This window comes from Megalobrama amblycephala, linkage group LG14 (genome assembly GCF_018812025.1).
Source record: "Megalobrama amblycephala isolate DHTTF-2021 linkage group LG14, ASM1881202v1, whole genome shotgun sequence".
Classification (NCBI taxonomy): domain Eukaryota; kingdom Metazoa; phylum Chordata; class Actinopteri; order Cypriniformes; family Xenocyprididae; genus Megalobrama; species Megalobrama amblycephala.
The window spans coordinates 39,089,699-39,161,787 of NC_063057.1; the positions used below are offsets into that span (position 1 = coordinate 39,089,699).

Below are 72,089 nucleotides of genomic sequence, written 5' to 3' on the forward strand. Positions count from 1 at the left end.
GAACAGCCTATTCGTTCAGAAATTTCTTTCTGTGTCTTACCCTCTCGCTTGAGGGTGTCAATGATGGCCTTCTGGTCGGCAGTCTTACCCATGATTGCGGTTTGAGTAATGAACCAGGCTGGGAGTTTTTAAAAGCCTCAGGAATCTTTTGCAGGTGTTTAGAGTTAATTAGTTGATTCAGATGATTAGGTTAATAGCTCGTTTAGAGAACCTTTTCATGATATGCTAATTTTTTGAGATAGGAATTTTGGGTTTTCATGAGCTGTATGCCAAAATCATCAGTATTAAAACAATAAAAGACCTGAAATATTTCAGTTGGTGTGCAATGAATCTAAAATATATGAAAGTTTAATTTTTATCATTACATTATGGAAAATAATGAACTTTTATCACAATATGCTAATTTTTTGAGAAGGACCTGTATATATATATATATATATATATATATATATATATATATATATATATATATATATAAAAATACACTCATATTAAACAGTATGTATTTTTATATATAGGCTATATATAATAACTTCACACATCAATAGCCTCTTCAATATCACCTCTTTTAACAAATTCCAAAAATATCTCCCAAATATCATAAAATTCAGAAGACTTCCCCTTTATTACATATGTAAGCTTTTCAAGGGCCAAACTAGATATCAAGTTTTTCAGCCAAAGCCCAAGGGAAGGACAGCCGACATTCTTCCAGCAAAGAGCAATTGAACGTCTTGCCTGTAGTAAGCACAAGTCTACCAGTTTTTTTTCTTTGGTGGGCAGAGAGCAATTATCCACATACACACCCAACACACATATTATAGGGCTTAAAGGAATAGGAGAGGAAGTAAATTGAGATACATACTGAGTCACCTTACTCCAAAACATTTGCATCTCCTCACATTCCCACACACAATGAAAGAATGTACCCTGGGACTTATTACACTTAAAACACAAATCCGGAATACTAGGGTTAAATTTATTTAGTCGCACGGGCGTGATAAATGATCTCATTATCCAGTTATCTTGTAAGAGTCTCAAACGAGTGTTTATAGTTTGGGTTTGTGCTTTCAAACATATTGTGCTCCATTCATCCAATGAAATGTCTTTATTTAAATCTTGCATCCATGCTTGTCTTTTATTTTCAGAACTTTCTTTATGATTCTGTACCAGTATATTGTATAACTGGGTAATTCGCCCTTTACTGAAACAGTCATGCATGGAAAAGGTTTCCAAAGTGGATAATGAAGGAAGTTGTACAGAATTTTTTAATTTCGAAAAAATAAAACTTCTGAGCTGCAAATATTTAAAAAAATGTTTCCGGGGTATATGAAACTTAGATACCAAATTGTGAAATGACATTAAAATATTGTCTTCATATAAATCCATCAATCTAACAATACCCTTATTTAACCATAATTTAAAACCCATATCATTTTTAGCTGGGCTGAAATATTCATTACCCCAAATCGGAGAAAATCAAGACAACAATGGGGCCTCTCCAAGAAATTTATGAACTTCGTACCATATCACAAGGGTATTTTTCACAAATGGATTGTCTGTTTTCTTTCTTAGTTCCTTAAGGGGTGCTGAATACAAAAAGCTGTCAAGTGTCAAGCCTTTTGCGGCCAACTTTTCAACCTGTACCCAAGGTATATTCGTATCTTTTGCGAACCAGAACATTGCAGCCCTCATTTGAGCAGCCCAATAATACCATAATAAGTTTGGTAATTGTAACCCTCCCCTGTCATAAGGAAGGTACAGAAGAGAAAGTCGAAGTCTAGGCTTCCTATTACTCCAAATAAAATTAGAAAGCAGCTTACTCACTTTTTGGAAAAAAGCGGAGCAAGGAGCAAGTGGTAACAACTGAAAGATATATAAAAATCTCGGTAATATGTTCATCTTAATCACATTTATTCTTCCCATTAAAGACAGGGGCAGTATCATCCATCTAGTCGTCTCCTCAGACACCTTCAATAATAAAGGTTCAAAGTTAGCTGAACTGAGGGAACTTATTTTGGGTGTTATTTTAATTCCTAAATAATCAAAGCCATTAACAGCATTAACAAATGGGTGAACTACTCTTGGGTTTATTCTCTCCTGCTCATTTAGAAACATAATTGATGACTTATCCTTATTTACCTTAAAACCAGAAAAATCACCAAACAGACCAATAAGCTTTAGAAGGGAAGGTATAGATTTTTCAAGCTCTGATAAAAATACAATGGTATCATCAGCATATAAAGCAATGCGATGTTCTAAATCTTCTGAATGAATACCACGAATTATAGGGTGTGACCTAATTGCTATTGCTAGCGGTTCCATAGATAAAACAAAGAGTAGAGGCGAAAGTGGTGAGCCTTGTCGGGATCCGCGACTTAATTTAAATGGTTGCGAGACATGGTTGTTAGTGAGTACCTCTGCAGTAGAATCAACTAAAAGAATTTTCATCCATCTACGGAAATTGTCACCCAAACCAAACCGCGCAAGCACCTCCATCAAATACGGCCATTCAAGTCTGTCGAATGCCTTTTCGGCATCGAGCAACAAGATGGCCGTATCAGGGGTGTCATCCCCAGCATGTACAAGATTGAGCACCCTCCGAACATTGTGGAACCATTGACGGTTCTTAACAAAACCATTCTGATCTGAATGTACCAATAAAGGCAAGACCTTCTCAAGTCTTGTTCCCAAAGCTTTAGCAATAATTTTTGCATCTGTATTTAAAAGTGATATTGGCCTATATGAGCCAGATTCTACTGGTGACTTTCCTGGTTTCAAAATAAGAGTGATCAGAGCATTTTTCAGCAACAGAGGGAGACATCCTCGCTGAAAAGCTTCTACATACATATCTAGTAAGGGACCTATTAATTTATCCTTAAATTCTTTATAAATATCAATTGGGAGCCCATCTGGACCTGCCGCTTTACCGCCCCTCATTTTAAGAATAGCATTAGAAACCTCTTCTAACTCCAACATCCGATTTAGCTCAAGTCTGTCCTCTACGGAAATAGAAGGAACATCCAATCCATCCAAAAATTCATTTTGAATGGAGGTGCTCGTCGGAAATTCAGTTTGATAAAGAGATTTATAAAATGATACAAATGTAGCATTAATCTCAGCCGGATCCGTTGTGATTTCTCCCCTTCCATTCCTAATTTCATTAATAGCCCTTTCTGAAGTTAATTTCTTAAGTTGCCAGGCCAGTAATTTACTGGGTTTCTCCCCCTGATCATAAAATCTTTGTTTCAATCTTAATATACTACTTTCAGCTTTTAGTGTGGAAAGTTCCTTGTATTCTACTTTTAAGGCTAATAATTTTTGCTTATTTTGTACGGATTTGTCTATGTCTATTATTTTCTCTAAATCTCTAATTTCAGCGTCTAATTCAAGCAACCTTTGTTTATCTTTATTGAATTTGGAACTAGTATAGCTAATCATTTGGCCTCTAATAAATGCCTTAAAGGCTTCCCATCTAATGGCTGCCGAAGTTTGATCTGTGTTTAATGTAAAATACTGGTCTATCTGCTCGCCAACAAATTTGATAAATTCAGAGTTTTGCAGCCATCTAGGCGTAAGTGCCACTAGGGGACTTTATTTGTTTGAGATTCTATATAAAGTAATGAGATGGGAGAATGATCAGACAGAACCGCACTATCATATATACAACTTTCAATATTAGATAATAAAGAAACCGAAATTAAGAAATAATCTATACGAGAGGAGGTTTTAGATAATGAAGAGAAACATGAGTATTCCCTTTTTAAAGGATTCATTTTTCTCCAAGGGTCACATAGATTCAAATCTTTCATAGCTTGTCGGATTTTTTTCCTACCTTGGGAGTGAGAGCTATCTAGTCCTGAAGAGCGGTCAAGCTCAGGGTCAAGTGTGCAATTAAAATCACCTGCTATTATAACTGTACCAGGTAGTGAGGCAATCAATAAAAAAAGATCTTCAAAAAATGCAGGATTATCCTCATTTGGGGCATAAATATTAACCAAATGTATAATTTTACTCATATAAGTTCCTTGTATTATCAGATATCTACCAGCCCTGTCCGCAATTTTCTTATTTACTTGGAAGGGTACGGACTTATGGGGTGCTTCTCATCTTATTTGTGCACCTCGTTTCCTTTCCTTGCTTCCTTTCCTCGCGTCTTACTCCACCCCTCCAGGATGCGAGGGAAGGACGCAAGGAAAAGACGAGAGGACGGAGGAATTGAATCAAGTGAAATGATAAATCCTCGCTCCCTTTAGCGTCACTTCAAAGCGTCATCAGCTGCGCTCGAGGGATCTACCCACATGTTGTTAAAGTTTGGTTATTTACAAGATGCCTAGTTGAAATATATGAGATATAAAGTTTATTTAATCTGTAAAAGTAAAGCATACATTTAAATTATTGTGACAGATAAGAAGGGGGAGGAGAATTATGCTGGCCGTTTCTCAATGAGAAAGACTTCCGCAAAGGATGCACCTGTGTATCTCGCTTAACTCCTCAGGAAGCCTCCTCATCTTTTGCCTCCTCGCGGTGCAATTAGAGAATTGAGATGTCTCAAGATGGCTGAGCTCGATTGTTTTCCGGGTCAAGGATGGAGGACAAAGGAGACGAGGAGGGATATTGAGAAGCACCCATGGATCAACACCATCCTGAAGGAATGGCCTGGCCACTATCTTTTGGAGTCCTCTTTAAGCAAATGATTCAAGCTGTTTAATGTTTAATCCTTGTCATCACTTGCTTCAGCTTAACTGTATTAATCATACCCCTTACATTCCAAGAGGTAAATTTAAGCTTCTTTATCTTGGACATTTTTATTTCAAATTAAGGCTATATTATTTCATATAGCAATAGTCTGTGAAGGTAATAGTCATTCGATGTGGAAGTTGACAAAAAGATCAGCCATAATAAGGAGGTAGTGTACAAAATATTAAAACCAATTAACAACTCAACAACCTGCCATGAACACCCATCCTTAGCTGTTATCCCGAACTGAACAGCCTGACAGCCCCCCCTCCCTCTTTTATCACCTTGGGATAAAGTTATGTCCCCACGCCGTTCCAATGTAAACAAGGGAACGATTAAACTAAACCAAGTGCTAATATGGATAATAATAACAATAAAAGAAGCCATAAAACAAACAGAAAATATGCGAGTCACCTGGCTTTTCATGCGTCTTATACTCAAAAATATAAATAATAAATTACTTAATAGGTTAGCGAGCTCTTCAAAAAATAAAAAAAATAAGCCTCCCCATAATATGGTGCCGTTAGGAAAACACCAAAACAATTAAATTGGAAATAAAATAAAAAATAAAATCAAACCATCAGTGACGCATCAACCAAATACTAGAAATACACTAGTAATAGAACATAATAATAAGAGTGAGAATAGACTACTCTGCCGAGGAAAGAAAAAAAGAAAAAAAAAAAATATTTATATTAAAATATATAAATCCAAGTCGCTTCTTGCTAAGACTCAAAGTCTGAAAAGCGACACTTTAGGTTCCACCCGCTTCACCTGCACGTTGTATTCCTTGTATAAACTTTTCCGCATCAACTGGGTCCTCAAACTCACGGGTCTGTCCATCAACAGTCAGGCGTAGCTTGGCTGGGTAGACTATTCCATAATTGACGTTCAGGGATCTCAGCCGTTGTTTAACCCCGTCAAAACGGCATCTCTAACGGTGAAGCTCCACGGACAAATCAGGGAAAAACCTGATCTATATCTCCATACATGATCTTGCCTTTGATCCTGACGGCTCGCATCACTCTAACTTTATCCTGAAAGTTCAGAAACTTCACGATCAGCACTCTTGGAAGAGATGATCGACCGGATTGTGAACGACCAGGTAATCTGTGTGCTCTTTCGATGACGGGCGGAGTGGAGAAGGTTGTCGGGCCCAACACTTCAGGTAACCATTTTTCCAAGAAGGCGACCGCATCAGGATTTTCCACCTTTTCAGGAAGATTAACCAGTCTCAGGTTCGATCTCCTAGAACGGTTTTCAAGGTCATCCAGCTTCTGTGAAAGAAAGGTTAGGCGCTTAGCTACGTCCTCCATCTTGCCTCTCTCCATATTAACCGTATCTTCCACGTTGCTAATACGTTCTTCGGCCATATCCATGCGTCCTGCGAAGTCCTTTACATCTTTTTTAATATCCCGAATCGCGTTAAGAACGCCGTCAATTTTTGTAGCAAAATCACTTCTCATCAAGTCCAACTTTTGAATCACATCTAGATTCTGGCCGGTGTTGGTACAGATTTCTTCGGTTAGAGGAGCGCTACATGCGTTACCTGTTGAGTTAGCCACACTGCTAGCATCCCACTCGTCGTCCTGTTCCCTGAGTGGCGAAGAGTCCGATTTGTGCTTTGTTTTCGATTTTTTCGACGGCATTCCGATCCCTAGTTCACCTCAGGATGTTAGTGAAACAAATTAAACTTGAATAGAAAAAAAGATGGATAATATACAGGATTTTAAGAAAATAACGCCAGGAGCTCACAAAAAGACGTGCACTCAGCTCGAACTCATAACCACGCCCCCACTAAAACAATATTTACTATATTATTCAAATATGTTTTTTTTTTTAACTTTACCTTTCCTTCAGTTTTGGTATACCTGTGTGTTTTTGTGTTACAAAAGCCTGATAACATTACTGAACTGATAGGCTAGTCCTAATTTTAATGATTAATGGCTAGTCATTATTATCACATAATTTGACCCCCCAAAAAGCATTGCAAGAGAAAACAACCGTTATAATACAGATGAAGTGTAACATTTATGATGAAGTATGAGGGATGTGTATAAAAATGTTTTTCAGTTGAGTCTAGAGGAACATTCAAAGCTTGCCCTTAGTACTTGGTCACTATTCCCACGATATGGGTCTCATGAATATTCATGTAAACGCCACCCATTTGAATAAAATATTTCAGAAACCGAATATATTGTAACACCAGTATTTTTATATTGCAGTACAGTACAGTTTTTATGGTTTCATTTTTAAGTGCTTCATGTTTTTGTAAAATATTTAAAACTTTAAATTATCAGTCCTGTTAAATGTTGCAGTCTTGCATTTATTGAAAATTTTAAGTTTTGTTGATGTCTTGCTGTGTTTGTGGCTTTGTTGACAGCTGCTTTTGATAAGCTAATATTAAGTGTACAGTAACTTATAGAGGTTTATTTAGACATGAGTGGCCATTAACAGATATTTAACTGCATTTACTGTGGAATTTGTGGAGATTTTACATCTTGTGCGCAAGAAAATATGGGAATCTGCACCCTGGTGAGTTTTGAAGTGTAAAATTTCCGCCTGTGTCTCTGTTTTATCACATCAGTGAACGGATAACTGAGAAACGGGCAAAGAGGCGGGGAAGTGGTTTGAGCTGATTTCTGGCCGTGTCAAGAAACCACGCCCGCCTAGCTGGACGTGACCATGTTAGCAAGCATATACGGAGCTAACTATCTAGAGACTATCGTGCCGTATTAATGAAGATAAGTTTGTGATCATCAGGCCCAGCTAACACACGACGTAACAGTTACGTAATGTATTCGTACATTGCCTAATTTCATGACTTACTAACTGACAACGTAACTACGACGTCGCATGCCAGTAATTTAGATTAAGCCTCCAGATTACCATCTCACAACGTCGTCAGTAGCCATCTCCTAGACGTTAGTAAGATTGAAGGACGTTCCAGATACGTACTCTATTCGTAATATGAATTGGTCATTCCATGACTTACCAGTAACGTAACTACCGTTGTATAATAATGTTATTACCATCAAATTACCATATCACAACGTCGTCAGTTATCTCCTAACGTTATAAGAAAACCAAGGACTATTTCCAGATAGGTGAGATGGCTTATTCGTATGTAATGGTCAGTGCCATGACTTAAGTGGCAACGTAAAAGCAACGTGCCGGTACTCGTAATTTCATTAGCCTATCATTTACACGTTTTTTTTATGTTACTCCCCTCATCCCCAGAGGAAACAACAAGTATATTGAAGGGGTTTTATATACAGCAGTCAACAGACGACCTTGTAAAAAATAATAAATCCTTTTATTAGTTTGTGGATTTGCTTGAGCTAGAAAGAGTGCTACTGAACATAAATTGAAAATGGAGAGCATAAGTTAAGTGTTGTTCTGACTGTATTTGTATTTTTACCGAGGTGACAACGAATAAATGCGCGTTTCACACACCCTCTCCGGCCACGTTGAACTTGTTGGACACTGACAGCGGCAAAAGCGACGCATGCACTTTTCACTTGTAAAACTCCGGTTTTACGTTAGTGCTGGTGGCGTTAGATGTAGTCTCATGGCAACTCGGTGGGAAACGAATTAGGAAGCGTGCATTGTGAGAGGACAGCGTCTGAAAAGTTTCTCCGTGTTTCAGCGTCAGTTTTATAGCAATAAAGATTCAACAACCGTCAGATTGGTATGTTATATTTCATGTTTGCGGTTAATGTGACAGTAATTTCTATTTTTAATGCAACGTTTTATATTATACTAGTGACACGGGGACCAGGACGGAGCAGGCTTTGTGGGCGCCGTTACGCGTCGTGATCCTTCTTATTGAGCAACGCGATTTATATCATCTCTTTGCTGCAAATGAATGGCCTGGCAACTGGAACGTTTCCGGAGCGTGGACTGGTTTCTTTCTCTCTTAAAGCACTGTTGATATTCTTCGACCAATTCTAACTGCTGTATACTAGAACTTATGCCAAAAATGCAGGCTTTGCAGGTAACACTAATTCACGTGTGGTCACCTTGACGATCCGGACCAATAGTGCATTTGTTAATCGGTGACGCATCCAGATTCGAAAGACTTGACATTCAGTGACCTGTGGATTTAAAAGGAGGGTAATCTGACGGGCCTAAACGCTTCGTCATTTGGGGTCACTACATTGTGTCTTTTTGTATATGCTGTTATTTTGCTTTGTTTGTTTTTATTTTGTTTGGAAACAAGTGTTTCGTTGCTTTTCCCTTTTTTTTGTATTTGATGCATATTTAACTTTATGGGATGATTTCATGCTCCTAACGACCAATGAACCTTAGCTAGGACGATCACGATATTGATTTGTGACATTTATCCCTCTGAAAGCATGTGATAAAGTGCTTGTGGCCAAATCATAATGTGAAAAGTGTTTATGGATGTGTGTGCGTGCTTGTGTCTCATCCTGTTTTCTTTTTCTCCTTCAGAATTGGGGTACCAGTATTAGCCGGTGCCCTTTGTGTGTGGTGGTGGTTCGGCTGTTGGCCTGCAGTGTTCACAACGGGTGTTGTTGGTGCTGTGTTGTGAGAGCACGAGTGGTTGCTGTGTTTATCCGATAGGCGAGACGAATTCCCCAGTTCTGAAGTGGTAAACTCATGTTTGTATGGATGTGCAAGAAGTTTTATGAGTGATTGTGCTCCCTTTTTAAACTTTTATACATTAAAGAGACTGGTCTTGTATTTTCTTGATGTTTATTAAATAAAATTGTGTGAAATGTACATTGTTGTCTGATATCTGTCCAGCCACTGTTTATCTGTGTGTGGTACTTTGTGTACCTGTGGGTCCCCGGCCCATTTCCGGGGTGGCGTAGTCGAGCTATTGCCATATTTGGCTTAATTGTGTAAAGCCTTTAATAGCAGAATGCCACACATGCCACAGAATCTTTCACATCCAGATTCCTGCAGGAGATCCTCACACCCGAAGTCGATCAGATTGACCTCAAGTGTTTCTGTGTTGATCAGCAGGTTCTCCAGCTTTATATCTCTGTGGAAAACACCTTGGCTGTGAGCAGCCATTGTTGCCTGCGTCATGATAAACTGTCGTGTCCTCATTGAGGATAGCTTCGGTACTCCAAAAAATCCCACAGATCTTGGCAGGGTGAGGGACGCTCCAAGACCATGATGATATATTGGTCAGGTTGGTCCTGCCAGTCCAGCAGCTTAACCCTCTGGAGTCTGAGGCTGATTTGGGGCTTGGAGAAGTTTTGACATGCCCTGACATTTGTGCTTTTTTCAGGTGTTCATAAACATATAAATGACAAAAGTGTCATTACACTGTATTCAGCACAAACTTGGCTACAATAATATGTGAGGAACATGTATGTACATGTTTGTATTTTTGAAGGAATAATGTTCATGTGTGGTTATTGAAAAAACAAAAAACTTAAGTCACTGAAATAAGGCCAAAAAAAGTATATTAAATCTGTGTTCATAAGACTTCTGGGTATTGGAGGTTGTAGACAAGAGTTTTTGCTTCAGAATTATGTAAAAATTATCCTTCCTACTCCTTCATATAAAACAATAGAGAGATTTAAATTTTCTAAGACACTTTTGGTCAAGAAACACAGTATGCATGGAGGTGTGAATCCTCATGTATAATGGGTGATTCTCACCTGTGAAGACAAAAGAATTGAATAATAATGACCTGAAATCACTTGCATATTAATGAGGCCTTTCAGTCAGGTAGGCTGTGAAAAAACCCTCTGTGATCATGCTGATAACAGGATTAAAGTCCACTCAGGACAAAAAAAAAAAAAAACATGATTTTTGTGATCTCATGCATGCACGTATTATTGCACATGATATGAAGAAAATGTTGTATAGGCCTATGTTAAATTACACTACCAGTCAAAAGATTGAACACATTGCCATTATAATGTTTTTAAAAGAAGTCTCAAGTCTCTAACCAAATAATGGTTTTCTATTTTAATATACTTTAAAATATAATGTATTTCTGTGATGCAAAGCGTCTGAACATTCCTACCTCTAGGGCATTTCATATAGGCTACTATATTTGTTATATTATAGAGCCTAAATGTTGATGTGCAGTTGACAAACTATACATCATTAAAAAGATCTAAGACTCAAGCTTCACATTTTGACTCTTAAAATCTTATATTGACCATAATTTCTTAATATGCTTAAAAGCATACACATTTGGAGAAATATTGATGGATTCTCATATGTTTATATCAATTTTCTATACAGAGAAGTAATATTTATTATTCTATATTTATTGTCATCATTATGAGTGCTGGATACTGTGTTTTTAATTCATTTGCAGCCGGAGGGCGCTCTGCCCCTTTTGTCCACAAATGCCTCAGTAAAAGAAGAGGCATATCATGTGACAATCAAGGAACTAACAGAGGCAAGAGATCGCTAAATATGGCTATTCAAAACACTTTTGAAGACAATAAATACACGATTGAGATGACGAATGCATGTATTGACTGAATTTGCGTCTGAATAGCGCTGGCTCCGTGGGTGTGGCCGCATTAGCGGATAATGAGCTGAATCATGGACTTCTGACATGGCTCTCTTTTCATACAGATTACATAAACACAGAAGGTTTGTTTTCGATTTGACTTGTTTTAAAACCTGACATCTTAACGTTTTTTTAGACATAAGTGTAATTTTTTTGTCATTAGTATTCACTAAGTTACAGTTCATTTTCTAAGAACTATCAGATTGGACTTCGTTCAGAGGGAGACGAGAGATCACGCATCATGTTAGTTTTCTTTATTTTACAAAAAGCACAACATTTTGTTTTTACTCTGAGTGTACACAAATGAAAGAAGATATTCCACAGATTAAAATGGTGTATAACTCTTAATTGTATGTGCAACATTGACGGAGTATTTGAGTCTCTTTCACACTGATAAGAAAAAAACCACGGTGGTATCGCCGGCGATACCTTCAGACCTCAGAGTTAATGATCTTTGGAACTATAAACCCCTTTAACAGAAGGGGTGTGGGATCACCAGGCTAGAAGAAAGACTGAAGAAAGAACGTACTGTTAGTGTGTTTTAGGGGTTGCACGACTACTGATTTCTGCTAGTCGATCTCTTATCAAAACAATACTTGAGTTAATCGACTACTCGTGGTTCATAATACTGCAAATGAAAAGACACGAAATAGTTCTTAATGTTTATTAATTCATAACAGAATTCAACAATTACATAAGTAAACTCTCAAAACATTATAATTATGACATTACATATTTTAATTTTCATGTAACAGAGTAAAGCCAAATAAACAGCAGCACGCAACATGTTAATCCTAACATTCACGTTGTATATGCAAACTTTAAGTGCATGGCTGCATGCATACAGTCATTTAATAATATTTACCAAGTTTTCAACAGTAATAACAAGAGCGAATAGAATCTTACTTTAACCGGCCTGAAAGTTTATAGACTAACACAAGTCATCGCCGCTATCGTCCTCTCCCCACACCAGTCTTTGGTCGAGCTCATGGATCACCGGTTTGCATTTAGAAATACAAGTGCACCGAGCAATCAGTAATGAGGGAGACCTTTTTGCCTTTCATTTCAGACGCAGTGTCCGCTTTTAGAGAGTTGTAGAGAATTCACCAATGCTTGTTTGCTTCATGATGTGTATCTCACTAACATTTGCTTTTGTTGTTGGATGTTTCAATCGTAGGTAGTTGTGCATAGCTGTTGTACTGCTGTTGTTTTTTAAAGAACCAGTCTAGTGACAATGCGTACCCAAGACTACCAAGCGTATACACGCCATAAAGTGCGTATCATATGCACATGAAAGATGCATACAGTAATTTAATAATATTTACCAAGTTTTCAACAGTAATAACAAGAACGAATAGAATCTTACTTTAACCGGCCTGAAAGTTTATAGACTAACACAAGTCATCGCCGCTATCGTCCTCTCGCCACACGCAGTCTTTGGTCAAGCTCATGGATCGCTGGTTTGCATTTAGAAATACAAGTGCACTGAGCGATCAGTAATGAGGGAGACCTTCTTGCCTTTCATTTCAGACGCAATGTCCGCTTTCATAGAGTCGTAGAGAATTCACCAATGTCTCGTTTGCTTCATGATGTGCATCTCACTAACATTTGCTTTTGTTGTTGGATGTTTCAATCGTAGATAGTTGTGCATAGCTGTTGTACTGCTGTTGTTTTTTAAAGAACAGTCTAGTGACAATGCGTACCCAAGACTACCAAGCATATTACATACATGCCATAAACTGCATATCCTATGCACATGAAAAACTGCTTTTTGGCGTATATATTCTACGAGATTACTTGTGTACTATTGATATGCATTCACATGTGATCGGGTTTTGGGTTTCTCCATTTCGGAGTCGCATCTTCCCTCTCCAAGCATTCTGCCGATTTCTTACCAGCTCAGGATGTTGTCTATTAAAAGATGAATAATTTTAGTTACCATGAAATGTCAAGCATGGACAGCAGTGTGTGTAATGTTTAAGGTTATGGCTGTAAACTCACCCTCAGCGACACGTCGACTCTGTGGTTGTGATCTGGTACTAGAATGACTGGACTGAGGTGGACTGGAGCTGGAGGGGTTTGAACCTGATGATCTGCAGGAGGAAGGACTTCAAGACCACTGGAAAGAGGTTCCTGAAGACCATGATCCTCTAGAGCACGGGCACTGTACTGTAGAGAATTTATGATCTAAACCAGGGAATTTTGAACAAAAGCATAGTTCAGTTGCATAATAATAATTAAACATTGCATACTCATATTACGATAATTATTCAATTCTTTTTTTACTTTTTTATTATATATATATAATATATAGAAAATCTGTTCATTACTTTGATCAAACTTTCAGTCATGATATAATATGTGATGGTGTGGATTTGTAACATATGGTCTCTTGGTCTGAGCTGCCACTCCAGTCACAGAAATGAAGAGAGAGCAGCTTCTCATAACTATCCATCCTCTTCCTCTTTCTAATTGGAGTCTAATTTTGCTCAACAACACTAACGTGTTGATGGTTTTTAGCCGCATCAGTGCTGGATGTTGAGGACGTGCTCCGATAAGAGTCGTGCAGCTGAGCGCTAGAACTATGTTTTCTCTTCAGCACCATGATAACAGAGCAGCAGACTGGGAAAACTGAGGATATGGTTCTCTTTCATCATCTCATATTCGAGATCAATCTATGGGAAGGATATCTATACCTAACCTCTGCAGAAGCATATAATTTTGGACCAAGACTGGCTTGGCTTACAGGAAACCTAGTGTAGAGGAGATGCTGTCCCTCAGGATAAAAAAGAGATAATATTATCATCGGTCACACAGGATGATAATCTGGATTAAGTCTGGACTGTGCATAGAATTAGTCAAAAGAGAAGTATTAGCACCTGTGGCTGAACATTCAAAATGCAATCATATCACCATCTCATGTTTTCCTTTGTGCCATATATATACCCTCTCTTTAGTCTCCGTATGTCCAAAAGGGAACTTTTCAAAACATAGAATGAGAAATCAGCATTTCCAGGCCCAGGGAAATGTGTACACAGTACAATGTGTTCCCTTCTTACCCTGCCAGACAAAACTCTGATCAAACTGTGAATGCACACCGAAGGCAGCTTTTAAAATTGTAATTCGAAGAACTGAATTTCCCCCCCAGGGGCGTGGAGTAAGACAGGGCTGCAGTTTAAGCCCCGCCCTCTTCAACATTTACATCAACCAATTGACTCTTCGCAAAGACCTTTCCCCTTAGTTACTGTTGCTTTGTCCGACAAGCCATGGCTCTGTCACGCCACAGAGAGTGAAAAATACATTGACGAGCAAAGAGGACACTGACAACACGTCGACAGACAAGACATCTTTTAAATTGGTTTTTTTTTTTTTTTCAGAAATTCGAACAATAAAAATGGTTTTGTGGCTCTTTAATGTGTCATAGATTGCTGTAGTGCCTCAGCTCAAACGGCTCGTAAACCGATCATCTCTTCCTACTAGTTCATTTATAACATCAAATAAACATGAATGAACATCAGAAGGAATGTTGTTTCAAACGCGGAAAGACGTAAATACACTCCAATTTTCAAGGTTAATCTTCTAACTCATGACTGCTTTGTTGGACAAAATGGTGGATCCGGCGTTATGATTGGTTAGATCACTTGTCAATCAAACTCCCGGTGAAGGGTCATTTGGTCAATATATTAGAACATGTTCCTATTCAAAGTCTCACTTTACATAACACAGTAATAAAGTGTCTTCTCTACGCAGATGACATGATTCTCCTGTTACCCACTAAAGAGGGGCTTCAGGACAGCCTGAATATGCTGGAGAATTACTGCCAGTCCTGGGTCCTTAGAGTCAACCCCAAAAAACTATTTTACTTACTTGCTTTATAGGGACCATGTACAATTTTTAACATAAATGTTTCCATTCCAAACAATGATTTAGCTAAAAGCTAATTTTCACCCACAACTAGAGTAATGATGTTCCAGAAATGCTTCAGGGGCCCATTTCAGAAAGGAGGTTCAACCAACTCTGAGTTAAAACTTGAACTCTGAGTTGACTTACTCTGAGATGGGAAACTCTGAGTTTTTGGTTACAGAACAGCTGAAATGAGTTAGTTCAATCGACTCTAAGTAGGTTGACTCTGAGTTAAGCGCGTGCACCATGACTATAAAAAGCCATTATCAACGGAGCGCAGATATTATGATTCACCATGGCAACAGCACCCGAAAAAAAACGCTCTGCATATTTTTCACCGGCTGAACTTGATGTGCTCATGCAAGCTTACAGTGAGCATGAGCACATTTTCCGAAAAAAAAGCAACACGACTGCAGCCGCAAAAGAGAGAGAGTTGGCGTGAGAAAAAATAGCTGCTCGAGTCAATGCATGTTTAAATTTTAATTACTGTTATACAGTGATGGGTTTAATTAATTACTAAGTACTAATTTACTTTTTTACTTGAACAAATAAGGGATTAGCTACTCTTAATTTTTCTGTAATTTAATTAAAGTTACTTCTGATGCAATTGCATTAAATACTGATTTTTTTTTTTAAGAATTAAAAGTGCGGTTTACTGTATATCCTTGTGTTGTGGTTGAGGTTGATATATATTTCTTATTATAAAGAAATTAGTAATAAATAATTAAATACTTTGTAGGCAGAGTAATTATTATATTAATCTAATAACTTTTTTAGATTAACTTACCCAACACTGCTGTTATAATATCAGAAGTGAAAGTGGAAGAACAGTACAATATTGAACCTAATTTTCATTTTCATGTAGGTGCAATCCTGCAGGCATAAAAAGGACCTGGCAGCAGCTAAAAATTAAATATAAAAACATATCTCAATCGGGTAAGACTTGAGCATATCATGAGTGTAGGCTACCTGACTTAACAAACATATGACATATTACATAACTAAATATCATCCAGTGTCTAGCAGTGCAGAAGCATTTTTGACATGGGTCTAATGCTGTTTTCAAACAATTAAATATTAATTCTCATTTCACTTCTTCTCAGCCAACAGAAAGAAGGCAGATGCCCCTAAAACAGGGGGAGGACCTGCACCACCACCACTCACAAGTGCAGAAGAGATGGCCCTGAGCCTGAACACCGGCAGGCCTGTGGCTGAGGGAATTCCTGGAGGGAGCTCATCAGAGCCAGTCACTCCCCAGAAGTGACTTCATAAAATGTAAGATCCTTTTCTGATATTTCCATTTATTTCAATTTGGGTTGGGTTTTTTGTTTGTCCCAACAGATTCTAATGGTAATATATGCCTTTTTGAGCCTCCTGTCACACTCACAACAGAACCCCAGGCAGTTGTAAGTAGCCTACTAAATAAAACGTAAATTATGACAAATCATATTATAAGGTGTACTCAGCTAAATGCTCTTCACAGGATGATGAGGATGATGAAACCACCTCTGCCACAGAGAGGCCTACAGAGGTAATATTAATATAGTGTCTACACATTCACATTTTCCCAATTTTTGTGTCTATAGAAAAGTTTATGTATGTTATAAGTATATAAACTGACATTGTTCTTTATCCCTAGAATGTGGAAGAACAGCAGAAGGAGGGTCTATCAAATTCTGCTGCACAGATGAACACAGTTCAGTGATGTTCAGTAAATGCCAGAGTTTAATTCTGTACAAGTCATGTACAACTATATCATGTAACTTTAAGCTACTGTATTTTCAGTTACCAGTTAAAGAGTGTGGTAGATTTTTCCCTACGCACCTGACTTAGTTAAACCTGGGTGTCCCCGACACCATAAACCAATAAACCTGGGTGTCCCTGACACCAAAAAACCAATAAATTTATACTCTACTGAGCGTACTTCAGTACCTGTTCGAGTCGGCCGACGTCTCGGCCTGTTTTGGGGGCCTATCACCTGATACTAAGCTCTTTAGTGCTCCCCACCGGCACTATCACCTGATAATAAGCTCTTTAGTGCTCCTCACCACTAAACACTATCACTATAGTATGGAAAGAGTTCTCTAGTGCTTAGTTGTTTGCTGCAGCCTAAAAACCAGACAGACTCCAGACTATGCCTCAGAATATGCTTTAATCACGGCCGGGAGAGTTCTCATCATTCCAGAGGAATCTCTCTCCGAACAAAGGAATACAACAGGTTTTATAGGATTTCAGGTACACTTCGCAGTCAGTATGGCATGATCTATTACTCATTATCATCAGTCTCAATATGATTGGTTTAGATTTAAGAAAAACATCTCAGTTCCTCTGTCCCGCTTACTGCCGGAGTAAATTTAGATTAGAACAACTGAATCACAGGATCATCAAAAAATATCACTGGGTTAATAGTTCAGATTACTCAATAGGTTAAAACAACCTCTCAAAGACTATTTTTTAATCCCCAGAAGGATGCTGTCTAGCCAGCACAGCAGAATGTTTCTGAATCACAACACTCAGTCCTAGTGACTGTTTCTCTATTTCTAAGTTAGATTATTATCATTAGACCTGTAGAAGAAAAGAAATGTTAGTTCATTATAGTTCATTATTAGTTAGTTCAAAAATTCCATCACAAGAGTTATACAGACTTCATCTGATTAAAATAAATAGAAAAAAAATGACAAAGAAATGATATACTTGGATTGTCAGATCCAAAAGGCAGATCTGGAAATTGAGATCCTGAAACTAAAGCTGGAGGTGAGTGTATGGCCACAGGGGAATTCTATGAATTATTGGAAGAATATTAAAATCTAACAGTTGCGTTTGTATTTGTAGGAAATGAAGAACAAATAAATGGTTGTGATTTTGTATTTATTAGGGCCCAAGCGAATTAAGCGCGCAGGGCCCTCTTGTTCTTCTAAGGATTATTATTATTTTTTTTTTTTTTTTTTTTTTTTTTTCCGTCTTCCGGGGCTTTTTGGGGGCCTTAACATGCTCAAAAACTCTTGAAAATTGGCACACACATTGGAATCCGCGGCCATTAGGCTGACGCCGGAGAGGCTGGTACCCGGGCGTGGCAGGGGGGCTCGACAGCGCCCCCTTGAAAAAAGTCAGAAAATTTGGTCCATATATTGAACAAACTTGCACGTATTAGTATGAAACTCGGTACACATATAGACCTCATCGGGCCGAACAACTTTCGTGCTCTAAGTTAAACGCCACGCAAACAGGAAGTCAGCTATTAAGGGTTGTTTGAAAAACGCATGCTCTGGAATTTGATATACTCCTCCTAGACGATTAATCCGATCGCCACCAAACTCGGTCAGCATGAAGTCAAGACATTGATGATTAAAAATTGCCAGGGGATTTTTGATATCTCGAACGGTTTGGCCGTGGCGAGGCAACGAATTTATGGCGAGAAAAAGGAAACAGGAAATGTGTTATAACGTCTGCATACATATATTGATCTTTATGAAACTTCACGAGTGTGTTGCTTGTAGTAGTCCGATCACATGGATGTGACTATTGTGAGTCAAAGTTATAGCGCCACCAACTGGCAGCAGGAAGTGTATCACTTTTTGAATTGCTTTGAGATCACCCTCTTATTTTTACCTGATTTGCTTCAAACTTCATCAGTGTAATGTCAATACACAGCAGATGTAGACATATGACAGGATTTTTGATATTTGAAATATTGTTGCCATGGCAACAGGTCAAACTGTAATAATATTCTTGAGTGTTTTTGAGGCTCTTAACATGCTTCAAATTGCATGAAACTCGACACACACATCAATATTGTCAACCAGTAGACATGGACAAAGCCATAGAAATGGGTCTGGTGGAGGGGCTCAGTAGCGCCACCTTTTGACAAAAGTGGGGGGGTTAGTTTTTCCTACAGTCACCAAACTCGGTACACATATTGTTCTCATCAAGCCGGACAATTTTCTAATTTACATTCATTAGCTCCGACCAACAGGAAGTCAGCTATTTTGGTTTGAATGTTAATTTTTTGAAAAAACAGGCTATGAATTTTATACTACTGCTCCTACAGGGTTTATCCAATTTACACCAAGCTTTTTTTAACTTGTTGCTAACACATTGAAGTTGTTTAATTGCAAACGGATTTTGGATATCTCAAACGGTTTGGCCGTGGCGAGGCAACGAATTTATGGCAAGAAAAGGGAAACAAAGTGTTATAACTTCTGCATACATTAATTGATTTTGATGAAACTTCGGCTTAGTCTTCGTTGTACAAGGCTGATCACATGGATGTGACTATTGTGATTCAAAGTCATAGCGCCACCAACTGGAAGCAGAAAATGTGTCACTTTCAGCATACATTGAGATCACCCTCTTATTTTTACCTGATTTGCTTCAAAATTCATCAGAATAATGTTAAAACTTGGCACATGTAATCCTTTGAAAATGGGCAGGGAGGAGGGGCTCTATAGCGGCACCTTGTAGTGCAGTAAATGTGGAGTGAATTTGACATAGTCCTTTGATGTTTAACCGTTTTAAGTGCCTATTGCCCGCTGTGCACAGTTGCCCTGAAGCCACCGGGGTGGCGGTGCCACCGGGCTTGGGCCCGCCATCGCTGCTCGCAGCTATATTTGATCTTGTTTCTTTTGTGGGTGGTTGTGGTGGTGGTGGCTGATTAATCTGCAAAGAAATTGCGGCATATAATATCTCAAACTACCCTTCCATCCTGGAAATCTGCAGGATTGATGAGGTCTTCCTCAGGGTCTTGTATTTGTAGGGCAGGGTGTTGCTCCCCTCTAATTATGGCAATATTATGGAGAACAACACATGCCACAATAATGTCGCAGGCCCTCTCAGGGGTTACCCTGAGGTGACGTAGGCACTGAAAACGTGCTTTCAACAGGCCTATGGTCATCTCTACCCGGGCTCTTGTCCTGCAGTGTGCCACATTGAAGCGGTGCTGGGGGCCTGGTTCAGGTTCTGGGTAAGGGGTCATTAGTTTTGGTTGGCATGGGTAACCCCTATCTCCTAGCAGAAAGCCATCAATCTCTCCTGTAAGAAATTTAACATTGGTTTAGTGCTGCATAGAAGTGCCACTGTAAGTGTGTAGTGCATGCATCGAAATAAGTGTACAGAGCATACATTTACTTACCACATTCCATCCTGTTGCTCAGGGTGGACTCACGATATATTCGTGAGTCATGAACAGAGCCGGGCCACTTGGCCTCCACATTTGTGATGATATGTGCAGCATCACATATAATCTTGACAGTGAAAAGAATTACACATATAAGTTATTGTAATGTAGTATTTGACCATTGGAATGGGCTAGTCTGTGTACCTGCACGTTAATACTGTGGATGGACTTCCTGTTGACATAGCTTCATTTTCGGAAGGTGCAATGATGGGAACATGTGTGCCATCAATGCATCCAACCACATTTGGAAATCCTAAAGGGAATTCTGATTATTAATTTGCAGAGGTCACAACAACATTTTATTAACTGATTATCATTTTTCAGATTAGCCTCATTTAAACTGATTTCTACACCACTAACCTGCAATCCTGTGAAACTCCTCTTTGATGGCTCTCAGGGGTTTGTGTCCAGGAAACACCACAAAAATTCGCAGAAAGCACTTGAGAGCAAGGCACACTTTTCTTACTGTTCTGCACACAGTGGCCTTACTAATGTGTTCTGCATCCCCGATGTTATAAAGAAAACTGCCGTTTGCAAAGAAACGCAAAGCAACACAAAGCATCTGCTCAGACGTAAGAGCACAGCCACGATGGCTGACGTTTGTGATGTAGGGATGGATGAGATTATGAATATATCTAATTGACTGTAAAGAAAAACGGTACCGCTCAAATAAAAATGCATGTGGATATGACAAAAAATCCACTCGGGGTCTCAAAATCCTCTCCCGATGTAAATGCAACTCTCTGCGAATTAATGCAGCCTCCTCATCAACAGGATCCTCCATAAAAGGACATGCCATTTTCACTTTGACTGTCTCTGCATGCAGGTCTCTGTATGCGCAATGAATGAATGTATCGAAAGAATGAATGAGGTATTTAAATACCACTTCCACTTTAAGAAGGGGGAGGAGACCGAAATAAACTCTGGGTTTACCGAAGAAAACCTGCTCCCGACCAGGTTAGGTTCACAGAGTAAGTTACCAGGGTAACTGACTCTGAGTATAAGTTACCTCTTTCAGAAACGGGCTTGACTTACCCTGCTTTCTCGGGTTTGACATACCTCCCATTCTGAAACGGAAAACCCAGAGTTTCCCTCATTTCAGGGTTAACATACTCAGAGTTTTCACTTAACATCCTTTCTGAAACGGGCCCTAGATCTCTTATTTATATTATTATTTTTATTTGCTATATAGCCACGTGTATAATATTGTCTTTTTATTGAGTTTTATTACTATTATTATTATTATTTTCAGGCTTTATTAAATCAGACGTTCTAAAACAAATTTTCTATGTTGTTTTAATGCTTTGGTGATACAAAATGTTTTCGTCATGCCAATAAACTGACTGAATTACTGTTTTATTGTTTTTTAACTGAAATGTATTATTGAGTTATTTCACCAATACATTCAACTCTGAACCTTTTTTTAAAAACAAAAACGCAGCAGCGTGTGACCGGGACTTTTATTTTGGTATCCAGGATTGTGACGTCATAGGTCTGCGACGCGCTCCTGCATCTGACGGATTCTGCTGAAGAAAGTAGTGATGGGATTTATGGCTCTTTGAGGGGATCCGGATCTTCGCGATCCGTTCCTTTCAAAGAGCCGTTCAAAAGAACGGCTCTTTTGGCTCTTTTTAAATATTTAGTCAGTTTTAAGAAGCCAGCTTGGGGGCATCTCAGTTTATCCTGGAAATAATCACTGGGAGGAATGATGAGGTGAGATTTGTAGTCAAATAATTAAAACTCGGATATCACACACCAATATCTGAGTTTGAATTATTCTGAAATATTGATTATTACCTCATTTGTCATGTGTGGACTATATTCCATAGGGTTGCACAAATCCCTCTGCTTAGACAGTGACATCACTATTTTGGATTTACCTTTAGTACAAAGTGTGTGTGTGTGTGTGTGTGTGTGTAAAGCTACGTTGACTTATGTTATTCATACAATACCAACTCACAAATAAACATCAAAAACAAAGCCGGCTGCAATGAATTTCTGTGCAAAACAGCTTTTACTACAAACACTTCCACACAAGAACATTTTGATAGAAAACAAAAAAATATTTAAAGTAGATAAAATTAGAATAAATAAAATGGAAATGTCTACATACTACATACTATTACTACTGTAAACTTTGCAAATAGGACATCAGCCCCTTCAACTTCCGCTCCTACCCAATGACAGAGGAACGCAGGGTTTTTTACCACTGGAGTACTCACGTGAAGGATGCGTGCACAACTAATAACTAATATCATCACGCTATAAAGGGTTGGCCTGCGCTGGGTGCGCCCCTCCACCTATAACTGTTCTGTCTCGCGGAGGAGCTCATTTGTGTGCATCTGTGTGAAACACGCATAGGAAAAAAGAACGACAGAAAGAACGGCTCCCCTCCAGCCGCGACTCGGCTCCCATCGTTCATGTTTATGAGCCGTTCAAAAGAATCGGTTCGTTCGCGAACGTCACAACTCTAGAAGAAAGGTTTGTGTTTTAAGCGTTTAAGGTGTTTAAAGCGCTAGAAACCATTTAAAGCGACGCAAAATGAATTGTGTATTATTAAATGTAACATAGCATTGCTTTATCTAACATGTATTATCGTCGAGTGAGCAAAGTAACAATGAAAACTCGCGAGTAACAGAAAAGATGCGTCTCATTACGCGCCCTTTATCGTGATTCAGTTTATCATAAACACGAATTCCGCCACTGTCGACTGTGGCGAGTAGTAATAAAACTTTACAAAACTCTTAATCAAATACTTTCCAAAAAGATTCAGTGATTCGAAGTGCTGTATTTTTCCTGCTTATCTTCATTCCTACAAATCATACCCAAGCTGCTTAATCTATTAAGTGTATGTATAACTTGCATTATTTTATTAATTTGTAGTGTCAGTTTTGAGTGTTTAAATTGTCTAATCAGGTGATTTAAGGCCAATAACTCCCATTCTGACTGACTCCCTTCAGTGTTTCCCATAGGATTTAGTGAAACTGTGGTGGGTGTAGCAGAGGGTCTGGGGACATTATTCCCCTGTAAGAAAATGTAGTACATTTAAAAGATAAATTTGTTAATCTGGTGCACTTTGAGAGTTCAAAATTAAGAGCTTCATTGCATTGCATTCTGTGCAATGACTTTAATGGAGACTCATGCCTCTTTTTAGTAGTGATATAGTGTCTCAGTCTACATTACACTATGTAATAATAATAATAATAATAATAATGTTGCAATATTATCCAGTAATAGCCATTTATTGTAAAACAAATGCATTGAAAAAAAAAAAAAAAAAAAACACCTTTACTTTGTCCTAATTTCTATATGCAAGAGATAAACCTGTGAGCTTTCAGTTTGACAGAAAACAAGTTTACAAACGTGTCTCATTTGAACTTTCATGTTATTATGAAAACTTTAAATATATTTTTGGGGGCCTTCAGAGTCTAGTTAATGAATGGGAAGCACTGAAATCTTTTGTGGCCGCCACAAATAAATCAATGTATGGAAAACGCTGCCCTTAACAGAGCACTGACTACTGAACTAAGGAGCTGATTAAAACACACCCAAAGATTTAGTTTGGATTCATTTTCCTTTCAGTAAATTATTCTCATCTCAAACAGGACAAACACAGAGAAAACTCCTGGGGAAGCGACTGAGAGCCAAGCGACAGTATTATAAAGATGGCGTTTATTAAAGTGGTGAGTGAAGATATGAAGATTGAAAAAACGTACAATGTGAAACATGAAGATACTGAGGAACAAACAAAGATGGAGTTTATTAAAGAGGAGAGTGAAGACTTTAGGATTGAAGAAACATTCACAGTGAAAAATGAAGATTCTGAAGAACAAACAGGTTAGTTTAATTAATTTCATCCTTTAACAAAGTGTACAGCTCTACAGAAATTATAATTTTGGATGTCAATGATATTTATCCTTTTAATATTTTGTATTTTAAGGGGGAATTACCTAAATAATTAGTAAATATACCAAATATTTACCTAAATGTATTATCTGCAAAAGGTATAACCACTAGATGGCTGTATAGCCTTACATAAAACAGTTGCTGCATTAATTGTTTTAGGTTATTCATATATGTAACAGTCCTACTCAACCTGCTCTAAGTGAGATTTAAAGGATTAGTTCACTTTCAAATTAAAATTTCCTGATAATTTACTCACCCCCATGTCATCCAAGATGTTTATGTTTATGTCATACACAGAACTAAATTAGAACTAAATTGTCATACACAATATTCTAGTGCAAGTAACAATTAGTTCAAACATTGACCTGTGGAGGGCAGTAATACACTTAGCAGTGTCTACACTGCCAGAATTCTAATAGAGAAGAAGAAGAGAGCTAGTTCAAGATGAGCATTTATGGTTAAAACGTATAATTTTTTTATTTTTTTAGAAAGTGAGCGATGGTTTCTCTAGATAAGACCCTTATTCCTCGTTAGGGGTGTAAAGAAAATATCGCTACACGTGAATATCGCAATATTATTATATTATGTATCGATTCTCAAAAACGCTGTATCGATATTTATTTATTTATTTATTTATTTATTTACATCCCAGGTTCGTGGCTTTGTGTTCAGTTTAAACCACAGGCTGTATAAAACCAAACCGCTAGATGTCAGCATTATCTCAGAACATAAACGTAAAACTGACGCGTAGCCGGAGAAGCGCGAGGTGCATCAATAGCGTTAGTATTAGCAAACCCAGCTCACAAGACGATAAAATTATTCCGCTCATGAACAAGTGTGGACTCATTTTGACTTCAACTATAAAGAACCCACTAAGGAGATCGATAAGAGTCAGTTGTTTGCAAAATGGGCCATGTTAAAATTGAATCTGAGAGCTCACTTAACATCCCGACATGATCCACGCTGCTGAGAGGCATTTAGATTTAGAATATTAACGTTATGTACTGCACGTTTTCCTCTCAGTAACAAAATAAACACAACAAAAATGACAGCAGTGACAGCTTAAAGAAATTATTTGATCATAGTGATGTGAATATGTTTGCATCAGCTCTGTTCAGCACTTCAGTAAAGGCACATTTATTTAAATAGCACTTTAAGCATTATACTGCTTTAAAGCAAACAGCTTTTACAGTATTAAATAAAAAACAGACATTCAGTCATGAAATGGACTATGCACTAGTTGTTAAATAGTTTAGAAATTAAAAACTGTTATACTGTGAACCTTTAAAACCTCTGAAGAATCCTGCAGTCACTTTACCATTTTCCCTTAGGTTGTACAAAATAGTGATATAAATGCAAATGATACTGTATTGATTAAATAAAATTAAGTTGTTTGTAAGGGTTTATGCATATGGTGGTGTGTTCATGACTGTTTTTTCTAAAATTGCATCCTTTTTCTAAAAAAACAAATCGCAATAGATTGCCTTTCTTACGGTATCGCAATGTATCACAAAATATCGTATCGTAACCCCTGTATCGTGATGCGTATCGTATCGCCAGATTCTTGGCAATACACAGCCCTATTCCTCATCTGGGATTGCGTAGAACGTTTGAAGCTGCACTGAAACTGTAATTTTGACCTTCATCCGTTTGGGCTCCATTAAAGTCCACTATATGAAGAAAAATCCTGGAATGTTTTCATCAAAAACCTTAATTTCTTTTCGACTGAAGAAAGAAGGACATTAACATCTTGGATGACATGGGGGTGAGTAAATTATCAGGAAATTTTAATTTGAAAGTGAACTAATCCTTTAAACTGAAGTCTGGCATGGGAGGCTGGCGCTAACAAGGATGCTAAAGACCACAGGCTCTAGCATTAATAGCTGACCTCTTGAGGCCAGGGGAGGCCACAGCTCTTACTGGCCTACATCCGTTATATTCAGATGTTATTATAGACTATTTTTTTAAAAAAAATTGACATTTTAATGTTGATTTGAAGATTCAGTTTTTGCACTATTATTGCAGTCAAATCTGTACACAGAAAACATTTTTGTTACTCATACTAACTCCAAATAATAGCATGAGCAGCCACACAAAAGAAAGAAATCGGAATAAATATTGTCTTAGTACAAACAGGGCAATTTCAGAATGTATTATTGAGTGTTTGTATACCATGAACGGAGTCGTGAGTCTGTGGTCGAGTCATAAATCTTCCTCATATTTAAAAAACTGCATCATAGTCAGCGATTGACAAATTCAGATTCAAGTAGCATAGGCTGCGTTTACACTGGCACAAAAAAATCAGATCTTTTGCTCACATCTGACACAGATCGGAATTAGTTGCACACGTGTAAACACAAAAATCCACACGAGATCCGATTTTTTCGCATCCGATCTGAGCTACTTCCAAATGTGGTTTTAAATCTGATACATATCCGATCTCTGGACATGCATATCCAATTCCCATTGGAATTCCAAGCCATCACAAGGCGAGGTCGACACGTTTCCTCACTAAAATGTAGTTTTAATGTTGTTTTATGAAGCAGACCTGCTTGTATGCACTCGCACTAAAAATTTGCAGCTTTATTATTGAGTTGGGAACTTTGTCTAACGTTATTTATTTTTCTAGGAAGAAATTGCGCACACACACACACATAGCTACATTCAGCAGCTGAATTTCAACTATTTCCCGGTTAATTTAAAAGAGGCTACCATGTTGTTGTTTTTCTTATAAGCCAAAAGCTTCACTGTAGCTACTCTCTCTCACGCTCTCTCCCTAGCTAGCTCGAATTCATTAAAAAAAATGGAATTCTAAAACTGATAACTGTAGATAAAATATCAAATGCAATTTACCTTTATTTTCCGGTCTATACCCGTTTAGTCATAATTTGCGATGTGATACATCCATGATACTGACAGCTGTTAACTTAAACATTCTGACAGTTAGCTAATCATGGCCACTCGATATGAAATAGGCTATATAAATAATTTGAATAGCATGGCCATTCAAAACCCGAGGGTCTGCTATGTGCATGTAAAACTATCAATGATAATCATTGGGGCAGGAAGTAATGTAAACAGACATTGGATACCATTCACTTCTAAAGTGAATGTAAACACACTGGCCAAAATATTGGATAAGGTCAAAAGATCGGATCTGTGCATTAAGACTTGCAGTGTAAATGCAGCCATATTGGCATGGTAAAAAGGGTCCAAAGCATTGACAGCGCTTTGAACCAATGGTGTTGAGTATTTTCAGGTTTACCGGCAACAATGGGCAGCGAATCAGGCAGATTGAAAGCGCTCTGATCCAGTGGCCAAAAGCGCTCTGATCCAGAAGTGCCAAACCACATTCAACAAGATATATAAACAAATAAAATTTACAGTAATTTTATGAACAAATGTGCATCAGTCTATATATTTATATAGTTACATCACAGCATATGTGATTTAATGATCGCACTAAGCCATATCACATTCTCACAACCATGCATTGTCAAAATTCCTAAAATTACCGGGCAACCGGCGAGTAACACCCTTTCAACGCTGATTTTTACTTGCAATTGGTGCTTTGAACCCTGGCTAACATGCTAAAGGCCCAGGTATACTTCACTTTACACGAGTTGAGTCTTGCGCGCAGTCGTGTTCGAGCATCTTTTAGAGTATACTCAATCACGGATGACCGAGTTTGACACATGCGCAGTACAAATTTTTTTTTTATACTCATACCATACATCGGAGGGCATCGAGTCATGTCATCAATGGAACATTGAACTTTATTGGTAACGACGGAACTTGTGACCATAGTTCGCTTTGGGAATTGCACCCCAGTTAATGTAAAATGAACTGCTCAGCAATGAGATCACCTCACATAATAAGATATAACATGGCATTCCTAACATTGCTCATTTCTGAGCCTTTTTGGAATAACACTACACTGAATAGTAATAGCTACAGCTGTCTAGATGGGTAGCTATCTATAAACATTAAATTTTCTGTTCAATAATCTGACAAATATAACATGTTTATGAGTATGTAATTGTAATTATGGATGGACATATTGGATGGAAGTTTTACCGTTGTTTAAAAAATGCCTTACCATATCATATTAATAATTTGTTATATTACATTGACTATTTCTTTTGCCATTTGCTTTATAGATAGTCACAATCTTATTTATTTATTTGTAATATAATTTTGAATGTATTTGTTTTTATAACTTTTTTTGTTGTATTTAAAAAAATTGATTTCTATTATATTATTACATTAAATGTTGCACTTTTTCAATGCATTAATTGTATGCGTGTAACAGACGTACGTTAGTAAGAGCTGTGCATGTAAACCTCACTCTCCTGGTCTCAAGAGATGCTCTAGTGACGCTAGAGGTTGCAGCCTTTAGCCTCCTTGTTAGAGTGTCTGACCCCCATGTGGACAGGCCCGGGTTCACGTCCCACTTGGAGCGGGCAGGCGCGAACTGGAGGAGCTATGTTGGTACCCTGACCCGGATGGGAGTGAGGTTTAGGGTGGTGAGTGTAACAGACGTAGGCTAGTAAGAGGTGTGTGTATGATCTCACTCCCCAGTGTCCTACTTGGAGCTGGCAGGTGTGAACCAGGCTACATGTGTTATAAGAAGAACATGTTATTTTTTAAATAAATTCATGGATACATGATGTTCCATGGATAGTTTTAGAAAAACTAAAAAGTTACTAAATGTGGTTTCAGGAACACCATTTTAGCAATAAAATATTTTTTTGCAAATGTATTTCTTAGTGTGACTATTAAAGGGACTGTTAAATGGCTTCAGAAGTCTTGGAAAATAGTGCACGAAAACTTAATGTTTTTTTTGTTTTGTTTTTTTTAAATGCTTTTATACGCACAGTATCAGACATCACTGAAAAGCTGCAGCTGTGGCGGTAAGGATTTTTGGGGGATGAATCTCCCCAGCGCTGTCACTGCCTTCTGCTGTCAGTGTCTTCTAGTACAAAAAATCTGCGTCTGATTGATGCTGCCTGCCTGGAAGATTTACTGCGAGTTTTTAAAATCATGATAATCAAACATAGTCAAACATGATAATTAAATTTTAAACGATAATACTAACCATCAGGACATTTTATCGTGGTTTATCATGAAATCACTAACCGTCCAATCCATAGTTTTGATGTTTTACGCATCTAAATGTTTTGATAACTGTTGCTTTGTGGCATTAAACTGGGAATTAAATGTCTTTTTTCGCCTTAGACCTGATGCTGTTGAAAGAGGAGAGTCAAGATCTGAATGAATTGGAAGAGAAAGATCAGTACAAGACGCAACATGATTTCATATCTGAAGAAAAATCTTTTAGATGCTCACAGACTGAAAAAACTACCTCACGAAAAAGGTATCAAAAGTCAGGGACTGTAGGTAATGTCACATGCCATCTGTGTGGACTAAGTTTCAAAAAGCATGGAAACCTTGAAGTCCACATGAGAGTTCACACCAGAAGGAAGCTTTACCCCTGCCAAGAGTGTGGAATACATTTTAATCGAAAAGAACGCCTTAAAGTCCACATGAGAATTCACACTGGAGAGAAGCCTTTCACATGCCAAGAGTGTGGAATAAGTTTCACTCAAAAAGGACACATGAATGGTCACATAAGAATTCACACTGGAGAGAAGCCTTTCAAATGCCAACAATGTGGAATAAGTTTTACTCAAAAAGGACACCTGGACAGGCACTTGAGAATTCACACTGGAGAGAAGCCTTAAAGTGCCCCTATTGTGGACTTTTGAAAATTTCCTTTTATGCAGTGTGTAATGTGGCTGTATGTGAATGTAAACAGACCGCAAAGCTGTAAAGTGCATCATAAATAAAGTTATTGTCTCTTAAAAGAAAGTGTTGACTCTATACCACTTAAACAAGTCCTTGAAACCCATTTCTGCAAATTTCACAAGTTAACAAGTTTACATAATGCCTGCCTACGTTTTGCATTGACATCCCGTGAACCCATCACTGAGAAACTCATGCTTTATCACGACAAGCACGCTCAAATAGAGGTTTGTGAAATGCTGCCACTGGTAGACTCTTTTGCATTATGATTCGAAGCACAAGCAGTATCAGTAATGTCAAAAAATGTGATTGCCCAGGTGAAAAAAAAGTAAATTTCAGTAATGTACTTAAAGTGCTCTATTTTCTCACACTAATTTTGTACTTACTAAAATTCTTCTTTAGTACTTCTTAAGATCATCTAAGTGTACTCAACTGTGCTATTTTGGGACACCATGAAATATGAACTTAAATGTGCTTTTAATATACTATTTCTGTATTTTAAAAATATATTTAGTTACCACTTGTAGTACACTATGGGTTCAAATGTACTATTAGTATCTAAATAAATTTTTTAAATACAGAGATAGTATATCAAAAGCACATTTAAGTTCATATTTCATTGTGTCCCAGAATAGCGAGTACACTTAGATGATCTTAATATACTAAAAGTTCAATATACTAAGTTCAAAATTAGTGCACGAAAATAGAGCACTTTAAGTACATTATAGAAATGCACTTTTTTTTCTTCACCTGGGTGTGCAGTCAAATGTCCTGGTGTATGCCGTTTAAACGAGTGTTCTCACAGATACACTTGCTGTACTTCCTGGAGTTTTGATATATGTTATAGACTCAATATTGTTTCTAAATGTGGTGACCTAAATTCCCATGACCCTGGTTGTCACTGCAGAAACTGGGAATGATTTAAGCTATAGGGACACTTTTGGAGGGACTAAATTAGCTCCGGTTTCAGAGTAGGGTTTCACCCAGTACAATAGGAACTATTGACGCATATGTTCATTGTTTGGCCGAACATATGCAAAACCCGCCATTTTTAAAAAGCCATATAAACCTGAATGTGTAGAGGATCTAGCATACATGTTATAATTTTTGATACTTGCATGTCTAAATGTTTTGATGTCTTTTTCTTTCTGACATTAAACTGGAATAAACTCTTTTTTCATCTTAGACCTGATGGTGTTGAAAGAGGAGCATCAAGATCTGAATGAAGTGAAAGAGAAAGATCAGAGCAAGACGCATCGTAATTTCACGACTGAAGAAAAATCTACACAGACTGAAAATACTACCTCACGAAAAAAGCATCAAAAGTCAGGGACTGTAGGTAATGTCATCTGCCATCTGTGTGATCTACGTTTCAGAAAACAAGAAAACCTTGACGTCCACATGAGAGTTCACACTAAAAAGTTTTACCCCTGCCAAGAGTGTGCAAAGATTTTCAAAGATTCAATAAGGTTTAAAATCCACATGAGAATTCACACTGGAGAGAAGCCTTTCAACTGCTCTCAGTGTGGAATGAATTTCAGTCAAAAAGGAACCCTACAAAATCATATGAGAGTTCACTCTGTAGAGAAGCCTTACATGTGCCAACAGTGTGGATTGGGTTTCAGGCATAAAGTAAACTTTAAAAGCCACATGAGAACTCACACTGGAAAGCCGCCTTACATCTGCCAGCAGTGTGGAACATCTTTCACTCAGAAAGGAAACCTTACAAGACACATGAACATTCACACAGGAAAGAAACCTTGCATATGCCCTCACTGTGGAAACAGTTTCAGTCAAGATGGAAACCTTAAAGTCCACATGAGAATTCATTCTGGGGAAAAATAGAATAGTAAACATTTGTACATTTCTAAAGTTGTTTAAATGTAAAACTGATTTAGAAACTGTACACACGCCCTTGATGCACATTATGTAAATCCAACACTTTACATACTGATATGCTCATACGATCACATGAGATCTGTAAATGATATGTAACATGTTTATGCATGATGAAGAGATTAGACTTTAGTTTTGTGGATGCAGAAAGCTTTCTATTATGATTTATTCATGTATTTACACATCAAGTATAACAGGTGTGTACTGCATTGTAAGTGCTGAATGGTGAGGATATGGACAGCTGTCTTCTTGGAGACACATATAGTCTTAAACTGCTGTGCACCTGATGTGAGCTTCAGTGCAGGGTAAAACCAGTTCACTAGATCCCACACAGCACACATGAGTGAAGGGATTTAATGTTCACCCACTGGAATCACCTTACTCTAAGATGTTTATTCACTTCAAAACTAATAAATTACTCTTCTTTAAAAAACACTGCTTTATATATGTTTGTGTTTTTGAACACAGATCAGCTTACAAGTTCACTTTACATTAAATTACATAGTGATGATTTACTAATGGTTTGTTCATCATTTGATCATTATTAATCATTGTTTTAGATAATGACGCTAAAACAGGTTTGACATAAAAAGCAAGTGTTTAATAATATAACAACCATAAAAAAAAAAAAAAAAAAAAAAAAAATTGTATCCATAGGTTTACCAAGCTTTATAATGGCAGTGAGCAAGACTGACAAGTATGACACTGAAGAAAGTGTCTCCATCCACATCCATCCATCATAAACGTATGTCATACTGCTCCAGGGGCTTAATAATGGGCTTCTGAAGCGAAGCAATACATTTGTGTAAAAAATAAACATATTTAACAAGTTATAAAGTAAAGTATCTAGCTTCTGCCAGACCACCTTCCGTATTCCCATTACGGAAAAAACAACTGGTGTCAATTAAGCTTTTTCTATAAGTTAAATACGGAAAGCGTAGGACGTAACATAAGATTTTTTGAACTGGTACAGAGTTTTATAATTTCTACTTAAATTGAATACAGAAGGATTGGATTTTGTGATCTAATCTGATTTCTTAATCCTTTTTTTCTTTTAAACAACTGATTTCAGAGATCCAATCTGAAATCAGATCAGATTACTTTTGCACAACTGGCCCAGGCATTCAAATGGCAGCAGGAAATCATTCACCGAACGGAGTCTTGCATGGATTCTGATCACTCCTATGTATTTAAAGCTGCCAATGTATTGGCAAATTTGTCCTTAGAAACCAGAGCACTCGTACCAGACATTATTGCGGGAGAATAACATATGAACAAAAACACAGCAAAGGTAAATATGAACCTGAGAATCATAATAAAATGATAAATGGTGTAAATCAAATGACAACATACATAACTAATAATTATGATTGAACTGAGTAAAGAAAATAAAGCACAGAAATGGAATTAATAGACATGTTTGAGATCCTAAGATCCTTTATTTACATAGGAATTGATCAACAAACTGAAATTGATTCATTCCCTTGAGTTTAACATGCTGTTCCTGTTTCTTTTGTTGTTGATTCTAACTCAATGTCTTCCTTAAAGTCTGCAAACTCACTCTCGATTTGTATTTTGTCCTTTTTCCTTTTGTGGACTGGTTTTCAGTTCCTGTGTTTCCATTGCCATCTTATTAATTTCCAAATCAATCCTTGTTTGTTATCACCATTACCTGTCCTTCATTTAGTCCCTTGTTATCTAGTATAATTAAATCCTCAGTCATCTTATATTCATTGTCTTGTGTTACTATTTCTTGCTAGCGTTTAATATATATAAGTGTTCATCGTCTTTCTGTGTCAAGCCTCTTATCTTGGACTATCTAGTCAAGCCAGTGTGTGACAGTCACTGATTTATCATGAAGCTTAAAGAATTATGGGTAGAATCTATTCTGTTTCATCAACACAGTTTCACAAATGATCCAACATTATAAACAATAAACCCAGGATAGAGCGGTTGAGTGAATGTGGTCTGGACTGTGTGGATGAGGCTCATTGTGTCTCCAGAGATGCTGTAGAAGGACAGAGTTCCTGCACTGTGATCCACATACACTCCTATTCTACCACTGATGGACTTAACAGGGATTTCAGTTTGTATGTTATTGTGTCTGAATGAGTACCCGAAGAGAGAGCAGATCAAACTCCAAGACTGATCATTAGATCCAAACACACACTCATCACCCTGTCCTCTTCTGCTGATGCTCTTATATGACACTGATATAAATACACCATATTCACCACTCCACTCAATCTCCCAGTAACAGCGTCCACACACACTCTCTCTGCACAACACCTGAGGATAATCAAATCTGTCTGGATGAACAGGATACGGCTGAAGCTCTGTGACAGTGTAAGTGATCACTCTGTTCTTCTCAGACAAACGGAGACGTTTATTCACTGTGTTGAGATCCAGAGTGAACCGATGGGAATCTAATGGAGAGAAAACACATCAGGGGTGTATTGCATAAACTTTCTATTAAGTCTAAAGTTAAAGATGCAGCCTTTAAGGTTTTGCCTCTTTGTCGCCATCTCTGTTCAAAACCTGTGATTGCAGTAATTTACAGAATTGTCATCTTTACATGGGTTGTGCATCGGCACGACTCCTCAGTGTGGATTAATCTAATGCTTTAAGGATGTGTGGCTGTCAGTCACTGGTGAATACTGTTCAGGTACTTTGGAATGTCAGATTGTAGTCTTGGAAGTATGAACAAAATAAGAAAAGTTTCACAGGAAAATCTAAACAAGTAAGTAACAAATCTGCCACTTTTGTTCTGACCAAATGAGAAAAAAAAGCATTACAATAAATCACACTATAAATGGTGATTAAATCTAATGATCGCTTAGCTCATATCACATCAAACACCAAATTATTATTGTTATACATTGTTCTCAAATTAATGTTAACATCAGCATTGTGTGACTATGTGCATTTAGTGTTTTTGCATTACCTGTAGATTTCAATTTATGTAAAGTTTAATCTTTAAATGTCCATTTGTCATACTATACAATCTGCCATCAAAATTATGTTTAATTATTCTAGCTGCTGCAAGAAAAGTCTATAAATGATCCTTCACCTGCATCATCCTTACATGATATAGCCTACTTGCTGGGACTCATCATTTATGTAAACAGATGTGATGTAATGACACAAAAATACGAACTGTGGCATGTTCGAATTGCCCACGCAAACCTATCAGTACCACCGACCACTGAGCTGGAAGACGCATTATTTACCTAAGACGAGCGGAGAGGAAGGAGCACAGTGCATGTAGTGACATCATGTCAGAATCACATGTAATAAAAATAACTTTATAATTATGAAGATAAACAAACAAGATGTATTTTAGTACTCACTATCAAGCTAGCATATTGATATTGGTAAAGTTTAAAATATATATTTTTTGATTCGCTAACGAGCTAGTTATCTATAAGGCAAAGCTAAAAACAGGTTGCATGATACACGTTTTTTCCATTACCATCATTTACACTGTGATGAAGATGAATTTCGTGTAAGATTCGTTAATATGTCTTTCTCATAACTAATAAAAAAAAATTATACAACTCATCAACAAGCAACAATGATACATCACTTAAGAAATTGGGGTATAAAATGAAGACAGTGTGTGAGTGTGTGTAACATACACTCAAATATCAACTCACAACTGCATTGCAGACACAAAATAATAACACACACATACAACAAAGTGTGTACGACACACACAGATACAAGATAAAGACATCAGTAAACATAGGTAGAGAATATAAAAACAAAACAAAGGCGAAAAAAACGTGCAGGTAAACTTACAGTTAGACAGAGGGTAAATATAGTTCTAAGAAAAGTTCCTAGATGCGGAGTAACGTTAGGCCTACTATCTGTTAAACATGTATTTAGTTATCTAAAGCATAATTATGCACAATTCAACACTATAGCTATCATCTTGAGCTAGGCCTATAGATTATTTATCGTCTCTACTACGGCTCGCTAAGTAATGTTATGTTAGCTATATTACGCAGCTACGTGTGCTAATGACACATGCTTCATGAAATAATAAACAAAAAAATATGTATGATCAAAATACAAAAAGAAAGATTTACCTGTCCAGTAGAAATAAAGCCATCAAGGAGTCACTTTTCAGCCCCTTGAGTTCCCTCAGTTCTCGCCATCGCTGGAAAGCCACGCCGATATTAACTCGCGTTTTATTTCTTTGTTTATCCAAAGACTTTTTGTTCATTGCCTTTTCTTGTACTGTTACTGTCTTCCTTTTTTTGCCTGGTTTGCCTTCACTAACTGCATAGGCCGATACTGTGAATTTTGCTTGCTGTTTCTCTGCCATTGTTTTGGTATTCCTAGGACCCATGCCTCTTGAATTCCTCAAATCAAACGTGCGCGCGCAAGTGGGCAGGTCATGTGTGGCAAAAGGGTGGTTGCCATGGTTGCGAGAGAGTGACAGTCGCCTAAGCCAATCCTGTGTTTCGTCCCGAATGGAAATGAGCTGTGTTTAATACAGATTAAACGGTCTAGAGTCACTCGATTTTTATACTCTTTTTATCAGAGTACTTACATTTTAATTATGCATTGATATATATAGAAAGTTTAAACAAATTTGGAAGAAAGTTGTTAATCAATTTGTTACCTACCCTGCCTTTAATTGGTTTACAGTTAAATGTACACTGTTATACTTGTTCAGCCACTCAAACTTCACAATGTGCATAAAAATTAAAAAGTTTCTGTGCATGTGTCTGTACTGCATGTGTGTGCATTTGTATGGGAGAGAGAGTGGAAGAATGCGAATAAAGTATTATTAGAAAAATCATAAAAAATGTTTGTAATTTATATCATAATGTTTGTTATATTTATTTGTTTGGTCTATGTCTTTGTGGGTTTTGGTTCTTTTGTTGTTGTCTTTGTGGGTTTTGGTTCTTTTGTTGTTGTAGGCTGTTAGGACCTTTGAAATAACTGAAATTATTTTGGAAAGTGACATGGAACTATGATGCAGTCAAAACCTGCCTGAAACTAATTAAGCTGCACATTTACTAAAGCATTGAACAGCCCCATAGTATAACGAGTATTTACAACCTCAGTAAGTTCTCAATAAGAACTTTTGTAAATCTATAAAAGAAATAAAGTGTAACTGGTTTGTAATAAGTGAAGATTGTAATAATGTTTTTGGAGTTTTTTAATCACAAATCTTAATGCTCTACATACTTGAGTTTATCCAGTCTGTAGTTTGGGTGGTTGAGTTTATCAGTGAGCAGCTTGACTCCTGAATCTCCTGGATGATTATAGCTCAGATCCAGCTCTCTCAGGTGTGAGGGGTTTGAACTCAGAGCTGAAGACACATAACCACAGCCTTCCTCTGTCACCATACAGCCAGACAATCTATAAAGACACAGCAACAATCCACAAGACATCAGTTTGTCAATCAAATATTACTATCACACACTGACCAGTGCAGTTTGTATTTGCAGGCAGCTGCTATTGTCTGTTAGATTCAGTTACAAAAGTGTCTGTGGAAGTGTATCAGAGTAAAAGTATTAATTTACTTTTCTAAATGTAGTTATCCTCTTGAGGCGCATCCCCCTTTTGAGCCTCAAACAGGTTGTCTTTCCTAAACTATACTTGAGTATGAGCATAGTTCTGGTATCATTTAAAAGTCGAAAAATTGAGCTTTAGAACTTAATATAAGTAAAAAAATAAGTTGGACAAGCTGAAGTTTAATAGAATAAACATTATTTTGCATAACATAACACTGCATAAAATCTTTTTATCATTTAAAAAATAATAAAGATACATGTGAAAGCTAGAAATACACTGGGCGCAAAGCCACAAGTCTTGTTTTAATTTTGAAGATGAAAAAATAAGGTTTAAATTTAGAATGTGTGCATATTTTACTGAGGTAAAAAAATTACCTCTATTTTACTCAGTATAAATCTCAAAATATATGTTCTTCTCTGAGGAGAGTAGATTTCTCTGTTGTGAGAAAGATTGTCACATGAACGAATAATGTAAGCTATGCCTAACACAAAATTTTTTTTTTTTTTCTTTGAGTTAAAATTATTTAATATATAACTAATTCCATTGGAAACTAAACTTTTTTTTATTAGAGAAATATTCCAACATACAGAAAACTCCTACAACTCAACATACAGAAAACAAAACAATGCTCTACCCACTCTCCCTCTGCCTGATACACACCACATAGGGAGGAATACTAAAAAAAAAGCCAGAAGTGAAATGGATCTTAGATCCAACTCAAATTAAGTCAACACCCCTTTCCTCCAAGTCTCCTCTGCCTGATCTCCTTCTCCTGTAAATACCTTAATAAAGGGTTCCCAAGTTTTAGCAAACTGTCCTTAGAAAGAGCAGCATATGCTCCAAATGTAGTGCATTTGTGAGTTTGTCAAGCCACAGCTGGGATGGGGCCCCGGATGTTTATTTAATTATTTTAAAACCATTTACCTCAGTATCTCCAGCTGACAGTTTGGACTCTTCAGTCCATCAGAAAGAAGCTTTACTCCAAAATCCCGCAGGTCATTGTTACCGAGGTCCAATTCTCTCAGGAAGGAGTTTGAGGAATGTAAAACTGAAGACAAATTTTCACAGGACTGAGAAGTGAGATCACAGAACTGTAGCCTGTGTATAGAACAAAATGTATAGAACAAAAAAAACAGTAACAGTAATCCTTAGTAGGTAGCTTTTATAATAAGGAGCTTGAAAAAACCCTGTGCTGTTGAGCAAAGCTAAAACAATTTTCTATTCATAAAACATCAAACCAGTATTTATATAATCATACACATTACATGTATTAATTTTTTTACTGAATAGTCTAGGCCAACAGGTTACCCATGTAAAATGAAGGCCCTATTACAAAAAAAATTACCAGTGTATATAAATGATTGTAAAGGTGACTCTTACAGTGCTCTTCTGGTGTTTTTGATTACTGGCAGCAGTCTCATTACTGCTTTATCAGATCTTTGGTATTTATGTAGTTCAAACTTTTCTTGAGTCTCTTCTGACATGAGGAGCACAAACACCAGACCAGACCACTGGATAGAGGAGAGATTCTCTGCTAAAAGATTTCCTGAGCTCAGATTCTTCTTGATTTCCTCCACAAAGTCATCTTTCAGTTCACTCAGACAGTAGAAGAGATTCATGGTTCTATCCACTGATTTCTCCATCTCTATTATCTGTTTGATATAGTCAACAGTGTTGTTAACATTCTCTGATTTCAGTGTCAGTTTTGGCAGTAGTTCCTTCAGGTCACTTTGAGTGGACTCCAGTGAGAGACCCAGGAAGAACCGGAGGAAAAGGTCCAGGTGTCCATTCTCACTTTGTAAAGCCTTGTTGACTGCAGCCTTATGAAGCTGAAACAGTGGCTTTTTGGACAGTTTCCATGTCAGTTTTTCTCTCCAGGATTCAAGAAATGGGTTTGTTTTCTTGTATTTGCTAATCAAAAACACATAGAGAGCAGCAAGGAATTCTTGTACGCTGAGATGTATAAAGCTGTAAAATTTTCTTGCCTTTTCTTCCTGAAACATTTGAGTGCATAACCCAGACAACACAGACACTTCACTGACATCTAGTCCACATTCCTCAAAATCTTCTTTGTAGAAAATCAGGTTTCCTTTCTCCAGCTGTTGAAAGGCCAGTTTCCCAAGCTTCAGAATAATCTCATCAAAAGACCTTGCACTGGTTATAGGTTCAGGGTCATCACAGTATTTTTCTTCCATCTGTTGCTTCTGAGAAATTAAGAAGCTTGTGTACATCCCTGTGAGAGTTGTGGGAGTTTTGTCATTGCTCGCTCGGGCCAGTAGGGGCTGAAGAACAGTAGGAGAGATGGAGCAGAAAACAGGGATATGGCACATGATGTACAGGCTTCTGAATTTGCTGATGTGATGGATAATGCTTTCAGAAACCTCAGGACTGCTGTTATTTTTGAAGTATTGCTCTTTCTGCTCATCATTAAATCCTCTCACCTCTGTCACTTGATCAATGTAGTTACGGGGTATCAGACCGGCTGCTGCTGGTCTGGATGTGATCTGGATGTGATCCAGATGAGAGCAGAGGGAACCAGATGTGTCTTGATGAGGTTTATTATTATCTTAGTCACTGCTGTTTTTTCATTTACATTTGTAAATCTGTCACCTTCTTTAAATCCCAAAGGAAAGCGACATTCATCCAGCCCATCAAAGATGAACATAACTTTACCATCACCTTCAGGAAGAGAGGACAGTTCTTCAGGACTACTAAAGAAGTATTTGTTAAGCAGTCCCATGAGACTGTACTCTTCTTTAATCAAATTCAATCTACGGAATGGAAGTGGAAATATGAAGACTATATCCTGGTTTTCTTTTCCTTCAGCCCAGTCAAGGATGAATTTATTGACAGAGACAGTTTTTCCTACTCCTGCGATCCCCATTGTCAGCACCTTTCTGTTTTGTCGACCCGTGTCACACTGGACTTTAAACATGTCATTACACTCGATTGGCTTCTGTTTGGCAGTCAATCGGTTGTGGTTTGATTCAGTCTGCATCACCTCATGGTTGTTCACTCTTCCTCCAGTCTCATTCTCTACCACATATAAATCAGTGTAAATATCATTCAGGTATTTCTGATGACCCATCTGTGAGTTACCTATCAATATCTTGTTATAGTCCTGTTTTAATTTGTTCTTCAGTCTGAGACTGGTCTCGGTGTAATCATGAAGAGTAGCTTGATTTTCGTCTGCAGTTGAGCATTTAAGAAAGAGGGAAAAGACAGCAAAGACTAAGTGATCAGTTTTATTATAAAATCATGCTTCTACTGTTTTTAAATTAAATCACAATCTTACTGCAATAGTGATTACATGCACTTCGTACACTAATTATGCTGAAGTTGACAACATATATGGTGAGGGAAATGCCTTGACTAATGTTGACTCAAATGCACCAAGTTTCAATTTTACATTTTTTGTAATTCCTTCCAGAGCATTTACTGGACTGTCACTAGTGGATCAAATTAAAGTGACAGTTCACTTAAAAATGAAAATTCTGGAGAAGGTGTTCGCTGCAGAGCAAACAGGCGGAGCTTACGTTAGCTCCCCCTCACTAGACGTCCAGTGAGGAGGAGCGAATGTACAACCACACTCTAATCCTACCCTAACCCTACCCACAACTATATCTCTCCATCCCATTCAACTTATTCTGTCATCATTTACTCACCCTCAATTAGCATATTTGGAAAATTGTCAGTAACCAAGCAGATCTCACCTCCCATTGACTAGTCACTGGGTGCAGAGATCTGTTTGGTAACTGACAATTTTCCAAATATCTTCCTTTGTGTTCAGCAGAACAAAAAAAATCATACAGGTTTGGAACTACTTGAAGGTGAGCAAATGACAGAATTTCCATTTTGTGGTGAACTATCCCTTTAAGGTCATGCTGACCAAAATTATGGAAAGCTTTTTGATCAAACCATTGACATCTAACACACCACACAAGACATGAGACTGTATTAGGTTTAGGTTGGGGTTATTGCAAAGACCCTTTGTATGTAGAAGATGCTTTCAGAAGTTTTAATTTAGGGTTTAAGACCCTAAACAATTTAACCATTTATAAAGACATGACTAGATACTCTGTTGTATTAAATGTGCTTGTATAAGATCTGCCACTGTTCTTCTTGACCCTGTAATTGTTGATTGCTGTTATATTTTCCTTGTTTTCATGTACAGTCAATAATTGTTATTTACCCATTATCTCTTTTGAATGAACAGCAGCATATGTCTTCATATTGCCTTCAGCCTGACCTGTGTGTGAGAGAGAGAGAGGATCACTCACTGGGAAACATAAATCACACAAACTATCACATTGGTAATCTGTAAATCACTTTACAGTCACAGTGAATTAAATGTTACCTTGCTTGTAATTGTTCTGTAGCTGCTCAGACAGATTATTCTGGTTCATCTTCCTCAGGATTTTCACAGTGATCTTCACAGCTTCTTCTGGTCCAAAACATCCCACGATCTTATCCACAGTTTTCAACCTATCTGCATTCTCCATATCAGAGTTTGATATACACTTATTATAATTTTTTAAGTGCCACTGAAACTTCTTCAGTTCAGCTTCTAACAGTTCATTCAGGGATTTCTCAAGCAGCTCTTCAACAAACGCCATTGCCCTTCACAGATTCACAGCTGCAGGACAAAAAGAAAAAGATCTGAAGTATTTTCACTCTAAACATGTGGACCTAAACATTCAAATGTTATTAAGATTATAAAAAATGAAGCTGTGATCAAATCAGGATTCTCAGAGGCACCTCTACCAAAATCATCTGTTAAAGTCAGCGCTTTACTGGATCCGGAACCTCCGAAATCCAATCTAGCACCTAATTTGGGGGAACCCCTTTTCACACATTACTGACACACATTACTGTAGCTTAGATATGTTTAATGAAAAATCAAGTATAACTCTTGCCTTTAACATGTATGTATAGATGGGTATGATCGCTCTAAGCTAGTACCTGGAAAGCGAACATGTGAGTGGATCAGTGCATCACATTATCTACTGCTAAATTCAAATGTGCTTTCTTCCTGTGGCTGTCACTGAGCCAGAGACAGACACGCTTAGGCAGAGCTTTCCAAAAAGGTTAACATCAAATCTATTCAGTGTTTTCAACCACATAATGTTTATTTTATTTTAAACCATTTTAGACATTTAACCCCTTAAACCCAAAGAAAAACACAATGAGAAACAAAATCTAATTACTAAGACTTAAGTGCCCATGGAATTGTCAATAAACTATTACGTGCCTTAAAGGAACTTAATTTTAGCCAGTATTTTCTGTCTAAAACACTAATAGGGCTCTTTTGCGATGGCACATCGGTTATTCTCGTCCACAAGTCTGGAGTGGCAGCAAGACTTAAATCACTCTTCCCAAAGAAGATTGTGTGACATTGCTCAGTGCATCGACTGGAGCTCGCAGTTGTCAATACCATAAAGGAACTGGGGGTAATAAATCATTTCAGGATTTTTATGGATAAACTCTACACGTTGTACAGCCCATCAGAGAAGAACAGAATTGAGCTTAAACGATGTGGTGAAGAATTAGACATTCAGGCCCAGTTACACAGACAGGGCTTAGCCTAAACCAGGATTAGGCCTTAGTTCAATTAGGATATTTAAGTAGCTTTTAGAAATATACACTAGAAAAAAACATTTCTGGTGTTCATCTTGAGACAAAACAACTGACTTATTTTAAGATATGTCAGTGAAAGTTGCTTTCAGTTAAAACAGCTCAAACATGTATTTTAGTCTGGGACTAGCTTAAGTCTTAAGTCTGTGAAACTGGGGGTCAGTTGTTCAAAGTTAGCCTGGGTTTTGGACGAGATGGGTTGCATCAAGTTTTAGATCTGAAGAAGCTGTATGTAAAAATTATCCTGCCCTTTACAATCATTTCATTTAGACAGCAGAAGATTCTTCCTGTGACAGTGTTAACCATGCAAGCTACAGTGGCTTAGCTAAGTGGTTGTTTTTGTGCTGTTTTGTTTAAAACCTCAGCCTCATGTATGATGCACTTCAATAATTGTCTGAGCTGTCCTTGGAGCTCCAAACACAAGACCGCAGCACAGAAAGCTATTTGTCGCAAGGCAAGGGTTTTTGAGGCAATGTCTGACAGACATAGTCACAGTCACAGGAGGGGGGTCTGGTGTAACTTCTTCTTACAGGAAATTCATCGAAAAGCTAAAAGTGCTTTTTTTTCTGAATACTTGCCTCAGGATGCTTGAGCAACGTATGGTGATAATGGAACACTAGAGGTGGGCCAAAGCACGGTTCGTTTGGGCTTGAGCGCGTTTCGTATGCAGTGTATGCGCAAACCGTGCCTGAGCATGGAGTGGCTACTACTTTTGTGTGTGCTACTGTCATCATTACGACGGCAAACATCGTTATTACTACTCTGATAGTACACTTATCAATTCATGTAATTATTTCGAGTGTATTTGACTTTATAACGGGTCTGATTCTCACCTTTAGTGAACAGGAATATTAGTTTGCGAGTAAAGCTGCAAATTCCTCCATTAAAGGTATAGTTCACCCAAAATGAACATGTGATGTTTTTCTGCTTACCCCCAGGGCATCCAAGATGTAGGTGACTTTGTTTCTTCAGTAGAACACAAATGATGATTTTTAACTCCAACCGTTGTGGTCTGTAAGTCGTATGATGCATGGCAATGGGAACTCCATCTATAAGAGTCAAAAAAACATGCACATCCAAATGAAACGCTGCGGCTCGTGACGACACATTGATGTCCTAAGACACGAAACGATCCGTTTGTGTGAGAAACCAAACAGTATTTATATAATTTTTTACCTCTAATACACCACTATGTCCAACTGCCTTGAGCATCCGGTGTGTGAGGTCTGTACTCTGGTGCCGGAAGTGGTCTCTTGCACTCATTGAAGTATATGCATGAGACATCACTTCCGGCATCAGAGCGCGTTTTCAGACCTCACACACTGTATGCTCAAGGTGCAATGCTCGATGCTCATTAAGTGCAGTGTGAGCGCAGGCCAGCAGAGGAGTGGCGAAGAAGGACAATCGTGCTCAGGCTGGGTTACAATTTCAAGTGCAGAGTCTTGAAGGGGGTCGTACATCGAACGAGAAGCTTAAAGATGGGCACATCTTTAAAATTTGATCGCATTGTTTTCCATGAGTGTATGCACACCGGCGGCTCCATTTGGCGCCTGTCCGCAGCGGCCAGCTGTGACTAAATAAGTTGTTCAAAATCCTGCTGCGCCACAGAGGGCCATTTACATTGCTTTACATTAAATTTATATTATATTTCTCTCAAATCGTAATTAATGTACATACTGACTTCACCCTGTGCTGCAAGATACATTCGTTTTACATTCTTAGTTTACCAGCTTGAATAAAGTCTAAAGATATTGGGGGAAAAAATTGTTACATTTTTATTATTATTTTAAAAAATTGTTACATTATTAAATGTAGCCTTTTCTTTCATTTTGCCATTCAAATGTTTGGGGTCTGTTCAGTTCTTCTTCTTTTTTCTTTTTACAAAGAAACTGAAACTTTTATTCAGCAAAGATCCATTAAGTATATCATATTTTTGAATGTTAGTAACTGTCTTATGATATAAGTAGGTATGCTCTCTGTCCTCTAAGGGTAGAAAAATATGAGTTAAAATAATATCATTATCCACATGAGCCAATGAAATCTTAAAACTATTCTTAACAATGTATTTTGTAACTTTTTCATCCACATACTGGATAAATTGGTCATCCAAAGATGACTTTGTACTAGGCCTGCAGCAAGTACCTTTAAACTTTATTTATCTAAAAAAAACAAGCATAAAAACTAGCATATCTAGCTATACATTTAATTCTAGCATTACATTTTTCCAAAACTTTCCAGGCCATACTAACAACATCTAAGATAGCGGACCGATGTTTTATTTACAAGTACACAACCATTAATTTGGACTCCCAAATCATCTACCAGTCATAACTAATGTTTAACATGACACTTTTAAATCTATATCTATCAGTATTTTATGAAGTAGTATTTACTAACCATGAATAATGATGATATAGATGTTTTTTTATTCCTCCACTGAACTTGTGTCTTGAGCAGAAGTTATTTTGAAACCAAGTTCAATTCTGCATTTTCATGAAGGACTTGTGGAGGGGAAGTTTACTACGTAACTCAAAAATCTAATATTTCGACACCTCAAACCAACAAGGAACTATGCTTCTAACCATAGGCTGAGAGTGTGGATGTTAGCTGGAACCCCTTTTCAGTTTATTTGAGAAAAGCCAATAACAAGCAAGGAATACAGTATAAAGCATTTGTGAATTTGAGCTTTTCCCTTCCATTGTGAACTTCAAATATTCTGTAATTTTTTCCCCTCGTGAATCTATTGATATCTCATTCAACATGCCTGCAACCTTTGTTGCTAACTTTCTGGCAATCATTTTCCTTTCATTGTCGGTTTGTAATCTGTGTTCTCATTTCTCATCACCAAACTCTCTACTCTGCCTCTTTTCTTCAGCTAGACTTTTGTTGTCTTGACTCTTGACTGATCGGTCTACTTGAATAGTCATAATCTTTTTAAATACAACAGAATAGTAGAGTCCACATCACAATTATAACAATAACAGCACAGATAAATTACATGGAATCACTTTCAGAATTATTATTTTTTCAGCAGCTGATGAACAATAAAAACGTAGACAGCTAATCAAAACCCATCCTGCTTTCACAGCTTGATCTTTTAAACAACAGACAACAAATCTACAGAATAAACAATGATATTGTCTGCTGGTTTGGACGCTAATATAGTTATTGTTCTTGGTGTGAACATGCCTCTGTAAATTAAGAGGATTACACATTACAAATTTACAAATCCTGACACCATTTAAAATTCAATAAATTTAAACAAAAGCATTGAAGTTTGATTTTTAAAGCTCACTGTTACGGAAGGACCCACCGGGAGACAGGAGATATAACAAACAGTGTAGTTTATTGAACACAAGCAGAGATATCAGGATGATAACAGGTGAGTAAACGATGCAAGTTGGTGACAGATGGATAATATGTAGAATTGACACAGTCCTTTGTGTTTGCAGAGTGACAATGGAGAATGATACTTGCTGAATGTAGCTGGTGACTTCAGACAACACTTCACGCCAGATATACAAGGAGATAAGGAGCATAGGATCACGGAGAACAGGTAGGTCGTAGGAAGAGTCCTTGAGGTAAGCATTAAGGTAAGTCCTTGATACTAACGAGACCGGACAATGTGGCTGTGTGTGAGTGTGTCTTAAGTAGTGCTGGTAATTGGTGCGTTGATGAGGTGCAGGTGGCGGTGATCAGAACTCCGGGGATGGTGTGCGCTGTGATTGGAGGGTGCTGGAACCTGGCGTGTCTGTGACAGTACCCCAGTATGAACCTGGGACTCAGCTTACGGCAGGATAGACGCATGCAGATGTCCCTGGTGGATAGCCATACCAGTTGACCAGGCTGATAGGTGGGTGCATCAGAGCGTCGTAGATCCGCGACCATCCTGCGTCTACGAAGGGCCAGCTGCAGCTGGTGAGTCCCAGACCCTCTCGCTCTCTCTGAACCAGTAATCCACAGATGGAACGTCGGATGGTTCCCCAGACCAGGGGAACAGTGGGGGTTGGTAGCCGAGTACGCACTGGAATGGTGTTAAGCCGGTGGTAGACTGTCGGAGGGAGTTCTGGGCGTACTCGGCCCAACCCAGATACTGGTTCCAAGAGTCCTGGTGGCCATGGCAGAAGGTACGGAGGAAGCGCCCAACTTCTTGGATCTTGCGTTCCGTCTGCCCGTTCGACTGCGGATGGTATCCCGTGGAGAGGCTCACAGTCACACCTAGGAGGGAGAAGAAGGCTTTCCAGACTCGTGAGATGAATTGCGGACCTCTGTCGGATACAATGTCTTCAGGTATTCCGTAGTAACGAAAGACTGCATTGAACATGATTTCAGCCGTTTCCATGGCTGTGGGCAGGCCTTTGAGAGGGATGAGTCGGCAGGATTTGGAAAACCTGTCCACGACCACGAGGGTAGAGGTGCACCCGTCAGAAGCTGGTAGGTCCGTTACAAAGTCCACTCCTAGGTGTGACCAGGGTCGGTTGGGAACGGCAGAGGAAGAAGTTTGCCAGATGGTAAATGGCGTGGGCTCTTCGACATGGCGCATTCCTTGCATCCCTGCGCGTACCTCCTGATGTCGTTGGCCATGTTGGGCCACCAGAAGCGCTCCTTCAGCAGCGAGAGGGTTTCATTGACCCCCGGGTGGCCAGTGCCTAGTGAGGAGTATGCAGAGTGGATAAGTTGTGTGCGCCGTGCTGGAGTGATGAACTGCAAGCCCTGAGGACAACCCGGCGGAGTGACGGTGGAGGCATTGGAAGGAGGGAGAGTTTCTTGGGACCAGGTGATGGGGTTGACAATCATCTGTTCTTCAGTAATTTCTTCAGGAGCATGGATACGTGATAGAGTGTCAGCCTTGATATTTATGGAGCCGGGTCGGTATGAGATGGTGAAATTAAACCTTGTGAAGAAAAGAGCCCACCTGGCTTGTCTGGGGTTTAGCCTCTTGGCGGCTTGGAGATACTACAGGTTTCTGATGTCGTAGTTTACCTCCGCCGGGTTGAGCTTGCGGTAGAAGAAGGCACATGGATGGAGACGGCTCGGGTTCCCCTGCTGCTGCGATAAGACCGCTCCAACTCCGGTGGTTGAAGCGTCTACTTCCACGATGAATGGCTTGTCTGGATCAGGATGCACCAGGAGTGGAGTGGTGGTGAAGGCTTGTTTCAGGCTTTCAAAGGCTTCTGTGGCAGATGGGGTCCAGGACAGAGACTTGGGCTTTTTGCGGAGTAGGTTTGTGAGTGGACTAGTTATGGAGCTGTAGTTATGGATGAATCTTCTGTAGAAATTGGAGAAACCGAGGAATCGTTGGAGTTCTTTGATAGTGGTAGGTGTTGGCCAGTCTTTGATAGCTGCCACCTTCCCCTCGTCCATCTGGATGCCACTGTGGTCGATGTTGTAACCAAGGAATTGCACTGAGGGCTGATGGAATGAGCACTTCTCGGCTTTAAGGAAGAGCTGGAATTCCCTCAGGCGTTGCAGGACCTCCGCAACGTGGCGTTGGTGGTCGGCCATACTCCGGGAGTAGATCAGTATATCATCGATATACACCAGCACGAACTTATGGAGAAACTCCCGGAGCACCTCGTGGATGAAGTCCTGGAATACGGAGGGGGCGTTGACCAGGCCATACGGCATGACGAGGTACTCGTAGTGGCCTGTGGGCGTGACGAAGGCGGTCTTCCATTCATCCCCCTCACGTATCCGGATCAGGTTGTAGGCGCTGCGGAGGTCCAACTTGGTGAACACGGTGGCTCCGCAGAGGTGTTCAAGGGCCGCTGGGACGAGAGGAAGGGGGTACCGGAACTTGACGGTGATGGAATTGAGTGCACGGTAGTCGATACACGGCCGCAAGCCTCCGTCCTTTTTAGCCATGAAGAAGAAGCTGGATGCAGCAGGGGAAGTGGATGGTCGGATGTATCCCTGAGCCAAGGCCTCCTCGATGTAGTCCACCATGGCCTTCTCCTCCGGGATGGATAAGGGGTAGATCTTACCCCTGGGCACTGGCTCACCCGGAAGCAGGTCGATGGCGCAGTCCCATGGCCGGTGTGGAGGCAGCTTGGAGGCTCTCTTGGGGCAGAATACGTCGCTGAAGGGGGCGTATCTCTAGAGGACTCTCAACAGAGGTGGCACAGACTGGAAGGATGGTAGAACGAGGAGACTTGGGAACTGGCAGGTTGGAGAAACACTCGGGAAAACAGGTATCGCCCCACTTCAGGACTTCTCCAGTGTTCCAAGAGAGGATGGGATTATGGAGCTGCAACCACGGACGCCCTAGAATCACGTCAGCGGTGGAACCCTCCAGAACCAGCAGTTGAATGGTTTCACGGTGTAGCAATCCGACTTGCAGGTGGACAGGTTTTGTGATACGGCTGACTCGTTTTCTACTCACTGGTCTACCAGTTATTGACTCGATCTGGTAAGTCTTAGGCGTGCTCTGGGTCTTGATGTTGAGCTGATGACAGAGGGCGCCAGAGATGAAGTTGCCTGCTGACCCAGAATCGATGAGGGCGGATACTGGAAGGGAAACATTGGCAGCAGTAAGAGTTACAATCGTGGTGAGTGGCTTTTGCGTCTGGAGAATAGAAACAAAGGCACTCACCATGGGACGTGGAGGACGTGTAGGGCATGTGGAGAGTATATACCCTGGTAATCCGCAGTACAAACAAAGATTCTGGGTCAGCCTTTGCTCTCTCTCGGTGCGAGTCAGCCGTGAAGATTCCAATTGCATGGGTTCTGAGGCTGGTTCTGGGGAGCTGACGGATTCAGGCCGGCAGAGGGAGATGTTGGGTAGACTCTGACCCTGGTGCTCTTCGAGACACGACTGCATACGAGTGGCGAAGTGTATGGATAGTTGGATGAAACGTTCAAGCCCGATGATATCCTCGTATGCAGCGAGATGCAATCGCACGCGAGGATCCAACCCCTGACGGTATGACGTCAGCAGTGCTTGTTCGTTCCATCCACTTAGAGCAGCGAGGGTTCTGAATTGTAGAGCATATTCATTAACAGACAACTTTCCTTGCTTTAATTTATAAAGCTTCTCACCGATTGACGAATCCCAGGATGGTTTTCCAAACACTTCGCAGAAGTGTTCAACGAATCCAGAATAAGTCTGCGTTACGGGACTTTTCTGTGACCAGATGGAATCGGCCCACTGCAAAGCTTTACCAGAAAGTTGAGATATGATGAAAGCTACCTTGGAGTATTCAGTGGGGTACAGGTGCGATTGCATCTCCAGGATCAGAGAAACCTGTAGAAGGAATCCATTGCACTCCTCCGCCGAGCCTGAGTAGGGCGCCGGTTTGGCCATGGGACTGGTGTGCAGGTGCGGCGAAGAAGCGGTGGTGGTGGATGCGGAAGTGATGGAGGGAGCTGGTGCTGGAGCTGGCGGTGATGTTTGTGATGGTGGCGGCACGAGAAGCGTGCGACGCAGCACATCCACCAACTCCTGAAATGGATCGGAATGACTCATACTTGTGTTCCGCTGTCTTGGTCCGGTCTTCTGTTACGGAAGGACCCACCGGGAGACAGGAGACATAACAAACAGTGTAGTTTATTGAACACAAGCAGAGATATCAGGATGATAACAGGTGAGTAAACGATGCAAGTTGGTGACAGATGGATGATATGTAGAATTGACACAGTCCTTTGTGTTTGCAGAGTGACAATGGAGAATGATACTTGCTGAATGTAGCTGGTGACTTCAGACAACACTTCACGCCAGATATACAAGGAGATAAGGAATTGGATCACGGAGAACAGGTAGGTCGTAGGAAGAGTCCTTGAGGTAAGCATTAAGGTAAGTCCTTGATACTAACGAGACCAGACAATGTGGCTGTGTGTGAGTGTGTCTTAAGTAGTGCTGGTGATTGGTGCGTTGATGAGGTGCAGGTGGCGGTGATCAGAACTCCGGGGATGGTGTGCGCTGTGATTGGAGGGTGCTGGAACCTGGCGTGTCTGTGACACTCACCTTCTGCCTCAAATTACTCAGTGACCTCTTCCCCTGTCTCAGACCTTCAGTCAAGGCATCTGTTGTTATTCCTGACAAAAAGGATGGTTTATAGGTCAAGTAATAGCTGGTACAAGAACAATAAAATGTATTATTATTATTATATACTGAGTGAACACACACCAGCAGCTCCAGAAAGACAGACATTTCCTGACCACCTCCTTCAACTTAACCTTGCAAAGACAGAACTGCTTGTGGTCTCGGCCAACCCTACATTTCATCACAACTTCTCCATTCAGCTGGGTTCATCAATCTTAACTGCATCCAGGACAGCCAGGAACTTGGAGTCATGATTGATGATCACTTGAACTTCACAGACCACTGTTGTATCAGCCGAATCTCTGTGATTCTGCACTTGATATAACACACAAAAATCAAGTTGACATCCATTGCTTTCTGTTTAATGGCCATTTATTTATTTATTTTTACTTAACTTTTAAAGAAAGTTTTACTTTAAAAGAATCTAAAATTAAGTGAATCCTATAATTTTAATCATAATGCAAATAACATTTAAACAAAGAGCAAGTTGTATTCTGTCTCACTTTGAAGTCCTTTTAGGCCATCCAATAATCAGTTCCTTGGTCCCGAACATACACATACACTTGTTCCAGTTCCTAGTTCCTAGTTCCTTCTTAGCATTTGCATCGTAAGCATATTATGTAATGCTTAACGCAGGAATTAAGCAAACTATTAAAAGAAGTCACACAAAAAACTCCATCTTCCTCACAACTCTCTTTACACTTTTCTGATAAAGGCATTCAACCTCCATCAACCTCCATTTCGATCACACTAATATGCAATAAAGACAGAAAAAATTATGAAACATGGAGCAAATTTCCCATTTTTACAGAGCCCCACACAACATGCAGCAAAAAAGTCAGTTGTGTGCATGCATTACTAAAGCCCCGTTCACACCGCCAGCGACTTTTTCGCTGCATGTCGCTAGTCTCTATACTGTGAATTCGCTTTAATGTGATTGGTAGACTGCACGTCTGGCCCTATCTATAAAAAATGCAATCACAAATGATATGTAAAACTAAGAAATCATTCTAATTTGACTAGGAATTAGGTTTAAAATAATTAAAAGTAACATTCTGCTGTTGTAGAGTGTTGTAACTGCAGAACTCAGTGCATTAAAGGTGCCCTAGAATCAAAATTTGAATTTACCTTGGCATAATTGAATAACAAGAGTTCAGTACATGGAAAAGACATACATTGAGTTTCAAACTCCATTGCTTCCTCTTTCGTATGTAAATCTCATTTGTTTAAAAGACTTCCGGAAAACACGCGGATCTCAACATAACACTGACTGTTACGTAACAGTCAGGATCATTAATATGTACGCCCCCAATATTTGCATATATGCCAGCCCATGTTCAACGCATTAGACAAGGAAAGGCAGAATTAACGTCTGGATCTGTGCACAGACAAGGTAAGCAAGCAAGAACAACAGCGAAAAATGGCGAATGGAGCAATAATAACTGACATGATCCATGATAGCATGATATTTTTAGTGATATTTGTAAATTGTCTATCTAAATGTTTCGTTAGCATGTTGCTAATGTACTGTTAAATGAGGTTAAAGTTACCATCGTTTCTTACTGTATTCACGGAGACAAGAGCCGTCGCTTTTTTAATTTTTAAACACTTGCAGTCTGTATAATTCATAAACACAACTTCATTCTTTATAAATCTCTTCAACAGTGTAGCATTAGCCGTTAGCCACGGAGCATAGCCCCAAACTCATAGAGAATCAAATGTAAACATCAAAATAAATACTTTACTCACATAATTCGAAGCATGCATACAGCATGCATGACAAACATCTTGTAAAGATCCATTTGAGGGTTATATTAGCTGTGTGAACTTTGTAAATGCGCTGTAATATAGTCGAGAGCTGGTGTGGCAGGGAGCACGCGAATTAAAGGGGCGGTGCGCTGAAAAAATCAGTGTATAGTTAATGATACCCCAAAATAGGCAGTTAAAAAAATTTATTTAAAAAAATCTATGGGGTATTTTGAGCTGAAACTTAACAGACACATTCAGGGGACACCTTAGACTTATATTACATTATATTACATAATATTACATATTACACCTTAGACTTATAAAAGCATTCTTGGGCACCTTTAAATCATTAACTAGATTAATGTCCCCCTGTGGTCAAATATTTTATCCCTTAAAACTCATCTTTGATCACCAAAATGACAATATTTAAAAAATATTTCAAGTGAAAAAAAATTTCTTCATGCTGTCAAATAGCTTGTAAACCCTTGTCTCATTTAATATACACGGATCTATGAATATGTAAATTAGCCCCACCTCCACTCAGCAGTTTTCCTCTGTGAACACACTAATGGCACACTTGGCACAGCCCTTGCGACGGTTCTGTCATTCATTAATATGAGTTAATATGATCAACCTTTTGCTTGACTACGTTATCAAACAGCTAATAATGTGTTCTTCATCTCAGAGACAGACAGCTGCCTTCTAACAATCAGTATCAAGTATCAAGATCTGCAGTTTTGGAGATGCTCTGACCCAGTCGTCTAGCCGTCACAACTTGGTCCTTGTCAAACTCGCTCGAATCCTTACACTTGCTAATTTTTCCGGCATTTAACACAACTTTAAAGACAAAATGTTCACTTAACAGTAATTACAGGTTTCAAACAGAGATGGCGACAAAGAGGCAAAACTTACAGACTGGATGGATTATTTCGAAAAGGTAATAAAATATTCCTTTGGAATATACCTTTGGAACTTTGTTTTGATGACAGTCTTCATGCCAGCAGCTACTTAAATAATGTTATTTTTGTTCAAAATATTATAATTATGATAGGAAATTATAGTTTAGTTTTATTATATTTAAAGTTTGACAAGGCAGGATATTGCAGCACAAAACCCTGAAATGTGTCAAACATAACACATAGGCTACTCAAACAACCTTATGTAGGCCTACCTGATTTAAAACTATTTAAAAAGCAGTCAAATAAAATAATTCTGATAATAATAATAATATCATTTATTTCTGTGAGGTAATACAGCACAAATGCACAGAAAAAAATAAGCAGCTACTTTACAAGATGACGTTATACTTGTTATTATCACCAATGTCATATGGTTTTGTTTTGCTTTTGTGATGTTTCCACATCATACTCATCATCTTGTAAAGTCACTGTCTGTTTCAGATTGGATATGAGAGCTGAAGTCTTGGATAGTTCTGGCAGTGTGTGATCCAGACATAATGAAGGCTGTTCCCGAGTGCCAAGGCCCTGTTTTAATATTTACCTCAGAACCTTTAGCATTTCTTCTTTTCACATATTGTTTTAAATGTCTTTTCAATTTGAGTTACATTCATAGAGTATTTACTTCTGTACTTGTTATAACATTTAATGTAATTAGTATTTATATGATTTGTTGTTTAAAAAAAAAACACCCAAAAAGAAAAGTCAATTTTCATTTTAAAGATTATTTTGTGCATTCCAAATAAGCTTTACAGATCTTTAGAAAGGGCTTTAACAATGTTTGTCATGTTTATTTCAATTATTGCACATGCACCTACAGTATAGGTCATCAGTTACAATAACTTAGGACACTAAAGAGACCTTTTTACTGACTCTGAAAAACACCAGAATAAAGATGACCAGGGTCTCTGATCACCTGTGTGAATGTGCCTTAGTCCTGCTGCAGGAGATAAGAGGACTGCAGATGTGAACAGAGCAATAAACTGCAAGGTCAGTAATGTAAGATGCCTGAGACAGTGCTAAAGGGAGACAGAAAGACAGCTGATTGTCCTTTCAGTGCCAAACCACATGTAACCATATGTCCCCCCCAGACATGTTTGAGAATGTGAAATGCCTTGATGGAAGATTGGAGTAACATCTCACAGCAAAAGCTGCAAATCTGGTGCTGAGGATGAGATGCACTAAAGCAGCTGGTGCCACTTCAGACTTTCAAATACTCTGTCCATCAAATGTCTGTGAAATTTGTTCAGTTTATGTCTCAGTTGTTGAATATTTTTGTTTGTACAAATATATTTTTAAGAAATTTGCTGGGGAAAAAAAGAAATTTGCTGAAAGTGAATAACTCAAAATGTTTGAAAAATTCTGTTGTTGCTTTGCAACAAAAATATGTGACAAATAACATTAAGTGTGCATTTACTTGTTTGACTTTAATGAAAATTTGTCATGATATCCAGTAAAATATGAGAAAACATGAAATATTTGTAGTTTAGAGTTGATAAGGGTAGCCTTACTGTGGTGATAAACACTGAAAATATCAAAATAATCAAGAAATTAAGGATGACAGAATATTCACACCAGTCTATAGCTTAATTTATTAGGACACAGATACATTTGTAGAGGTTTATTTCAAGTTGTCAACACTATGCAGTAGTTAGTCACAGAATGACAACGAAGGAAGCAAACTAATCAAACTATTCAAAAACTTTTTAAAGCCTCACAAATAAAAACACTAAACAGAAAACACATCAGTGTAAAACAAGGATATTCGCTCATGTTTGCTCTGCTGTATCCTTCTGTTTATCTGAATGCCTGCACTCAATCAGGCAAAATAGCTCAGACGATTTATCATATTATACAAACTATGTATTACTTTGAACATGTGAACTGTTGCTTAACACTGAATATTTTATTACCTTTTCGAAATAATCCATTAAACCGATGCGATTTGAGAAGCGTCTACTAATATTTTCAGTTCCATTTGCTTTCGCGTTCTCTCAAGGACACGCCCACAAAATGAGGATATCATGAATATTCGCGTAAGCGCCACCCAGTGGAACAGAATATTTCAGGAACCGAATATATTGTAACACTTGGAGTCTCTGCTAATGAGCTGATGACCTGATTCAGGTGTGTTTGATTAAGGAGACATGGAAAACATGCAGTGTTGGTGGGCCTCCAGGATCGTGGTTGAGAACCACTGATTTAGATCACTTAAAAGATTAATGGGAGAAAGGCTTGAATAAACAATTTTCAGGAACAACTGGGCAGAAAATTATTAAATAGATTTATTCATCATCTATATGTCATGTGGTTGTGCAATTCAAGGTATTACACTGGCTTCATTGGTTGAAGGTTAGGTTATCTAAGTTCAGACCAGAACTAGACCCTATTTGTGACAGATGTAAGCAGGCACATGCCCAAGTTTGTATAACTTTTAAAAATCGCCATTAGACCCATCTCCTTTTATTGCTATATTTGGTGTTACAGCACAGAACATGTGCCTAAGTAGCCATAATGGTACATATAAGTATATATATTTTGGTCTTTGTTCATTGTAATTGATACTTTATGTCTGATGGGTAGAGGGATGGGTTGTGTTGGGGATTTTGACTGTAAATACTGTACTTTTTCATTTTCTTTTTGTTGCATATTAACAGACCTTGTTAAAAAAAAAATACACTTGCTCATGTAAGCAAATAACTTCCAAAAAACTCTTCTTTACAATACAGAAGAAACCTCCCATAATGACCTTAATTTGGAATGGTTCTACACACAAAATATGACTTTTCTGAACATATAGGCAGATGGTGAACCAACACAATAAGGATATGTTCTTCCATTTAAAAAAAACAAACATTAATAAAAAGCTGTAATTCATCTTCAACTCGATCTCACAAAGTTCTGTTACAGTCAGTAATGCTGGCTGCACAGTGAATCTGTTATTTACATTATTACTTGCTATAATGAGAGAATTTGCAGGCGTGCAGAGCTCAGAATCCAGTGACCACTTAAAACAGTCTTTGCCTACTGTCTATTTTTGTGTGTAATATGAACTCTTCTTAATAAGTTTTTTTTTTTTCATGTATTTTAAACTTGTAACCCACATTTGTAGCTATTTAAATATTAATAAGTTTTGCTTATTAGATTGTCACACTCTTCCATGGGAAGTTCTTAATATTTTTTTTGTGAGCAGGACTTTTATTTTGGTCTGAAGGTATGACATCATAAAGCTGTGCCGTGCTCCTGCATCTGTTGATGTGATTCAGCTGAAGAAAGGTTTGATTTTTTTTTACACATTTAGTTTTTAAATCAATTCTAACTGTTCAGTCAATTTGTTTTTTACAAGTTATGTACTGTTAATTAACCATTCTTGAAAGCAACGTTGCAGTGCTTTATTTAACATTAATTAATGTTATTTATTCCTTATGTTAATTATCTTAAACATGACAAACACACACAAACTCGTTGAAGTGACTTAGATCCATGTGACACTATTATAAAGATGGCATTTATTAAAGAGGAGAGTGAAGAAACATTCACAGTGAAACAAGAAGAAACTGAGGATCAAACAAAGATGGAGTTTATTAAAGAGGAGAGTGAAGACATGAAAGATGAAGAAATATTCAGTGTGAAACAAGAAGATACTGAGGAACAAACAGGTTGGTTTCATTATCAAAGCTGAACTCATTCATTTTATATTTATTAAAATGTCCAGCTCTACAGAAATTAATGTTTTTGAAGAATACAAAGAATTTCACATGACCAGACAAATACTAATACTGCCTTTAAACTTGGAAGCAGGATCTTCTTAGGTTTGTGCTCGTTGTTACGTCGCACGATAATTTAAAATTGGTTCGGTTTGCATCATGGTTTAAGGATGATTCAGTATGTGCTATGTTGAGGGGAAAATGCATTGCTGTCAAATAAATAACAAATAATCAAACTACAAGCAACAGCACAAATTAAAATCAATAGAGCAAAGATACGAATGAAATTGTGTTTTTCAGGTAGGTCTAATTGAAGTAATCAAATGTAAAATAACATTGCATGTTTGGCTGTATAATTTAAAGATAAATCCTCATTAAAGTTACAAAAGCTAGTGAGCGATTTCCTTGTCTTTTGTTGTTTTGATTAACATCAAAAAGACATTAAGTTACTGTCACTTTAAGACATAATGCACAGATCATCATACAATACTGATACTGAACTCATTCCTTGTCTTTCTCGACTGTATAAGTTCACTTAAGGCATAACAGACACTCCCCCCTGGTTTCATAGACAAGGGCTAGTCCTAGACTAAAGCCCTATTCGGACGGGATTAGTTTTACGTGGGGAGGTGGAGTAAAGTAATTTTACCTCAGGACGTCTGTAATATTAATTGGCTAATTCGCACGGGACAAGACAACTCAGTAAAACTAGCAGAAGTGGGAGGGGTAACTCGATTTACGCACTGCCATCACCTCCCTGTCATCATGTGGGTATATGCTGCTTCCTGATACAATGTGCGCAAACACATATAATCTAAATATATAAACTATAAATAACAGTTAGGTCCGATTTTATTAATTAAATTCTGATTGGATTATGATGATAATAAGCACTTAGCTAAAGATAAAATTAGTTTTGTGCCTCTGACAATTGCTTCGATCTTCTTTTTGCTCTGAATGGTATGTAGAAAATACTTGAGGTTTGCCACAGACTTGTCCCACCACCTACAACACAAATGAATGTTTCTTCAAGTGCTTCCATGATTGAGAAATGCGCAGAAAACTACTTTTAAACAGGAAATGACGGAATTTTACCGTACATATTTACAGCGGGTCTATTCGGACGGGATTAGTATTACCTGAGGTAATTTTTCCGGACCTTTTCACAGAAGGTAAAAGTCACCGTAATCTTTACTGACATTGTCCGTAATGATTACTGAGATGGCACATTCGGACGGGACTAAAATCACTGAGAAGCTCTGGTAATATTACTTTACCCCCACCTCCCCATGTAAAACTAATCCCGTCCGAATAGGGCTTAAGGCTACATTCACACGAAGCCAGAGCTTACCCTAGATCGCGCTGTAATTCGGACACTTAAGATGATCTTAAGTACTAAAGATGAATTTTTAGTATATTTAGTACAAAATTAGTGCATGAAAATAGAGAACTTTAAGTATATTATAGAAATGTACTTTTTTTTCCACCTGGGTACACTTAAAACAGCGAATAAGACCTGGAGCATGCGCATAATCCTTGCGCGCTGTATACAAACTATAGTAAAGCTTAGTAATAATGTTTTATTTTGGCTCAGTAGCTTCTGCAGCACAAACACAAGCATCAAGAGTGCTATTGCTATTGTTGTTGTTGCTGTTTTGTGGCGTTAGCACCATCTGACTAGGGTCGACACATGGGGTGATGACATCATCGTTTTACAAAATATACGGATAGGCTGTCCACACGAAAACGCAGACGGCGTTTTCAGATTTATACACTCTTGGACCTGGTTTAAAAAAATAGCGGTTTCACCTTTCGAAAACGCCGGATCCATGTGGACGAAATGACTATCCGGTACAAAATTTGTGCGTATTCCCAAAAACGCGTCAACGTGTGGAAGGGGCCTAAAATGCATGTTTCAGCTGTTTCAACTGAAAGTTACTTGTCAAGTCAAGTCACCCTTATTCATATAGCGCTTTTTACAATGCAGATTGTGTCAAAGCAGCTTTACATTGATAATTGGTATATAATTTTCCTTTTAAAGAATAGTGTCAATACAGGCAGATCAAAAGCACTGTTGAATAAATGTCAAGAATACTGTTGAATATCAAATGTCAAGTCAAATTAAATTAAATTAGGGCTGCACGATTAATCGTATTTTAATCACGATAACGATATCTGCTTCTCTCAATTGATTTTAAATAATCGTCACGATATTGGCCCACTCTATGAAAATGAACATAATTTGGAAATATTGGAAGTAATATTAGGAATTTTGCTGTTTTATCTAAGTTCCTAAAGGTTTTATCAGTTTTCATAATGTTGATCAGCTAGAAATTATTGTTCTTTGCTTTACGAATTTGCCGGGCAATTTGAATCTGGTTTGTCTTATTGCAAACGAATTTTGTTGCTTTAAAATCTAATGTGAATACATATTACAAAGCGCTCACCAAAACCATGTTTTGTATTGATTTACCATCTAACGAAGTTATCATAGTTGGTTAAATTAAGTCTTTGTGCCACCTACAGGCTACTTGCACTGACATATCTTTCATTGCCATTGTTTTGTCTCAAGATTCATACCAGTAATGTTTTTTTTTTTTTTTTTTTTTTTTTTTTTCTTCTGTTATGTACTGTTCCCAGATGTTGAATATTTTGTTAAATTTGAACCATTGAATTTTTATAGTGAAATAAAATGTACTGAAAATTTCTTGTTGAATATTATAGGTCAGGTTTCCTCATTTAGTTTTCAGCAAGGGGCAAATTCTGCCAACAATACAAAGCCACTAACTAGTGGTCAATCAATAATGGATTTTTGATGGCCGATGCCAATGGAGGGTGTATTGATGTCACTGTCCTGCCGGAACACGCTCCCTCAGCTGGACTGAGTGGCAAAAAAACCTGCAAAACTAGATTTAATCAGGGAAACTAGCAAATTTACAAATAAATAGATTAGGATCCACAAATAAATGCAAAGTAATTCACAAAAATAATCATATGCACAAATTAATAGAATAAGATCCATAAATATATGAGTGTCACAAAAAATTATTAAATTCACAAATAATTTAAAATGAGATTTGCTAATAAAAAACATTCACAAATATGTTTTTATGTCACAAGCACGTCTCTCCCTGCATTAATTTGTGAATTACCATCTGTGCATTTGTGGATCTCTTCCTGCGCATTTGTGGACTCTGAAACAGTTCTGGCATCAAGTCTGGAGAGTATTGGCCGAAGCTGATCACGTGAGCAGCATGACGCATACATGTAATGCTGACACAGGATCAGGCCAATAATGAGCCGGTATTCAGACATAAACAAGAAAGCCTGCACCGAGTTACTATGTATGATAACGGTTTAAATTGTTGAATAAAGTCTTTATTTTTGTTTTGATTTTGTACACAAAAGAATTCTCGTCGCTTCATAACATTTAAGTTTGAACACTTGTTTTGTTCTGCTGTGCTCTCTTACATGCAGTTGGTTTTGATGCTTAATATGTATAAATGTTTGGATGTCTGTGCTTTGTGCCATTAAACTGGTGTTCACCATTTTCTTTCTTTTTTGCCTCAGACCTGATGGCACTGAAAGAGGAGTGTGTAGTACTAAAAGAGGAAAGTGAAGTACTGAATGAAATGGAAAAGAAAGATCAATATAACAATCTTCATGATTTCATTACTGGAGAAAAATCTTTCAGTCACTCACAGACAGAAAACACCTCACGAAAAATAGCTCAAAATACTGGAACTAGAACTTGTTTCACCTGCAACCTGTGTGAAAAGAGTTTCAGCACAGAGGAAAACCTTAAAGTCCACTTGAAAATTCACATTGGAGAGAAGCCTTACACCTGCTCTCAGTGTGGAAAAGTATAGCTGCAGTACATATTTCTTTAAATTAATATGTTCTATAATTTACATACATATTATTTCTGTCGTTTTAACATGTTTTTATGTTTGTTTAAATTAATTCATGCATATTGAGTGCTTATGTTAAGTAGGAACTAAAGTACATATGCGGTACACACGGACATTTTTGAAAGGTGCAACAGGAAAAAACGGACTTTTGGCGAGAAGTTAATATCTCTGCATGTGGATTTAAAGTTACAAAGAAGTTGCAAAGAAGAAAGGATGCTTTTCATTTTTGTATTTTGATCGGGGTATTTCAAAGAATTCATTCCCTTTTGGTTATATGCAGCCAGCGAGGTATGTGAAGTATGTTTGTGTTTCCCGAGAGTTTGACGGTGGATTTCATTGACGGTGAACGTGATAGCGTAGAAAAGAATGAGAAAGACAATAAATCCATCAGTATCCAGAACCATGGCGTCGTTTATTTCCCGGAGGGAGTGATAGTCAAACTCGGACCTGCGCCAATGTTCCCGAACCCGCTCGTGCCCGGCCCGGACCTGCTGTGTCACAACTCGGCAAGAAGAGATGTAACTTCACACAGATATGCCCACATTTAGCGTTAAGGACTTGCAGTTCATCAGTGTTTCATTAAGACGTCCATAAGGCAGACACTAAAGCTTGTGTACTGAAAGGTGACAATAAGTTTGAGCACTACAAGGAACTGTGTGAAACCTTAATAATAATAACTGTGGTTGAAATAGTGTACAGGGAATTTATTGATATAGTTTATTGAAATAAGTGATAACTTGAAAAGGAATTATTTGTGCACTTTTGAGCAAGCTGATATATATATATATACATTTCAGTATTTTGAAGAGTTTTTCTTCTAAGCATTTTCACTAAAGTGTGGTCATAAGAATTTTGTCAAGTGTAATCAACCATACAATATTACCAAGCCTTTACATTGTTAGCTTAAATTGAAGTGCTGATTTAAAGGACATTAATTTAATTTGATCGTTCACTTCAGAAAGAAAAGAAAAAATAATAATTCTGCTGTAAACTACGCAGCTAAAATTTAGTGTGTACAGGCAATTTCCAGGGGCCCGTTCTTCGTACGTCGCTTATTACATCCGAGATCAAATGACACATCCAAGATGATATCATTGTGCTAATCATGATCCGGCTAATTGGGTTCTTCGAACACACCTGTTGTGTATGATTAGTATCGCTGGATTGAGTTGTCTGAGATAATTGCGCGTTCGTGTGTTGGGCTTAAAAGGGGATATGTATCGATAGTAGAAACATTGATCAGCAATGCAGCGATTGGCTGGAGTCAAGACGGCAATGACATCATAGAATGAGAAAAGACACCTGACGAAAAACTTGATGAATTTCTAGACATTTATAAGGAAACAGCCAAGCGAATAAATGACAGAAGATCGACATAAATGTTAGAAATTAAATGTGCACTATTTTTTTTTTTTACATGATTACCCAATTATTTAGGCTATATTCACAATTTCTATTATTTGTACATTCAATTTTTTTTTCAATGTTGTAATTAGCAACTAATTTTACCTTTGAAGCATATTTGACAGCATTAATTAAAGTTTCTTAAGGGTCAAGATCAAGTTATCTGCATCTCCTGCGCTTCATCAAGCCACTCCCATAATATCTGTCGCAAATTCAAGGAAATGAGGAGGAGATTATTTGGCCTGATGCTTTATCTGTATTTGCATCTTCAACTTCCAGTGTTTCATTTCAGAGCAGTAATACTAAGTCTAATTCCATTCACTCTGCTGTATCCTCATCCAAAAGACAAGAAGCTGTTGCTGAGTATGCACATACACAGGCTGTATTGAAAATTATGTGTGAGCAAGAGGGCCACCATGCAGAACTCCAAAGACTTGAAGCTGAGGATAAGTTGATAGTTGCAGACCAAGAAGCAGCTGCATCTACTCGCCGTCTTCAAGGAGAAAAGGAAGAAATTGAACGCAAGATAGAAAGAGAGAGACGAGAGGCTGCTCTGTTAAAGAAACAGCATGAAGAGAATGCTGCAAGAAGAAGGTCAGTGGAAAATTTGAAAAGAGAACTCGAGTGTTTGGAAGAGTTAAAAAGGCTTAATGCAGCCAAAGCAAAGCTTTAAGTTTACAATGCAAATGAGTTCTATCCAACACAGGACTTTGTACCACAAAAATGTGAGATGGAGTTGCCTACAGATATGCAGATACAGAATCAAGCGAGTATTGCTGATCAGCATCCACAACTGTTCAGAAATGTGACTCCAAAAAGTGAACACCAAAACGACATGCGAGAGCTGGTGAAGGTCTTAGCTGAAGCTATGACGGCAAACAGGCTACCCATTCCAGAGCCTTCAATTTTTTGTGGAGATCCACTCAAGTTTAATCATTGGAAATCATCCTTTCAGACACTTATAGAGAAAAAGAACATACCTACTGCAGAGAAAGTATTCTTCCTTCAAAAATATGTCGGAGGAGCTGCTAGAGAAGCCTTAGAAGGTTATTTTCTGTCTGGTTCAGAAGATTCCTACAATGCAGCATGGAGCCTGCTCAATGAAAGATATGGCCAACCCTTTGTAATTGCCAAGGCTTTCAGAAACAAATTACATTCATGGCCAAAAATAGCTTCAAGAGAGAGTGCCGAGTTGAGAAAATTTGTGGATCTTTTACGCAGCTGTGAAAGTGCTATGGCTAACAATGACAGTCTCTACATTCTTAATGATGGAATTGAGAATCAAAAACTTGCTGCTAAGTTACCTGACTGGTTAAGTTCTGGATGGAACCGACAGGCCACACAATATCAACTTGAGCACGGAAGGTTCCCAAGCTTCAGTTATTTTGTGACGTTCCTTTCAATGGAGGCGAGCATCGCTTGCAACCCCATTACATCCTTCCATGCATTACGGCAAAGTGAATCTGATAAGTCAAAAATGAGGGACCACAACATTTCAACTTCCAAGAACCAAACCATTGGTGCCAAGATCTTCACAACAAACACCACTGAAAGGAAAATAGTTATGTGTGTGTTTTGTAAAAAATCAGGGCATAGCTTACACAAGTGCTACAAATTAAGACAGAAGCCAGTTGCTGAGCGCATAAAATTTATGCAAAGTGAAAATCTGTGCTTCGGCTGTTTGAACCCTGGCCACCAGTGTAAGAGCTGCAGTAACCGGATGGTCTGTGATTCATGCTCAAAGAAGCACCCCACGTGCCTGCACGAAGAACGTTCAAAGGGGAACCTAGAACTAAGGAAAGAACAATCTAAAGAAACATCTCCACCACAAGTCACAAAGGAAACAACCTCTAACGGAGTTGTACAAGATGCTAATAGTGCACAGACTTCTGCGATAGTACCTGTCTATGTGTCAATGCCAAGTGATCCAGACAAGGAAGTTCTCGTTTATGCTCTGTTAGATACACAGAGTGATTCTTCTTTCATTCTTGATGAAGTGGTAGATGTTCTTGATACAAACACTGAACAAGTGAAGTTAAAACTCTCTACGATGTCATCAAAGGGAACAATCATTCATTGTAAAAGACTTAATAGCATGCAAATAAGGGGACTCTTTTCCTCCAAGAAGTTAACAGTGCCAACAGTTTACACGCGTGACTTCATCCCAGCTAATCGCACACACATCCCACTGCCTGAAACAGCAAAGACATGGCCTCATTTGGAGCATCTTGCTGATCACATCGCGCCTCAAAAGGATTGTGAAATTGGTTTGTTGATTGGGTATAATTGCCCACAAGCTCTAATGCCACGAGAAGTCATTTGTGGAGAGGAAGGCCAGCCATTTGCTCAGAAGACCGACTTAGGATGGAGCATAGTGAGTTATGGCGATCCAGGTGAACACTACGGTGATGCAATTGGAGTAAGTCACCGTATCATTGTGAAGCAAGTAATGCCTGAAGTGAGTACAATGGTCAAGCTTAAAGGAGAAGTCCACTATGTTTGCAATACAAAGGTCAGTGAAATGGTCAATCCAGATGACATAATTAAGATATTGGAATCTGATTTCAATGAGATAGGTCAAGAAGAGACAACTTTCTCTCAAGAAGATCTTAACTTCTTGGCTAAACTGAAAGAGGGAATCAGACAGAAGCAAGATGGCCATTTTGAGATGCCCTTACCTTTCAAACAAGACAAACCAAGTCTACCAAATAATAAATCATGTGCTGTTCAACGACTAATGTCATTGAAACGAAAGCTTAGGAGAGACCAGCAGTACTGTACTGACTACTTGGGGTTTATGGAAGATATCATTGCTCGTGGCCACGCAGAAAAGGTCCCTGAAGATGAAGTTGACAATCAACCAGTCTGGTATATTCCCCACCATGGCATATACCACCCCCAAAAGCCTGGAAAGATACGAGTGGTCTTTGATTGCTCAGCAAGGTTCCAAGAAACGTCACTGAATGACCAACTCCTTACTGGTCCAGAGCTCACAAACACCTTGGTGGGAGTCCTTTGCAGGTTTCACAAAGGCCCGATTGCCATAATGTGTGATGTGGAAAAAATGTTTCACCTCTTTCATGTAAGGCCTGAGCACCAAGACTACCTAAGGTTCTTATGGTGGGAGAACAGTGATCTAGAGTCTCCACCCTCAATTTTTAGGATGAAGGTCCACCTATTTGGGGCAGCATCCTCCCCTGGATGTGCCAATTTTGGACTTAAGCATCTAGCCACTCAAGGTCAGGATAAATTTAACTCAAGCACTGTTAAGTTCATCCGAAGAAATTTTTATGTTGATGATGGACTGGTGTGCGCAACATCTGAAGCTGAAGCAATTCAGCTGATTAAGGAAGCGAGAGATCTTTGCAGCACAGGCAAGCTTAGACTACACAAGTTCATTTCCAACAGCAAGGAGGTATTGAAATCGATACCGAAGGATGAATGTGCTGAAAGTGTCAAAGACATGGACATGGCTTTGGGAGAGCCACTCATGGAAAGAGCTCTTGGCGTTCAATGGTGTGTATCCTCTGATGACTTCCAGTTCAGAGTGACCATTAAGGAACACCCAAATACCAGAAGAGGAGTACTTTCTACAGTGGCTTCAATCTACGATCCATTGGGGTTCGTAGCGCCTTTTATTCTCAGTGGAAAGCAGATCTTACAACAACTGTGTAGAGACAAAGTAACTTGGGACGAGCCACTCCCACAAGAGCTAAGAGTACAGTGGGAATTGTGGCTAAAAGATCTTCAAAACTTATCTAATGTGAGAATCAGAAGGTGTTATATCCCAGATAACTTCAAGGAGGTAAAGCAGTACGAACTTCACCACTTCTCTGATGCAAGTGTCATCGGTTATGGGGAGTGTACTTACCTCAGAGCAGTCGACATTAAAGGAAATGTTCACTGCACGCTAGTCATGGGAAAAGCATGGGTTGCTCCTACCAAGGTAACCACAGTGCCACGTCTTGAGTTGTCGGCTGCGGTTGTAGCAGCAAGAACAAGTGTAATGCTCAGAAATGAGCTTGAAATAGAGGATCTTCAAGAACATTTTTGGACTGACTCCAAGGTCGTCCTTGGCTATATAAACAATGATGCCAGACGGTTTCAAGTGTTTGTAGCGAACAGAATCCAAAGAATCAAGTCCATTACAGATCCTGCACAATGGCACTTTGTAAGGTCTGAAGATAATCCTGCAGATCATGCGTCGAGAGGTCTCTCCGCAGATCAGCTTCTTGCTTCAAATTGGTTCACTGGCCCAGATTTTTTATGGGAAAGAGAGCTACCCAAAGGAGAAGTTATGGAGGGAAAGGTCTACGATGATGATCCGGAACTTAAAAAGACCCTGGTGCTCAACACCAAAGCGAGGGAGGATAGGTCATTGTTAGACCGCCTAACAAAGTTCTCTGACTGGAAAAGAACTGTCAAGGCTATTGCTCTTTTAAAGCGCCATGCTAAACAGATCAAGGGCATCAAAGATAAAGTAAGTGGAGCTACAAGTGTTGAGGAAAGAAAGGAAGCAGAGCTGTTCATAATCAAGTTGGCTCAGAAGGAAGCATTCAGCAGTGAAATCAAAGGTATAAAGCAAGGCAAGGATGTAAAACCCAAAGACAAAGTTAACAAACTGCATAAACTGAGTCCTTTTGTAGATGAGCATGGTGTGCTTAGGGTTGGAGGACGTTTGACAAGATCTGTTCTTCATCCGCATGTCAAGCATCCTGCTATTGTACCAAATAAGAGTCATGTATCATCGTTGCTTATTAAGCACTACCATGAAAAGGTGCGTCATCAAGGAAGAGGAATAACTGCCAATGAATTGCGATCCAATGGAATATGGATCACAGGATGCAGCAGTGCAGTTGCCTCACATATCTACAAGTGCACAACATGCAGAAAGTACAGAAGGAACACACAAGATCCAAAAATGGCGGACTTGCCAGAGGAAAGAATGGAAATGACACCTCCTTTTACGTATTGTGGCATTGATTGCTTTGGACCATTTTATGTGAAGGAAGCAAGGAAGGAACTGAAGAAATATGGTCTCATTTTCACTTGTATGTGCTCTAGAGCCATACATATTGAAATGCTTGATGATCTCACTACAGATGCCTTTATCAATGCATTACGAATATTCATTGCGATACGTGGACATGTAAGACAGTTAAGATGTGATCAAGGCACAAACTTCGTAGGTGCAAGAGGCGAGTTCATGAACGCAGTGAAAAGGTTAAATCCTGAACAGTTGAAGGAATCTGGATGTGAATTCATAATGAACTTCCCATCATCAAGCCACATGGGCGGCATATGGGAGAGGCAGATTAGAACGATCAGAAGCGTTTTAACCACAATCCTTGACCAGTCTGCTAAACGACTTGACAGTGCCTCGCTCAGAACCTTTCTGTACGAAGTGATGGCTATTATTAATAGCAGACCACTGACAGTTGAGCATTTAAATGACCCAACAAGTCATGAACCTCTCACGCCCAATCATATTCTTATGATGAAGTCAAACATAATATTCCTGCCTCCAGGTGAATTTGTGAGTCAGGATCTATACTTGCGCAAGAGATGGCGCCAGGTGCAGTTCTTGGCAAATGAATTTTGGACAAGGTGGAAGAAGGAGTATCTCCCTAATCTTCAACAAAGACAAATATGGCAAAAAGAGAAGAGAAATACAAAGGTTAACGACATTGTCATTCTGCAGTAAGACATTTCGCCACGTAATCAATGGAGATTGGCAAGAGTTGGCAAGAATTGGCAACAGAAGTGTATCCGAGCCCTGATGGAAAGATTCGAAAAGTGAAACTGCTAATTAGTGATTCAACCTTAGACAGCCAGGGAAGACGCGTTTCCTAGCCAGTCTACCTTGATAGTCCTGTACAGAAGACAGTTTTACTGCTTGAAGCAGAATAAATATTATTGTTGCCAGTTTAGGTTACTGTAAGGTAAAGGCATACAGTATGGTTGAAATTAAGGTGTGAAATTGTTGAAATTGTGAGGTGAAATGACAAAATTGTCATTTGGTGGGAGTATAGCTGCCGTACATATTTCTTTAAATTAATATGTTCTATAATTTACATACATATTATTTCTGTCATTTAAACATGTTTTTGTTATGTTTGTTTAAATTAATTCATGCATATTGAGTGCTTATGTTAAGTAGGAACTAAAGTACATATGCGGTACACACAGACATTTTTGAAAGGTCCAACAGGAAAAAACGGACTTTTGGCGAGAAGTTAATATCTCTGCATGTGGATTTAAAGTTACAAAGAAGTTGCAAAAAAGAAAGGATGCTTTTCATTTTTGTATTTTGATCAGGGTATTTCAAGAACTCATTCCCTTTTGGTTATATGCAGCCAGCGAGGTATGTGAAGTATGTTTGTGTTTCCCGAGTGTATTTGTATAGAGTTTTTTGCAATATATGTGAATGTGTTTATGTTTTACATTGTCATACTGTAGTTTGACGGTGGATTTCATTGACGGTGAACGTGATAGCGGAGAAAAGAATGAGAAAGACAATAAATCCATCAGTATCCAGATCCATGGCGTCGTTTATTTCCCGGAGGGAGTGATAGAAAGAGTTTCAAACAGAAGGAAATTTTAAAGTCCACATAAGAATTCACTCTGGAGAGAACCTATACACATGCCTTCAGTGTGGAAAGAGTTTCAAACAGAAAGGTCACTTTGAAGACCACAAAATAATTCACACTGGAGAGACGCCGTTCACCTGCCAACAATGTGGAAAAAGATTCAGCCAAAAAGAAAACCTTAACAAGCACATGAATATTCACAATGGAGAGATGCCATTTATGTGTGGACAGAGTTTTGATCAACATGAAAACCTTAAAGTCCACATTACTATTCACACTGGAGAGAAGCCTTTCATCTGCCAACAGTGTGGAAAAAGTTACACTCTAAAAGAAAGCCTTAAAAGGCACATAAGAATTCACACCAGAGAGAAGCCTTACACCTGCCAACAGTGTGGAAAGAGTTTCATTCAGAAAGGACACTTTGAAGACCACATGAGAATTCACACTGGAGAGAAGCCATTCACCTGCCAACAGTGTGGAAAAAGTTTCAGCCAAAAACAGAACCTTGACAGGCACATGATCATTCACACTGGAGAAAACTCCTACACATGCCTTCAGTGTGGAAAGAGTTTCCAACAGAAAGGACACTTTAAAGACCACAAAATAATTCATACCGGAGAAAAGCCGTTTACCTGCCAACACTGTGGAAAAAGTTTTGGAATAAAACGGAGCCTTGAGAGGCACATAAAAAAATTCACACTGGAGAGAACTCCTACAAATGCCTTTAGAGCGGAAAGAGTTTCAATCATAAAGGACACTTTCAAGACCACATAAGAATTCACTCTGAAGAGAACCTCTACACATGATGCCCTCTGTGTGGAAACAGTTTCAAATGTAAAGCAAACTTTAAAGTCCACATGAGAATTCACACTGGAGAGAAGCCTTACACCTGCCAACAGTGTGGGAAAAGTTTCATGCAGAACGGAAACCTTGACAGGCACATGAACATTTACACTGGAGAGAATACTGAAAGCATTTCAGATATAAAGAAAGCTTGAAGTACCACATGAGGATTCATGTAGCAGAGAACTGTTTTCTGTCTTCATTGTGGAATTTCAAAGATTAATCACATTAGGAATCATGTGAGAACTCACCAGAGAAAAGCCTTTTATGGCCCATCACTGTGGAAATATGGTTCAAATAAGTGTTCCAGATATACCTGATGTACACTGCCTTACTGAGTGTTTTCCTTGTTTCTTTGATTCCCAACCATGTGTATGATTCTGCCTGATCTTCTTTGATTGTTTGGACTATCCCTTTCTATTTTGGTAGCCTGATTGGACTGATATCTGCGTTTGGCAGATATTGCATATTGCCTGCCTGCCACTGTGCTTTTGGATTATTCCTTCTGTATGTTCACGGATTGGACTGATATCCTGCTATTGCCTGTTTAACATTATTTGTTTATTTCTGCTGCTACACAGACTCTCTGCAAATGGATTCTACTCCATATATAAACAATCATATGTAAGGAATGGTATTATAAAATATTAATAAAATGGGGAAACTTATTAAAAGTGGATCAATCAATCAAGGCACTTGAAAGGTGTTAAATCTTAATCCCAATTTTATGAGGCATTACATTTTGTTCAAGCTTTGTCCAAAGAGTTTGACTTCAAAAAGAAGGCAAGAATATATACATTTTCCTCTACTTAACTATTAATAACAACACTGTGCTCGGTCTGCAATGATGGCAGTCCAGCCAGAAGTGCGTTACAGTAATCAAGCCTAGAAATGACAAGGTCCTGGACGAGAAGTTGTGTTGCATGTTGTGTTAGAAAAGGCTTGATCTTCCTGATGTTGTGTAGTGCAAATATTTCAAACAAAGTTCTTTTTCGTTCTTTGTTTAGGGGTAAAACGAAGTTCGAAATGCGTGACCAGCGATATACTGTAAACAAACATCTGACGCCGCCCACACTGCTAAGAGCGACGTTCAGATGAATATGTAAAAATGTGCCGTGCACTTATATCTCAGTAACAAAATAAACACAACAAAATGAGAAAACAGCAAGCATTTTTTATAGAAAGCATAAGAAAAGCGTCTGATCATAACAGCATGTAAATGTTAGCACGAGCTCTGCAAATTAGCACTCCAGTCACGTTTACTTATAGCACTTTATTCAATAGATTGCTTAAAATCAAGCAGCTTTACAGAATCAAACATGAAAAACAGTGTTAGTGCCTCATTTTATTACAAGCACAACTTCATTTTGTACTATAAAGCAGCTATCCAGTGTGTTCATGTTTTCAACCGCAGAGATCTTACCTCAACAAACTCTACAGATCAAATGAGTCAGAGACTCGGTCCACGCGAGTGAAGGCAGAGCCTCAGCACACACATCCTATTACGTTATCATCACTGACCAATGGTAGTACAAAGGTGTTTTTTCTGGAACGAACTTTTCCTGAAAGTTCGCTTTGGCAAGCTGTTTCGAACTTCCAAAAAGAACACAAAACAAACTTCATTTTGGCCTGATTTTGTTCGAAATAACATCACATCAGTTCTTTCTTCAATTTCGTTTGAAGTATACAGGGGCCTTAAAGGTTAGTTGGTCATCAAAGATTACTCAAAAAATGGCTGAATTTCATGGGTTAATTGATGATGTACTAAGTTGAACGGTGAAATTTTGCTGT

At 38.5% G+C, this 72,089-nt stretch overlaps 2 protein-coding genes, 1 long non-coding RNA gene and 2 pseudogenes across 6 annotated transcripts; 3 read left to right on the forward strand and 2 right to left on the reverse strand.

Moving 5' to 3' along the window:
• Window positions 1-16,213: 16,213 nt before the first annotated feature.
• Window positions 16,214-17,330, forward strand: LOC125245749. Its single transcript, XR_007179607.1, has 3 exons — window positions 16,214-16,557; window positions 16,635-16,682; window positions 16,791-17,330. It is a non-coding gene; the product is annotated as an uncharacterized LOC125245749 (long non-coding RNA).
• A 2,434-nt stretch (window positions 17,331-19,764) lies between these two features.
• LOC125245526 lies at window positions 19,765-21,844 on the reverse strand (annotated as a pseudogene).
• On the forward strand, window positions 21,828-32,364 carry LOC125245527 (gastrula zinc finger protein XlCGF49.1-like). Of its 4 annotated transcripts, none has more exons than XM_048156145.1 (3): window positions 21,828-22,037; window positions 23,930-24,161; window positions 31,222-32,364. In XM_048156145.1, exons 2-3 carry the CDS (start codon window positions 23,990-23,992, stop codon window positions 31,878-31,880), a joined length of 831 nt encoding a protein of 276 aa, XP_048012102.1. In that variant the 5' UTR covers window positions 21,828-22,037; window positions 23,930-23,989; the 3' UTR covers window positions 31,881-32,364. The 4 variants fall into 4 exon arrangements, with proteins under 4 accessions (XP_048012102.1, XP_048012101.1, XP_048012104.1 ...); XM_048156144.1 differs by lacking the exon at window positions 21,828-22,037 and adding an exon at window positions 22,538-22,805; XM_048156147.1 differs by lacking the exons at window positions 21,828-22,037; window positions 31,222-32,364 and adding exons at window positions 22,538-22,805; window positions 29,469-30,097.
• Window positions 32,365-36,279: 3,915 nt separating this feature from the next.
• LOC125245525 lies at window positions 36,280-42,770 on the reverse strand (annotated as a pseudogene).
• Window positions 42,771-56,975: 14,205 nt separating this feature from the next.
• LOC125245292 (zinc finger protein 470-like) lies at window positions 56,976-61,890 on the forward strand. The gene is made up of 2 exons (XM_048155828.1): window positions 56,976-57,502; window positions 61,121-61,890. Exons 1-2 carry the CDS (start codon window positions 57,346-57,348, stop codon window positions 61,417-61,419), a joined length of 456 nt encoding a protein of 151 aa, XP_048011785.1. The 5' UTR covers window positions 56,976-57,345; the 3' UTR covers window positions 61,420-61,890.
• Window positions 61,891-72,089: the final 10,199 nt, after the last annotated feature.

Coding starts and splice junctions, on each gene's coding strand:
- LOC125245527 (XM_048156145.1), top strand. CDS start 23,990: ATGGCGTTTATTAAAGTGGTGAGTGAAGATATGAAGATTGAAAAAACG. Junction 24,162..31,221: donor AGATTCTGAAGAACAAACAG/GTTAGTTTAATT, acceptor TTTTCATCTTAG/ACCTGATGGTGTTGAAAGAG.
- LOC125245292 (XM_048155828.1), top strand. CDS start 57,346: ATGGCATTTATTAAAGAGGAGAGTGAAGAAACATTCACAGTGAAACAA. Junction 57,503..61,120: donor AGATACTGAGGAACAAACAG/GTTGGTTTCATT, acceptor TTTTTGCCTCAG/ACCTGATGGCACTGAAAGAG.